At 32.7% G+C, this 60,216-nt stretch overlaps 2 protein-coding genes across 5 annotated transcripts; both read right to left on the reverse strand.

Annotated features, from left to right (window-relative positions):
• Nucleotides 1-3,877: 3,877 nt before the first annotated feature.
• On the reverse strand, nt 3,878-29,428 carry LOC139487752 (myosin heavy chain, striated muscle-like). The gene is made up of 34 exons (XM_071272813.1): nt 29,141-29,428; nt 24,783-25,099; nt 24,211-24,354; nt 23,357-23,541; nt 23,074-23,197; nt 22,498-22,590; nt 20,564-20,627; nt 20,264-20,362; nt 19,904-20,007; nt 19,172-19,423; nt 18,736-18,885; nt 18,276-18,446; nt 17,487-17,663; nt 16,988-17,114; nt 16,660-16,721; nt 16,270-16,357; nt 16,002-16,119; nt 14,317-14,574; nt 13,492-13,957; nt 13,038-13,247; nt 12,236-12,381; nt 11,440-11,530; nt 10,246-10,635; nt 9,705-9,950; nt 9,168-9,364; nt 8,837-8,969; nt 8,308-8,524; nt 7,529-7,769; nt 6,990-7,182; nt 6,584-6,844; nt 5,793-6,032; nt 5,348-5,548; nt 4,693-4,872; nt 3,878-4,207 (listed from the first exon to the last, which is right to left on the reverse strand). Exons 2-33 carry the CDS (start codon nt 24,981-24,983, stop codon nt 4,696-4,698), a joined length of 5,826 nt encoding a protein of 1,941 aa, XP_071128914.1. The 5' UTR covers nt 24,984-25,099; nt 29,141-29,428; the 3' UTR covers nt 3,878-4,207; nt 4,693-4,695.
• Nucleotides 29,429-30,974: 1,546 nt separating this feature from the next.
• Nucleotides 30,975-47,947, reverse strand: LOC139487751 (myosin heavy chain, striated muscle-like). Of its 4 annotated transcripts, none has more exons than XM_071272810.1 (27): nt 47,740-47,947; nt 47,075-47,357; nt 45,803-45,946; nt 44,657-44,841; nt 44,044-44,161; nt 43,641-43,733; nt 43,212-43,275; nt 42,814-43,016; nt 41,913-42,314; nt 41,282-41,629; nt 40,876-41,070; nt 40,305-40,392; nt 39,538-39,913; nt 38,720-39,185; nt 38,173-38,528; nt 37,715-37,862; nt 36,951-37,529; nt 36,340-36,536; nt 35,967-36,099; nt 35,515-35,731; nt 34,885-35,125; nt 34,202-34,655; nt 33,604-33,843; nt 33,176-33,376; nt 32,155-32,334; nt 31,802-31,841; nt 30,975-31,262 (listed from the first exon to the last, which is right to left on the reverse strand). In XM_071272810.1, the coding sequence occupies exons 2-26, from the start codon at nt 47,273-47,275 to the stop codon at nt 31,839-31,841; spliced, it is 5,832 nt and encodes a 1,943-aa protein (XP_071128911.1). In that variant the 5' UTR covers nt 47,276-47,357; nt 47,740-47,947; the 3' UTR covers nt 30,975-31,262; nt 31,802-31,838. The 4 variants fall into 4 exon arrangements, with proteins under 4 accessions (XP_071128911.1, XP_071128910.1, XP_071128913.1 ...); XM_071272809.1 differs by having other exon boundaries at nt 31,802-31,844; XM_071272812.1 differs by lacking the exons at nt 45,803-45,946; nt 47,075-47,357; nt 47,740-47,947 and adding an exon at nt 45,614-45,673 and having other exon boundaries at nt 31,802-31,844.
• Between the last annotated feature and the right edge of the window lie 12,269 nt (nt 47,948-60,216).

Genomic DNA, 60,216 nt, shown 5'->3' on the forward strand with positions numbered 1-60,216 from the left:
CATGCAAGATTAAAAAGTAATAGAGTTATCCACTACAGTTAACGAAGATCCAGTTCTTCTTTTCTGATTGAGATTCCAATTAACATAAAAAAGACCTAAAATTATTCAGGACTCAGTAATAAGTATCGTTGTAGTATATATTAAGCTTCCAAGGTAATTTTCAATACATCATTCCTTTGTTTAGCAGTGTATGTATTGTCATTTTACAAACTAATAGCGCACAAAAAAATTAAAACATGTAACACAGAGGAACAAGTAAAATCACAAAAATACTGAACTCCGAGGAAAATTCATAACGGAAAGTATCTTATCAAATGGAAAATCAAAAGTTCAAACACGTCAAACGAATTATAACAGCTGTCATATTGTTGACTTGGTACAGGTATTTTCTTATGTAGAAAATAGTGAATTAAACCTGGTTTTATAGCTAGCTTAACCTCTCACTTGTATGAGCGACATATCGTTGTCAATTTATTTTCAATCTTTAAGTTTGACTGTCCCTCGGGTATCTTTCGCCCCTCTTTTGTATAAAAGTCGCATACAATTCCATTACATTGACAACGATGTAAGAACAAAACAAACCGACATAATAGATAAAAATGTAAAAAATTAGGGTACAGCTGTCAACATTTTTTTATAATCTTAATCACTATAATAACAAAGAAATATGTAACAAAGAAAAACAAAAAGGCATATAGACAAAGGACATTAGTAAACATGAGAAAAGAAAAATAGAAGAATTTACCATACCGAACGAGTGATCAATATGTTGTATTTTCTTATTGAAAACATATTTGTAAATTTGAAGGTAGACTTTTCGACAAATTTTCGGCATTCCTGTGGGAACGAACTGTATACTTTAAAAAAAATGAAGTTCAAAGAAGCCATATCATTTTCTTACACATTGTGATATTGTTTATGGTCTGTCCATTAACAATCCACATGTTGAACCCATCGTGTTGCCAATTTTAGTACAAGTCCAGTAATTAGTCTTATTTGGTAGGTGACATTCGAGAAAAGGGGACGTTATATATCAGCTACCAGCTTTGAAACGAATATTCCCTGACGGTCAACCAACTGGTGATGACTTCCGTAAGAATGAAGTGATAATTTTAACTTCAACACTTTCAATTCTGGTTTAATAGCTTTTTTGTGAACGTCAACCCTCAATCAAGGAAACCAGGAAATACAAGCCCTGTAAATCGTGTCGGCTAAAATATACTCCGTATGCAGGCTCTGTTGTTGCTACATAGAAAATCAAAAGTTGACAATTTGGAATCTGAAATCATCTCTTTTGTCGTAAAGTTTGTTTTTAATCAACCCTCATTGTCAATTTCTAGATGTTTTGTGTGAGTCAAGATCTGAGACAGACTTTACTTCGATACTGACATGATTTAAAAAAAAATGCCCTTATAAATTTAGAAATTATAAAACAACTAAGGTTTCAACTCCCTCAGGCATTGTTGGTCTTAGATAGGTTTGCCTATTTTAAGATCTTTTTATGTTTATAGCTCTTCGACATTTTCGGTTCACATTAATCCTTGGCCTTGAGTATTTCTGATAAAGGTAAATCCAAAAAAGCGCTTCGGACGTATTAATTTGTAACGTGTTTTCATTTTTTTAACTGTATCTGTTGTATCCTTTACTTTAAGTTCGATGGGATAGGTGCCTTCAACATAGTCACCAAATTTTGAATTATTCAGTAAGAGAAATTTTTCTATATAGCGTTAGAATACTGCTAACTTATTTTCATTCTTCCTATATGAAGTCAGCCTCATATTAATAAAGGAACAAATCGACAAGAAGAGGGACACAGTTGTTTCCCATTGGAAAGCCGATTGTTTGTTGAAAAACACATCCTCCAACTTAACACATAATTTCAAGCTGGATTTATTCCTCTCTAAGACGAGAAATATCTACGTTAGCCCTTCTTGTATATTCTTTTGGCGTGGCGTGCCATTGCGTTATTGTGCTATGGATCCTTTTTAGTGTTCTTGTCTTTCATTTTTGCTTATGTAGATTGTCTATAGATTGTTGCTATGTCATTTTGTTTGTCTTTGTTGAAATAGCTATTTGATTATAAGATGATTAAGATGATAACAGAATGTTTCAGGAATATGACAGTTATTATCCATTCGTTTGGTGTTTGAGCTGTTAATTTTGCCATTTGATTGAGACTTTCCATTTTGAATTTTTCTAGGAGTTCAGTATTTTTGTGGTTTTACTTTTGTCTGCTGTAGCCCGAAATTTTGACTACATACCTATTATGTCTGTTTGTTTTGTTAACCCATTGTTGTCAATATAATGAACTTCTGTGTGACTGACGTAGAACTGTGATGTTTAGCTAGCTATAAAATCAGGTTTACTTCACCATATTCTACATAAAGGAATGCCTGTTCTAAGTTAGCAATATGACAGTTGTTTCCCATTTGTTTGGTATGTTTGAGCTTTTGATTTGGTCATTTGATAAAGAACTTTCCGATTTGAATTTTCCTTTGAGTTTACTCTTTTCCTTGTTTTATTTTGCAAAACCTTTCGGTTATTCATAATGCTCTTCAACTTCATAATTTATTCTCGCGATGAACTTGTGTAATGCATATCATTTTGTAAAATGAAGAACCGTTTAAAACATCTCAATAGCTAATTGGATCATCGACCTTTTAAATAACAGTTGAAAATTACATCATTTTTGTATGAAAAGATGCAGCATCAAAATTAAGTTTCCTTCAATTGGTTTTAATATTTTAATATTTTTTAAGTAACAGTTTAAAATGTATACATTTTATATTTTTAGATATAAAATAAATGACCAAAAAGGATGGAGGAGGATTAAATACATTTCGAGAATCCATGTAGGGAAAGTTAAATAAGTCGGTTATTTTTGTTTTTAAAATCTAATCTATATAAAATTTAGAAAACATCTATTAGCATCTATTAGCATAGATGTTTTCGTTCTTAAATCTAACTGCAATAATACAATTTATCCCATCATCCTGCAATTTAACTCATCATAGATACCAGGACTGAAATTTTATATTTGCGCCAGACGCGTGTTTTGTCTACAATAGACTCAACAGTGACGCTCGAATCAATTTTTTGTTAAAAGGCCAATTAAAGTACGAAGTCGAGGAGCAGCTAAAAGTTTTGCAAAATACTGCTTCGGTAATCTACTCCTGAGGTAGAAAAGCCTTAGTATTTCAAAAATTCAAAGTTTTGTAAACAGTTATTTTATAATAAGAACATATCAATGATATGGTTTAATCCACCATTTTCGACATACGAAAGTGCCTGTACCAACTCAGGAACATGACAGTTGTTATCCAGACGTCACGTGTTTGAAGCTTTTGAATTTGCTATTTGAAAAGGGACCTCCCGTTTTGAATTTTTTTCTGCGTTCGGTTTTTTTGTAATTTTACTTTTTCAAGATCAATTTAAGATAAAATTACTTGCCTAAAGCATCATTTAGAAAACTACTGATTAAGGAACGCTACTCTCATTGATGCATTGGATGAATTATAAGAAATATGAGGCAAACATTTCAAAATTAATATCGTAGACATCGATTTTTGATTTCTACTGAAATAATTAGCTTCAACAGAGCGTAGAGTTAAATCTTGCTTATAATTCTATATTTCAATCTTTTGTTTAATATGTTGTGTTAGGTGTATTGTTGAATGTCCTCGTTCATTTTTTTTTGCCACGGTGTTGTCAGTTTGCTTTCGACTTATTGATTTGAATGTCCCTTTGGTATCTTCCGAATCTCTGTTTCAAAGGACATCGATATTATGTTATACATATAATTGTTGTCTTTCATCTATAACCATGTGCCCAAACTCTGTTATAGTATTAGTTTGTTACTAGATAATCGAAACACAAAAACAATAAATATAATTTATTTCAAGGATTATAAAGGAACATCACAAATGTATCACTTGTCACACTGTCCTAGCAAAGGATCATGCAGTACTCAACATTTATCAAATGTCTCTGCGAGCTCTACCATAGCCCATTAATAAATAACAAATAAAAATCTATTAACACTATAACACTGGACTAATATAGAGCTATCTTTTCAGAGTCTAGGATAGAGCCAGCCAGATTAAAGTCTTAAAACGTCTTGTGTAGTAGCTGATGGTACAGGCTGTTAAAATAAATGCTATGTCCAAGTCACCTCAGCAGGACGACAACAAGTTTGTTTATAAAGTATCTGAAAAAGAAGAATATTATAAAGGTAAAGTATGTACTTTCAAGGGTATGCTTTGTAAGTGAGATTTAAAATTGAAAATTTAATACGAGTTCATTTTAATCTAATATGAAATACAGGTTCAATATAAAGTTGTGATCTTTTTCTTATTCTCTTCGTATTTCTTTGAGATTTGAGAAATAACTATATAAAAAAATCCGAATATAAAAAATGTATGTTTCATGTATTTATTTCCGACCGATGTATATGTGAATGGTGTACCTGTACAAATGAAATATCTTTATAGCATGTTTAGTCCATGTGGTTTTTTTTTACTTTGGAGAAAGTGTACCTACAGGATCTTTAGGAATTTCACTTTTTAAGCTGAATTTGATTGCAATTTTCCAGACTTGTTCTGAAACGGCTGACATTACATTGGTAGTTTGTTTACTTTTAATCATCTATAAACAAATTATAACTCTTCATAATCTAAAGTATAATCAACTCACAGTTTATTGAGAGTTCATACTAGAAGACAATATACTAGTACGTTGTACTGATACAGAGCTACGGTTCTTTGCACGAAGTTTCTGTAGAGCGGTATCGGCACTGTCGGCACGTTCTTCAGAATCCTCTAACTCCTGTTGTACTTTCCTGTATTTAGCCAGATTAACGGCAGCAATTTCTTCCTGTTATGATAAAAATTACATGGTAAATTGAAAATGAACAAAGTTTTAGAAAAACAAATATGTTCTCTTATAATAATAAGAAACAAATATTAGAGGCAGTTATCTATCGATGATCATTTTGTTTAATTTTAGAGGTATTAAAGTTTTTGTTCATTTAAAAAAAAACTATTTATCTATTTTACTTTCAGATCGTGAAGTTGTAATCGGGTTTTTGTAGAAAATATTTTATAAATAATTCTACATGTCTATTCTACTTTTTGGCTCGTGTAGATGTATTATGGTTTTTGTTCTTACTATTTTATAAAGTATTCTACTTGTCTATTTTACTTACGACTCATGTAGATGTATAAGGATTTTTGTTTAAACTATTTTATAAATAATTCTATTTATCTATTCTACTTAAGGCTCGTGTAGATGTATAAGGGTTTTTGTTTAAACTATTTTATAAACAATTATATTTATCTATTCTACTTACAGCCTCCTCAACTTGGCGTTTGTATGTTTTGATTTTAGCATTGAGTGCATCAATCATTTCCTGGAGTCTGTCTTGGATCTTTCTATCTTCATCAGCCTGGAATGCGATTTCCTTTAATCTTCTATCAGCCTTTCGCATGTTCTTCTGAGTTTCAGCATGACGACGTTGTTCATTATCAAGTTCACCTTCCAGTTCAGTTACCTATAAAAAAAAACATTATTTTACACTAATCTTTTAAATAAAAAACACAAAAATATACCATACTTCTATAAACACTGAGACTTTTAACCAGAGTTTTAAACAAAAATATCACCTATTGCTTCTCATATTTCTCTAATTTTCAATCTATTTTTTTCATATTTTTCTTTTGTAATTCTATAGTAGGTTCTAAGTTCAATTACATATTTTTAGAAAATACTTATGGTGAAATATCAGATATACGCACTCTCTGTTCTAATTTGGCAATCAACTTCTTTCCTCCCTTTAGGGCCTGTCCTTCAGCCTCATCTAGTCTAATCTGTAAGTCCTTAACTGTAGATTCGATAGACTTGCGTTGTTTCTCTACTTGCAGGCTGTGCTCTTGTTCGTTTCTTAATTCATTGGCAAGTCTTTCAGCATCAGCTGTAGCCTTTCTTGCACGCTCATCAGAAGCCTTAATCTCATTGCTCATGTCATCAAGATCAGTCTTGGTAATATAAAGAAAACATACTATCATGGATTGTCGTCAATAAATGATAATAGTTGTTCATTTTTATTACTTCTAGACTCTTTTAGCAATTTGAATTAGTTTAAACAAATACATTTTACAGTCAGCGTAAAAGGGATTGATCTCAAGTTAATCATACTCTGAATTAATACCAGCATGATTTTTCTTCTTCAAAATATACAATAATTTACTAGTTTATTTCGAGCTAGAAAGAAGATTAAAGAGTTTTTTGGCAAAATTGGCAATGATGATGATGTGAATGCAAATGGGAAATACGATACTACTCGTAGTGTTTGGAACATCTTCCTGATAAGATCAAGTGTGGCATGAAGGTTTTAAAGAATTTGCAAAGATTAGAATGAAAAAGTGTGATACATGGTTGTTTCCCGATATTTCATGTTTTTCTATTTATCTCATTTTCTATTCCTCTTACACTTCTCTTCAAAGCTGTATTTAAACTTTGAAAAATGTAATTTTGCATCGGACAAATTGCTTCTTTTTTATTTACTATCTTCATGTATATAACTTACCTGCATAGCCTGCATATCAGATTCGTGTTTACGTTTCTGTCCTTGTGCAGAACTAACTTCAGCAGATAATTCATTGACTCTATCACTGGCTTCATAAAGTTCATTCTCTGCGTTCTTTCTTGCTCTCTCTGCTTGTTCAAGGGCTGTTCTCAATTCCTCTGTTTCTCCCTGGAGCATGTTGCATCGTCTTTCTACCATGCTATATGATTCACGTGCTTCTTCACGCTGGCGTTGTTCATCTTCAAGCTGTGCTTGTATTTCCTATTAAAAGAACAAATAGTTAACCAAACTAGAACTAAAAAAAACTGTTGAAAACATTATTAATTCAAACAGAATATTTAAATGAAGGTTATTTCATTTATAACCAAGATGTTGTTTATTCAGTAGGGTCTATAAAATTACTTACTATAACTTGTTGTTGATATCTCTTGATATTCTTTTCTAGTTCGGCCTTTGCTCTATTAGAAGCGTCAACAGCTACCTCCAATTCGTTTATATCTTGTTCTAGTTTTTTCTTGATTTTCAATGCCTCAGCTTTACCCTTACTTTCTGCTTCAAGACTTGCATTCATCGAGTCTAAGGCCCTCTGGTGGTTGCGACTTTTAAAAAAGTAAACATTTTATAAATCTTATATCTTAGAAAATAAACTATGATTTGTACGCATTCATTATATGTTACTGTTGAGAACAAAAAGGATAACAAAAATACCGAACTTCAATGTTAATTTAAAATAGGGAGGTTCATAAATACTGACAAATTCAAACTGTATCAATCAGTCGAATTAATGAAAATTTGTTTTACTTATATTTATTAATAGCTTCTGCCATATGAAAGTAAACATCTTGTTCATTTTTATTATTATTAAACTTTAAATAAACATCTATATAATGTCCAATGTATTATGACTATCTGCACGAATAGCTGTTGTGACAAGTTTCTTCTTACCGTGTGTTTTCGAATTCGTCATCTTTTTCGTGAATTCTTCTGTCAATGTCGTTTCTGATTGCTGATATTTCTAGCTGTGATCTTGCAACTTTAGCCTCCTCTTGTTCCAAGGTAGATTCAGCCTCCTCCAAAGCGGCCTGCAGTTCTTCTTTCTCCATCTCAAGACGTCTCTTGGCTTTCTCAACCTCATGTACACTTCGTCCTCCTTCAGACAGCTGGTCTGTTAATTCGTGGATCTCCTCTGCAAGACGAAACAGTAAATACCAGTCAGATAAAAAAAAAAAAAAAAAAACACATTTTGTTATTATGCCCCACCTACGATAGTAGAGGGGCATTATATTTTCTGGTCTGTGCATCCGTTCGTCTGTCCGTCCGTTCGTCCGTCCGTTCCTTCGTTCGTTCGTTCGTTCGTTCGTTCGTTCGTCTGTCCCGCTTCTTGTTAAAGTTTTTGGTGAAGGTAGTTTTTAATGAAATTGAAGTTCAATCAACTTGAAACTTATAACATGTGCCATATGATATGATCTTTCTAATTTTAATGTCAAATTAGAGTTTTGACCCCAATTTCACAGTTCACTGTACATGGAAAATGGCAGTGCAAATTTCAGGTTAAAGTTTTTGGTCAAGGTAGTTTTTGATGAAGTTGAAATCCAATCAACTTGAAACTTAGTATACATGTTCCATTTGATATGATCATTCTAATTTAAATTCAAATTATAATGTTGCAATAAATGACAAACAATAAATTAAATACCTTTCGAATATTGATTGTAAATTCGTACCTGCTAGATTCTTATTTTCTCTCCTCAAAGCTTCAATGGAGTCCTGTGATTCCTCAACCTGGGCTTTAACTCTGAACAGCTCTGCTGAGTAGCTTCGGGCTTCTTTCTGGGCTCCTTCCAATTCAACTTGGAGTTCTGAGACCTTGTCCTTCCATTCTTGTATCGTCTTGTCAAATCCACGCTGTCTCTTTTCCATAGCGTTGGCATTGGCAGTTGCCTATACAGAATGTACAAATTAAATACTTACTAAATGTCACAAAATATGCACAACAATATTTGAGCATCCTGTACTGTTCAATTTGTTGAAACGGTGTTTGTTTTAGATACCACAGACAAACACAGTATTAGTTCCTACAATTAATTATAATCTTCGAAAACTATATAACTTTTAAGCACATATTAAATAATTGCACTACCTAGAATGATAGTATCGTTGTCTTGCATTATTACTCGAAATGGTGACTAGTTTCAGCCACAAGTATGGTAGTTTGTTATAATTTGGAATCAACATGATTCAGAGAATACTCACTCTTTCAGCTTCAATTGATATGTCTTCAAGTTCTCCCTGGAGCCTGTTTTTAGCCTTCTCTAGCTGGTTAGCTCTTTGGTTTGCAGCTTCAGCATTCTGTTCAGCTTCAGCTAATTTAGCTTGAAGTTTACGTCTACAATGATCAAATGGACATGAAAATATATTCGAAATAATTTTACGGATGCAATGAAAGGGTCTCCTTAATAACTATTTATAATATCCACAATTTCAGAAATAATTTCAGGATTAAGATAATATTTATAAAAACTATTTAAATATGGTTTTCGTACTTGTTTGTAAATTGTTGATACACGTTAGCTTTATTTTTTACCTTGATTCTTCAAGTTCCTCAGCCTTCGCTGCTCCTTCACCTTCGTATTTGGCTTTCCATGCTAGAGCATCAGCATTTGCCCTTGCAAGCTGTCGTTGAAGGTCATTTTTGCCTTCTTGTTCTTCTTCAAGTTGTTCACGAACACCATCTAAGTCATTACTCAAATTTCTCAATTCACTCTGGAGTTTCTGTCTTGCCTGTAAAGAATTTAGTTTCAGTAAAAATATAGTCTTTACTCAACCTCATTTTTTATAATTTGAAATAGCTTTTAAATGATTAAATACCATCTAGTTTTACAGAGCTTAACGCCGTTCATTATTGTCACTAGTCTTTTGATAGTAGAATACAAATATAAAAAATGTTAACGAATTAGAATAAATGCATATCTAAGGTATAAATAAATATTTTTTCAATTTAACTTCAAATGACTTCTAACCCAATATAAGAGTAGTTAAACATTTCTATCTTTAATGAGGAAAGGTTATAAATATATTACTAGATTTTTTTAATATTAGAACATAGTGGGGAAAAACAAACCCTTGTTTCATCTTCCAAAGCAGCTTTGGCATCTTCTAGAAGTTGAGCCAATCGTGATTTTTCCTTCGACATACTTCCAACGTTATGTTCAGCCTCCTCAAGCTGACTCATCAAGCCAGATGCATCACGCTCAAACTTAGCCTTCTGGTTTGTCATGTCAACAAGATTTCTTTGGCTTTTCTCCAATTCAGCGTTGATGTCAGCAATCTGTGATTCGAACTGTTTGACAACCTTATCCGATGCCCCCTAAAACATAAATATTAAGGCATAGTGTACTTTACTATTGTAGTTTTCAAATATCAAAAAAAAAAACAACACGACAAAAGACTTAAGGCTCTGATTATACATTGAAATTATCGTTAAAAAAATCATCCTCGAAATTATAAAACCAAACATTCGGGTTGTTGTCTCTTTGACATATTCCTCATTTTCATTCTCAATTGTATACCGTTATCAAACCAGACTATGTTTTGCAATAGAGGAAAACAATATTTTCTTTACAGTCATATATAGGTCTTAAAACATAGGTAAATATACTTACTCTATTCTTCAACTGGTGTTGGAAGTTGGATTGCATATCATCCATCTCGCGTTTCATGTCTTTCTTTTCCTTATCTAACTTATTTCTAACTTTCTGAAGATTGTCTATTTGGTCAGCCATTTCATTGGCTGCATCTTGCTGTTTCTTGCGTAGAGATGAAACCTGGGCCTCATGTTGAAGTGCTGATTCTTCCAAATCACGACGCATTTTTACTAATTCTTGTTCTCTCTTCTTATTCAAGTCGAGCTGTGCTTGTGTGGCTCCTCCTGCCTCGTCTAATCTGTCGGCAAGTTCATCCAATTCTCTAGCAATCTCAGCACGTTGTTTGTCAACCTTTGTTCTAGCTGATCTTTCTGCTTCTAACTCTTCTTCTAGCTCCTCAATTCTGGCCTGCAATTATATTACTCATAATTACAAGTTTTGCTCTATATCCAGTTGAGATATAAAAAAAGTAGATGTTGCACGAGTGTCAATTACCACAATTACCGTATAAAGGCTAAAAAGACCCCGACATAATAAAAAAAGGGCTATCAATCCAAATGAAAAAACTAGCAGCCGAAATTATAACAAAAAAAACTAAAGAAAACCAAACAAAACAAACCAAAGCAACGAAAACTACATGCTCCTGAATTAGGACAGGCACAACAAGAATGGGGTGGAGTAAAATATGTTTATGCTCAGCCCTGTCATTACCTGGCACAGTAGTGTAGCATCACATCATTAGAACAAACTGTTAAAAACAGTTGTTAAAACAAATAGGTACGACGAACAAAAACGACTAGTATAAGAACATTAGACACAAAGCACAGACATAAGCGTAATCGTAGTTTCTGAAAGCTAGTTCATAGCCAAATACAACTACCTAATGGATCATATTATCCCAGACTAAAGTATCAATCACAACACATCCGATGGACTTAGTATAATGACGTTTGAGGAACAATACCATTTTATAAGTAAAAAGTATCCAAAGAAGTTTTTGAAAGCTGGTTCGAAGCCAATTACATCATGTTATCCCAGACTTAAGTATCAATCGGTACATATCAAATGAATTTTGCTAAATGACGTCATAAACCATTTTAGGAACGCATGAAGTTGTATAATGCCAAACTATACAGTATCGCGAAAATACACTTCCAACAAATATGGTGTTCGTTATGCACATGTTTTGTCTATTTCAGCTTAAAAAATTACCTGTAGTTCCTTGATCTTTCTTTGAAGTTGAGCTATAAGACTTTGCTCATCTTCAAGACGTGAATGAAGACTGCCAATTTCAGCATCTTTCCTGCAATAGTACAAAAATTATATCAAAATTCTCTTATTCTATTGATACGGATAAAAAGTAAAATCACAAAAATACTGAACTCCGAGGAAAATTCAAAATGGAAAGTCCCTAATCAAATGGCAAAATCAAAAGATCAAACACATAAAAAAAAATAGATAACAACTGTATTAGTCCTGATAAAATGCATCAATACGAACTTAAGAATTGTTTTATACCTCAATTATCTAATAATTGAACTTTTTCTGGTATGCTTTGACATATTGTACCCTATAACGTACGCTTAATACTCAAGAACTTCAAAAAAATATTCAAAATTCTATTATTCTCAGCTGTACAGATGTGTCTCCCTTTTAAGTTCATTGTATTATAGTTAAAAGTAAAATGACAAAAATACTGAACTCCGAGGAAAATTCAAAACGGAAAGTCCCTAATCAAATGGCAAAATCAAAAGCTCAAACACACCAAACGAATTGATAACAACTGTCATATTCCTGACTTAGAATAGGCATTTTCAATGAAAATGGTGGACTTAACCTGGTTTTATGGCGCTAAACCTCTATTTTGTACGACAGTCGCATCAAATTCCAGTATATTGACAATGATGCGTGAACAAAACAAACAGACATAATGGGTAAAAATGTCAAAAATTAGGGGTACAGCAGTCAACATTGTGTTATAATCTTAAACATAGCTAACGACACGTACTTCCTATTGGCATCTTCGAGATCTCTTTTCACACGTTCTAAGTCTTCAACGGCTTCTTGTGTGGCCTTCAGATCTTGTTCTAGTTTTCGTTTGGCTTTCTCTACGTCACCTCTGACCTTCTTCTCACGCTCTAAACCATCTTCAAGCTAAAAACATCAGAAATACATTAGATTTTTTTTATATCAATTTCCAATTAACTCCACATTTTATCACAAAAAAAGAAAACAAATATGCATAAAATTAAAACCATGATTAGAAATCAAGATAGTTAATATTTGTAATATTACTATTTGTTTATTACCATGATAATGCGTAAAGGTAAACCAATAAAAGTTTTTACTATGGTTCCTTTTATTTCAAGTTAAAGTTATATCTTACTTTAAATTTAACATAAAATTTTATATGTGTTGTATACTTGAGCAAACTATCACTATAAAACATGTGTACATAGTCTTATTTAAATTTTAATCAAAATTCTTTTTTTTTCTCCAAACGTCCAAAATGTACTGCTATTGAATTCATGTCTCCGAGTACCAATATTTGCTCAAAACCAGAACGTTCATTAGCAGCCATATTTTTGTATCAACAATCAAGTTATGAAATATCATATATATTTTACGTAAAAGATTCGTAATGATTAGGAAAAAACATTAATAGAGGTCCAAGTTTAGTATATATGAGTGCACTGGTTCAATAATTTCCTTAAAATTTATAATCACATGAAATTCGTTTTATATTACTTTAATCATCAGCAACAGCAACAACAATAACAAATTCAACAACAACATCAATAACAACTTACCTCATCTAAAGTGGATTCCAATTTCTGTTTAATTTTGTTAAGATGATTCACTTTATCTTCCTCCTTTTGTAAATCGCTAGTAGTTTTCTTATGAGCTTCATCCATAGCTTTTTTGTCTTTGTTCAGCTTAGATATTTGTTCATCCTGTTGTGACATCTCATCTTGGAGTGTTTTAATCTGGTTATCTTTTGTAGTTTTTTCTTGTTCAGCCTATGAATAAAAAAGACAAATAAACAAAAAAGTAGACATGTGTTATGACGTGTTTGAATGCTTAGACAAAAAGGTTTATCTATGAAGCTTCTATCAAGGTGTTAAACGTGCAAAGTCTGTTTTTCCTTTTAAAAAAAAGAACAAACATGCCCATTCGTCTTATTAAAAACATCAACCCAATTGCAAGTGAATTCATAATATACAAGACAGTTTACTGTATAAAGATAATGCAAAATTAACATACCTTTGCAAGAGAACTTTCTAAATCTTCTATATCTTTCTTGAGCTCATCATTCTCTCCTTCCATTTTCTTTTTAATAGTTTCTAATTCGGCTGCAGCATCTTCCTCGTCAAGGAGACGTTCTTCCATTTCTTTGATTTGAGATTCATAATCAGCTTTCTGTGTGACGAGCTGTTCGACTCTCTGTTCCAAGTCAATGACATTGTCTTGCTCTGTCTGCAACTGAATGAAGAGATCATTCTTTTGCTCGAGTAGAGTGACGTTTTGTACTTCAAGTTCTTTTTTTAATCTTTCACATTTAGCTAAATCTTCTTCAAGTTTCTTCAGTTGTTCGAGTTTCTTTGTCATTTCCTCTTCCTGTCTAGCAATGTTCAACAAAGGCTTGACCTTGGCGTACAGCTTCCACCATTGCCAGTTTTTGAGAATAAGCCATTTTCTGATGTTACGTTGGATGACAGAAAGACCAACTCTGGAAAAAAATTTGATGCATACAATATATTATCTATATAACTAAAGAATATATCTTATTATATTGTTTAAAAATGAATGGCTGTTAATGACATTGTAGATAAGCACCAAAATCTAGTTTAAATAAACACAAAGGATCGAAATTCTCGAAGGCATTTTTTCAACTAGGACAATTAAAATGTTGAGAGTCTTTACGAATCCGCAACAAAAACAACAAAAAGCGAAGATAAGTATGCATTTAATTAAAAAGAAATATATGATTGGAATCCTTAAGAATATTGACAATTAAAGCTTCATCAATCCAATATTATTTGTTAGCAGGTGTCATGGTTTACAAAGAAATCGTCAAGTTATACATACCTTTGATCGCACAATTTTTTGTAGGATTTTCTGATAAGATAGGCTCTGATATGAGCTTGCATCATGGAAATGATTGCACTAAGACGTTCATCACGCATATTTTCAAGATTACCGACAACACCTGCTTTGAAGAAAACTTTGGTGTTGCCAAGTCTGTATTCTGCTGGATCCAATTGTAGAGCCAACAAAACTTTCTCGGAGACGACTTTGCCGTCAACGAATCCCTGTGGGACAGCGTTTGGAGCCAAAATAGAATATCTAAAAAAAGAAAATAACAATGTAAAAGCAAAAGTAGTATACCGCCGTTCAAAATTCATAAAACCGTAGGAAACAAATCAATTATAAGAGGGAATAAATGAATAACAGGAACACTTAAGTGCAACAAAATGAACGCAAACATGCATAGAAACGAACTATTTGATAAGAAATGCCATATTCATATCTTGGTTCAGGACATTTAAAAAAATGGTTGGTTGAACCTGGTGTTATGGCTAGCCAAACCTCCAGCTTATATAAGTAAAACAATCTGGCTTAAAATTATAACGTTTTCTGGTGTATTGTTGATACCCTTAAATAATTAATAGGATTGATACGTTTACAAGTATCGTATTTATACTTCGGGGCTATAAAAACAACACCATCGTAAAGTTATGATATTCCGTTTGTAAAATTTTCAAAACCAAAGGAAAGATAACGTTTGCTATTGATATTGGGTTAACAAATATTAAATGTTTACCAATTCAATATTTTCTGGTAATCAAACGAAAACATTATTCCCACCAATTTGCATAGGTGTAATAAATTTATATTTTGAATCCTAAATGCTCTTCAACTTCGTACTTGTTTGGCTTTATAAATAATTTGATATGAGCGTCACTGATGAGTCTTATGTAGACGAAACGCGCATCTGGCGTACTAAATTATAATCCTGGTACCTTTGATAACTATTTACACCACTGGGTCGATGCCACTGCTGGTGAACGTTTCGTCCCCGAGGGTATCACCAGCCCAGTAGTCAACACTTCGGTGTTGACATAAATATCAATGATGTGGTCATTTTTATGAATTTCCTGTTTACAATCTTTGAATTTTTCGAAAAACTAAGGATTTTCTTATTCCAGACATAGATTACCTTAGCCGTATTTGGCACAGTTTTTTGGAATTTTGAATCCTCAATGCTCTTCAATTTTGTACTTATTTGGCTTTATAATATTTTGATATGAGTGTCACGGATGAGTCTTATGTAGACGAAACGCGCGTCTGGCGTACTAAATAATAGTCCTGGTACCTTTGATAACTATTTACACCACTGGGTCGATGCCACTGCTGGTGAACGTTTCGTCCCCGAGGGTATCACCAGCCCAGTAGTCAACACTTCGGTGTTGACATGAATATCAATGATGTGGTCATTTTTATGAATTTCCTATTTACAAAACTTTGAATTTTTCGAAAAACTAAGGATTTTCTTATTCCAGGCATAGATTACCTTAGCCGTATTTGGCACAGTTTTTTGGAATTTTGAATCCTCAATGCTCTTCAATTTTGTACTTATTTGGCTTTATAATATTTTGATATGAGTGTCACGGATGAGTCTTATGTAGACGAAACGCGCGTCTGGCGTACTAAATTATAATCCTGGTACCTTTGATAACTATATTACAATTAACAAATGGATAACACACTACCTTTGTTTGAACTCAGAGTATATGATTCTGCTGGGGAATCCTTTACGGCAAATACGGATTCCTTCCAGTACACCGTTACATTGGAGCTGGTTCAATACCAATGCAGCATCAATCATACCTGGAAAACATTACACATTTTAATTGATATCCACCAAAACCGGTTCAGCATGTGTTTCTTATACAAGTTCTCTCACTAATTGGAAAAAAGTAAACACCTTATTGCTTTAATTTATATTATTTTGCGACAATGGGAAAGAAGCATATTTACCTGGTTGTTTCAATTCGTTAGGAATGATACATCTGACAAAGTGAGGATGTGTGCTGTACAAGTTCTTCATCAATTTATTCAAAGATTCCTATATAATAAAAATAAAATGGATAAATTTTCAATAGCACAATATGTTTTGCAGGATATCTAGAATATTTTCATAATACAAAATTAATATATTAAAATGCAATAATTAAGTGATAAGAATATAAAACATATTAAAAAAAACTTTAAAATACAGAAAAAAGTGGAATTAACATCAGATTTAAAAGATGAATTTTACATTGGTTTATGAAATTATATATTATTTACTTGTAAACTTGAAAAACAAAAACTGAATGTTGCCTAATAAACTTATTTATTGTTAAATACTATAATAACTATACATACCCTGTGCACAGCAGAAATGGTTTGGAAGGCAGAAGACTTCTTTTTCTTGTGAGAACCTCCCTCTGTTAACAAAAGACATTCTTTTTTAATCTTATCTTAATATTTTTTTTTAAATATTTTGTAGTTATAAAGTGATTTTATCTCAATGTACTTTCTTTTGTATGAAGAAATTAATAATCTGTACATAATGTAACTTTTTGTCCATATTGATGTAAACAAAAGTTCATAATGCAAAAAAAGTATATTTCAGTAACACCTTTTCATTGAGGAATAGGACAAACGTAACAAAAATAACTTTGAAAATGTAACTATCCAAATTTATACAAACCTGGAACTGCTGGAGGTTGGAATAGGGTAGCTACAAGGTGCTCCTTAGATTTAGATAGCAATTCGACAACAGTCTCGTTAATTGGATCTTTGTTCTTTTCTAACCAACCTTCAGTACCATATGGAACCTTTAGGAAAAAAGAAAATGCATCAATATAAATATGAAGATATGGTATGAATGCCAAATAGACAACTCTCCGTCCAAGTCACAATGTATAAAAATTGAACAATTATATGTCAAAGTACGGCCTTCAACACGGAGACTAGGCTCACACCGAAAGGCAAGCAATAAAGGGCCCCAAACTGACTCTTGTAAAACAATTTAAATAGGAAAACTAATGATTAATTTATTATGTATAAAAATGTATGTACAATTTGTCTATTCATGGCAACATTTATCATAACCTGTATTGTTGTTTAAATATAAAAATAATTATTTTGAGATCTTTTGGTTTGTTATATTGATACATATGTGTTTCAGAGTAAAATAAGTTACTTACAACTCCGGCATAGTGACCAAGTTCGAAGTCGGATCTCTTTCCCTTTGAAGCTTTGCCTGGTTTGTTGAAATTAGGTGATTTTCCCATGTGAGTTGAGTAAAGCTTTTCTTTGAAAGATTTGTCTGAAGCCTTGGGGAACATGCATTCCTCTTCAAGAATAGATAGAATACCCATGGGCTGTAAAAAAAAAAGAGAAACATATGATATTCAAACATTAATTCATAACTATTATATTCAAGGTATGTGAATAGCGTGTATTTATCTATTAAGTTTTGTATTAACATTATATAATAATAGTTATAAAAGGTACCAGAATTACAATTTAGTACGCTAGACACGTTTTTCGTCTAAATAAGACTTATCAGTGACGCTCATATCAAAGTATTTATAAAGCCAAACAAGTACAAAGGTGATAACTTTGATACAAATAAGCTAAGCGAAATGACTCGGCTGTCGTTAAAAGTAAAATAACAAAAATACCAAACTTCATTGGGAAATTTCAAAATGGAAAGTCCTTTACCAAAATGCCAAATTCAAAACACAGGCACTTGTTTCTATCCATGGGAAGATCCTATAACAACGTATATTTACGAATATTTACGTTGATATGGAATTTCTCATGGATAGAAACAAGTGCCTGTAAACAAAAGCTGGACTCATCGAAAGAATGAAAAACAAAAAACAACTGTCATAGTCTTGACTTGGCACAGGCATTTCCGTGTGTAGAACAGAATGAATTAATGAATTTGAGGCTTATTTGCAAATTTCAAACTGACGGGAATATCATACCTTCTCAATAAGATCGATACAGGCTTGCAAGTCCATACCAAAGTTGATGAACTCCCACTGAATTCCTTCTTTCTTGTATTCTTCTTGCTCCAGAACAAACATGTGATGGTTGAAGAACTGTTGCAGTCTTTCATTGGTGTAGTTGATGCACAATTGTTCGAAGGTATTGTACTATAATAGATATAAATTCGATAGTTACAACAAATAAGGTAAAACAAACCATGCAATACTGTTTGATATATTCTGACATCGAGGCCATGAATTTAACGTTTTTTGTAAATACAATAATTCACATGCAGTATACTAGTAATTAAAACGCATTTTTTTATCAACTTACTTTTCCATACTTTGTTGGAATACTTAATCTAATATATATTAGAACAAACTATCCTGAAGGGTTTTCTGTTTATTATTTCAAAATCTACGTAATTATTTGGTTCCATATTAATCAGGCGCTCACCTCGAAAATTTCGAACCCAGCGATATCCAGTACACCAATATAATAGTTCCTCTTGGCTTTGGTGTCGAGTGTTTTGTTTACTCTTACTACGAGCCAGTTGAATAGTCTGTCATAGAGAGATTTGCTCATGGCAGAAACTGAGTAGACAACCTTTAATAAAACAACAAAGATTTCATAAGTGTTTGTACATGGCACGATATAAAGGGGCATTTGCCGCTCAAATATCTTTTCAATCCTTCCAAATATTTATCAACTTTGTCTCAATACAAAAAAATCTACTCAAAATGATTTTGACTTTTTTTCCATGAGGTTCTTCTTAAAAGTTTAAAATATATTCTAATTCAAGTTATGTTGATCATCAGAAATTGCAAAGATTTGTATCAAACCAATGTCATGTTTTGTAAAGCTATCGGTTGTAAGGATCATAGATATGTACCTGTTCCTTTGTACGTCCCTGGACGACAACCTCTGTTCCAACCTTAATCTTAGGTTTGACCAAAGCTTTAATGAAATCATTAGAGTTAACTCCCAACAGGAAGGAAACTTTCTCAGCTTCAGCACTACCATCAGCCTCAGCCTGTTCACCTCTTTGTTTGAAGGTCATCTCACCCATGTGCATGATGGCAGCAGTGCACTTGTATGCACTTATCTTTTCTGTCTCAGAGAATCCCAAGATATCAAAAGCTTCCTGCAAAACCATATTGAAACTTTATTTCTAATTGTATTTAAAAGAAAAATAAACCATTGATCAGTTTACATCCTTTATATTTTAAATATAGAGAGAAACCGGTTTCATGTTTTATTGACTCTGATAAGAAGTCGGTGGTATAGAACCATAAAGTATCAAAACAATGATATCTGGTAATGGAGAATGACGTCTTATGCAATCTTAATTTAATATAGACATCCAAATACATTTGGAATTGGTAAAGCTCAGATTTATCTTTATCATTTAAAAAAAATCTACAAAAACAAACACGATGGAAAGACGTATAATTTAAAAAAAACAACAAAATGGAAAACAATACCAAAGAATTACTTTCATTACTAATAAGATTATAACTTCTAAACATTACAATTGCAAGGTTTTGTAAGTAGAAAGATCTACCAGTGAAATGAGCAATCTAATGTAACAGTTTTATTAGAAGAGGTACGTTTTAAATCTTACATCACAAAGCAATGCTTCTTCTACGTCATCAATACCATCAACAGTAAGAGCGCCTTGATTGATGAAAGAATATAGACCAGCATCTGGTTGGATCAAACATATTTCTGAAAAGGACAGCAAATTCCTACATGTATTACAGATCAAGGTATAAAATTATACAGTAGGATGTAAATGAGTATAAACAAAGTCAAAACATTAAAATGTAAGCTGGTCAAACCCGAATTAAAAAGTAGCGTTCTGTGAGCTACTCTGATTTATTAAAAAATCGTAATTTTGAAAAAATGTAGTCTTTTTAAAATATGTATTCCGGTGCTCAAAACTGGCAAAATAAAGTCTATGTTCTGGAATGAAATTACGTACCATGTAATTTAGGAATGGCACTACAACACAACTGGTAGAAAATGTGGTAATTTCTCTCAGCTGACTGTTGGAAGGTTACACGAGATTTCTCCAGCAGATCTGCAAGTAAAATTATTTTCATATGACTTTCGTAAATTTATGACTCTCAAATTCAAGTTACCATTTTCAAGAAATCTCTAGTTCCGTAATTTTTCATGAAAATATTCATTTTTATTCATTATTTTACAATATAGAATAGATTTTCAGTTCGACATAAACCTGGACAATATGGTGACCATGTCAACAATGGTAAATACTCACATGTTTCAATGTCGGCACCAGAAATTTTTCCAGTTGGCCCAAAGTGAATACGGATGAACTTTCCCTACAATAGTAAGTAAATTTTAAAACGCAATTGTTATGTACATCTAATTGAACTACTTCAATTACTAAAATTTTCATAGAAATAATATAATGCTATTGTCGTTTTCAAACCATGCTCCTTTCACTTTGAAAACTGCTTAATGTGGTCAACAGGTTTTATTATAAGAATAACCTTTTCAGACACAAAGCTTAAAAATCAAACACATAAAAGATGTATTTGTTTCTACAAAAAAAATCAATGAAAACCAAATGCCAAATAAAAATATATGTGTGGTTCCAGTTAAAAAAAAAAAAAAAAAAAACGTCCTACCTACCTGAACTTATTTTTTTTTTAGATAGAACTGGAACCACACATACTATTGTTTAGTTGGCCTAATATTAAGATGTCCCATGCGCTATCATTGAAGCCCTGTTGTCATTGTTAAAGATTTATTTCACCAAACTTGGTTAAAGTTTTTGAAGGAATCTTAATAGAAGAAAAGTTATAACAAAATTGAAAGACTGTCTTTGATGGATTAGAATTTCATGTTATTGGAAATAAAAACTTGGATGGACAGTCTTTAAATCAGAGATGAGTTTAAGAATGATAAAAATATGTTTACAAAACAAAAGCATATACATGTACTGATAAAACTGATGAAAAAAGAGGAGTTGAATAAGTATGATGACTTCCAATAAAAGTTAAATAAAATTGTTATGGACAAATTGCATGAATGATAAACTTGCAATACTTCATGTGCTGTAAATAAAACCGTTGTATTAAACTGCCTCCTACTTATTGTATTACTTAGACAATGTAGTAAAAAGTAAAATCACAAAAATACTGAACTCCAAGGAAAATTCATAAAGGAAAGTCTCTAATCAAATGTCCAAATCAAAAGCTAAATCACATAAAATAGTAATACATTTTTTTTCTGTGAGGAGTTTATTAGAGCCACTGCATACCTTGAAAGCCCCCCTTTTCGTTGGCAATTTCCGGAAAAACTTTGATAGTGCCAAGTTCTCAAAAAGGCTTGTTTCAAAGTTTTCTTTGGACAAGTTGTTTATGGAAAACTTTGACAGTGGCAACAGGGCTTCATTTGAAGAAAATATTTACCAATATATAATACTTACATTTCATCGTCTGTGTAAATAACAATTCCTATGTGACCATATCATATCACACCTAAACACACCAAGGCAACGAAAAGGTAAAGGTTGAGGTCACAGTGTAATCAAATTGAGTAAAACTCGCTTATAATTCTACATAGGCTAAAGTCATATAGATCGGATCATCCAAATAATTAAAGTGAATTATAAGCGAATTTTTACTGTGTAATTAATAAACAAAATGTTAAAGTGGAAATCACGAGAAGTATAAATAAAAACTTTTTTTTTTAATTTAGTGTTGTGAAAGATTTAAAGTATGATAAAATTGATATTTCTAGTGACTTCCAATGACAAATCTAGAAAAAAAAAGGAAGGGATCACACATAACTGGTCAAATCTGTTCAAACAATATGGAGCATGCAAACGGATAACTCTGGAAAAAAGGTATTGGAAATGGCTACTTCTAATTTGTTAAAATAAATTGCTCATTAATTAAAAGGAAAAGTCAAGAGTAATTTAGTAAACTTTTAATTCAAAGTTTGGGTATACTTATGAATGAATGACTGTGTAAGGTATGCTAAATTACACTTACATTATCGGTGTATAGTAGTAAATGTACATCATAATATATAGGGTTTCATAGGATAAAAGATAACACACAGGTTTTGTCCAAACATAATGAGCTTTGTAAAGAATTAGTTTCACACAAGGAGTGCAATGAAAATTGTGACTGTTTCTTGATGATATGAATGGTGAATGATCAATTTGTTTTCCATACTTACGAATCTGGACGAGTTGTTATTTCTGGTAGTCTTAGCATTACCGTAGGCTTCAAGTACCGGGTTAGCTTGAATGATTTGATCTTCTAGGGAACCCTTAAAAAGGAAATTAAAAAAAACATTCTCTAAATTTATTCGAATATGGCACTTTGAAATGAAATATACTAACTATCATGACAAATATGTCTGTCGGTAAACATCTTAAAACAATGCTAAGATGTCTTCAAAAAACTGTGTAGTGATTTTATTATGTGATAACATGAATTCTCTATAAGGTTAACACCTAAACTATTGTCCTAGTTTGTCTGGTAGCAGATGCATATATTCTCATAGAAAATGTTTGGGTAATAAAAGGAGAGCTGAACCAAACTGGGCGTCTGTACACAAATCGTCAAATGTGTATGTTAAGATCCCCCAAGCCCTTGTCGTTTCCCAACATATAGTATTTAATATTAACTTTACCATGATGTAACCCGTTTTTTTACGTTTTACCTTGGTATAAATATTTTTCTAATGATTCATGTCATGTCACAGTTATAACAGTTCTCCTGATACATATTGTTTTATCAGTATATTTACCACTTTGGTATCAGGTTTCTTTTCTTCCTCGGATGCATCTTTTTTACCGAGTGAAGCAGCTACTTTGGCAAAGTACATGATTACTTTCTTCGTATTTTCAGTCTTTCCAGCTCCAGATTCGCCACTGGTTAAAAATAAATGTGAAATTTGAAGAAATAAAATCGTGAAATGTACTTAGTGCAACAAAACATATGAACTAACCTCCCCCTCCCCCAAAAAATCAAAAGAGGCAAAATAACGATCTAACAAAACTCGAATCTATTGTAAATATATGTATACTCACGTGATCAAAATAGACTGGTTTTCACGATCTTGCAACATGAACTGGTAGGCGTTGTCAGCGATGGAGAACAGATGGGGAGGCATTTCAGTCTTCCTCTTTCCCTTGAATTTACTGATGACGCTGTCGGTGTAGATTGGTAGACGTCTGTAGGGATTGATTGCAACGCAAAAAAGTCCAGAGTAGGTCTAAAAAAGAAGCATATTTTGCAAAATCGATCATAAAAAGGATTAAAACCAAATTGGTTTCAATCTTTTATTACACAATTTACAATGCTAAGATAATGTAGTGTTGTGTTTGGTTATAATATTTTTCATTATTTAACAAGCGTTTTGCAATATTTGTTCATTTGAAGTTTGACCCTAACATATGTCTTGGCATAAGAAGAGTCTATAGAAACAACTAGATAGCAAATTTAATACATCAAATGGCCTGAGGACGATTCGGCAAATTTGTGCAAAGATACTGACAAAAGAAAAAATAGGAACAAGATCAGTAAAATGATATCGTTTTGACAGATATTTCGGCACAACAGATGGCCTTCATCAGTGTCAGTCCATGTTCAAAACAGTGTTAAAAAAGCTCATTCACTATAACAGGTAATCTTAAAATTTTATTCCATTAAAAAATAAAAACAAACAATTCTACTAGCAAGTGTCGTTGTGTTATAACAGTTTACACCCTTATCCTTAGGTAAGCGATGACAGGTACTAGTATCTTTGACATCCTCAAACTGTCTAAAACTAGTCCAAGCAACCACGACTGGTTATAACTTTTTGTTTTCATTGCATAAAGTGCTAAATATAAACATGCACAATATATAAATCGTTGGACACATCTTTATATTGATAACTTACATAGATAAGCTGTGCCTTATAACGTGCTCTCAAGTTGTGCAATACAGAAGCTTCGTTCAAATAGGTTAAGTTAGCCATGTCTTCACTCATTTCGTACTTGGGTGGATTCATCTGTTGGATGTCATCTTTCTTTACTGTCCTGTTCTGTGGTAGAAAAACATTTACTTCGATGAAAGTTTTTTAATTGTAGCAATCACTAAGTTTATAGTTTTAAGATACGGATAAGTGTACGCTTGTACATGTTTTGTATATGTTTTGTAAATGCTTATCATTGGAACAATTGCAATCTTATATACTTTTATTGGAAATGGTACTTATTATTTTCTACCGAGTGTTCACTCTCTCTTTTCACTCATTTTAAAAACATTCAAGGCAATTCAAACCCTTTTATTACCAATATCAATCCAGAACGGACAGGGTCAGTATATGGACTTATACATATTGTTGACGTATCATATACGACATGCTTATTATTTAAATTGTCTGTAAATATATGTTTTTAAAACATTAAAAACCCTTATAAGACCATGTATATTTTTCTGAAATAAGTACAAAAATACTGTAATTTATACCTGTTGGGATTCAGTAATTTTAACTGTAAGTTCATCTCCTTTTGAAGACTGAATTTCAGCACCAATGAATCCTTCTTTATCATCCGGGCACCAGCAAGCTTTTTTACCATCGAATTCCTTCATTTCCTTCATTAACTTGACCCGGTCCACGCACAAGTACTGGAAATCCGGGTCATCTTTGGGTACTCCCATGTACGACATCTTGATTTTTTAAGGTGACAATTCTCCAAAATACAGGAATAGTAATAACCGAAACTGGAGAAATGTGAAGATCGTCTGAGCTCTGGACAAACTACTACACAAGGCCAGAACCTACTCTAAATAAGAAATATTTATATATATAGAAATAAAGGAAAGAAGAAATAAATATGTATATATATATATATATATATATATATAGAAAAAAATGAAAGAACAGATGAACAATATAGAACTGAAGGAAATAAGAGCAAGTAGGCATAGTTTGCTGTATATTCAAAATGATTATGAACTTGATTTGAAAAGGTATAACAACATTAAATAAAAAAGCCTCACTGTGATTTTGAGATGAAGAAAAAGAACTCCAATAAATGCGCTGTTCCTGTTCTTTGTGGGTGGGTGTGTGTGTGTGTGTGTGTGTTTCGTTGTTGTTGTTTCTGTGCATATATTAATTTTGTGTCATAAATAGATACCCCATACCAAACGTTTTTCTATTATTTCCCTATACAACTAAGCTACAATGCTTAATTTTGATTTTCTTTTATCGTGATATGACAAAACGGTTGCCTAATAGTAACACATGTATATACACGGGTTTTCTGTGTCATTGATGCTTATTCCAGATATTCGTTTATTCTATAATTAATATAGATCTATTCTATTCAAGTACAAATTGAATGAAAAATTACGAAAATATCATATATACAAGAAAAAAGTATGTATTTATACGTTAAAGACCTATATTTGTTAACAGCCTTTGGTCCTTGTGACTAGTTGTCTCATTTTTATGGAATGCACTCAATAACCGTATAAACAACATACAAGTAGATCATTTGAATCCTCAGCTTAACCAATCTAAGTTTATTGGAGAGGGGTCTGATTAGCTAAAGTACTAGTGCATTCTTGTGGTTATACATGCGGGTGGCTGTCATATTGATGTGAACACCAACGCAGTGGCGGATTAAGGGGGGGGGGGGGGGGTTCCGGGGGTTGGAACCCCCCTTTTTTTGGCCGATCAATGCATTTGAATGGGAGCATATAGTTGGAACCCCCCCTTTTTTACTCTGGGTTGGGAACCCCCCTTTTTAAAATGGCTGGATCCGCCACTGCAAATCTCCATTAAATCACAATTACTATAAACACACTCTCCAAAGTCAGATGGGCAGAATTTCGAAAGTATAATTTTTACAAGAAAAAGTAAACAATAATCTAAATCCATAGAACAGTAAACAATAAACAATATTAGATTTTTGTTTCAACAAAAAAGCCAGCATCTATACCACGAAATAAGACTTTAGACCCCCTTTTTCTCGCCTCTAAAAAAGAATTACCTAGACGTTAACATAAGGTCTCCAACTATAAATAGAATGAAATTCAAAACAGTGTGGCTGTGGCCATTGATTGACACATTCAATTCATCCATTGACTGGGGCATATTACATGAACGTTTGTCTGTAACGACTAGGTATTTACTTTAAACGATTGATTATAAAAGATGTGATCAGAAAAAAATTACACCAACTCCAAATATTCCCTAAGTTACAAAATTAATAATGCTATAACTGATGACAACTACTGCATGAGGCAGTGTTCCTCTCTTTACACGTAATAAACTATATTTTTATTTTCTCCAAGCTCAACCCCCACCCACATCAAACATGTTTGAGCAACAGCAGTGGTATTTGAGTGTGTACAAAGAAGAATGAAATTAATTTTGCTAGTTGGACCATTATGTTTTTGTTTTAAACAGTTTATATTATAAGTCATTACAAAAATAAAAACCAGTAAATTAAACATGGTTCTAACAAACAATCAAACTTTTATGTATATTCAAAAATAGCACACACCCAAAAGGTTAAAAAAATCCAAAAGTCATTCCAAGGTTAAACAACTGACTAATCAGCTACAGCTTATTTACCACAAATGTATGTTTCATGTGATCAGTTAACGTCGAAAGCAGAAAGCAGACAACAATACGATAAGTCGCTATCTCTATTTCACTTGATTAAGCAATGGAGATCAATGATATGGAAGGAACACAAGGTTAAACTAAAGATACTCTTAAGTTATGTGATTCACATTTCATCTTGCACGTCTTGATTTATGCAGAGTGGTATCTAAGACTCTGATTGACGTAATAAGTTAAGACTGCTCCTGTAGGCGGATATACCATATTAGGTCATCCCGGAGGATGCACCAAAGAGAAACAAATATTTTATACAAATATTGAACATTTTTTGGTATAAGCATGTATACTATGTTTACTTTAAACCTCAATATGGACACGGCTTTGATTTAGGGAGTGGCGGAAAGCTAAGATTAAGTTATGACACAATTTCAATAAATATTTTGTCTACCGGCAAAAGATAATTTTGGGTTTGTTTTTTTAAATGTGATACTACCATTTTACTAGTGCCAAAATGATAAAGAAAATGAAATAACTGTAAAAAAATACCTGCCTAGATTGAATTGTTTATAAATTTCGTGAAAATTTATAATAATGAACAATTTAATGACAACATCACGAGAGCGTTAACACGATTGAGTGAATATAATTTACTCCAAGGTACTATCAAGCTTATGCAAATAACAACGTTTTAAAATGTATGAGATGGTTCTTTAAGCAATTTAATCTTACGTTATGGAAAAATTCGATAAATGCAACAGAAATTATATTGAATTTAGTTACATGCATCTTAGTCTAAATGATGCTGTGAATGATGTATCTTTCACGTTCATCAGTATCTTGTTAGAACCCTGTTCATGGGCGGGGAAGGTCAAATAAGGAGAAAACTGATTCGAAAGAAAAATGCTAACTTCAAACGATCCCGTGATTGATTAAGCGTTGTATAGCGGAGAAAAGTGTAAGATAAAGACTTTCAAAGAACAACCTGCATTAAGATCATGTTATAATACACTAAAAATATTCAGGTACTACTTATATTTGCCTATTGTTTAGATTCCGAAAATCCTATTTATTTTTTATCATTATTTAATAATCTACATGTATAATCATTAACCATTATATATACCAATATATGTACAGTGATAACTGCCTGTTAGCCTGTACCTCCTAAATCAAAAGACTTATATTTTTTCTGTTTTATCATTTAATTTGTTTAGGTACTTTTTCACCTGATTTGTTTTAATAGTTTAAACCAGATATTGAATTTAATATCAATAACATGTCATCAATTAAAAAATGTCATTACCAACGCAAAATTAGAGATGAGAACTTTTGTTTGGATACTAAATTTTATGGTTTGGAAATTTCCTGATATTCTTTAACGGGTTCTTTTTTAATGGTAGAGATGTATTACAATTGCATTCCAAACAAACTGGCATTGTGTAGACTACATATTCCAGGAGCTTTTTTGATTGGATGAAGTTTATGCTCAACGATCAACAGTACACTGAATAAAATCCTAATGTGACATTAGTGTAATTATAATTTGAAAATATTTGTTAATCTCTAATAGTTCCTCCATTTTTTAAAACTTTATTTAGATTTTTGATTTTTACCATTAGCATTATTTTTGTATTTGTTTATCTAATATTTGTTCGACTAATCTGTCGTATTTGCTTACAAATACAATAATTGAGTAATGCTGTTATTCGTATCAACAGAGACATATATTCATATGTCTCTGGTAACCGTATGAATTAACTAAATGTAGTTACATTTCGAAAGATTAATTTATTTGTTTCGTTTTATTAATTTATTTGTCTATTTTAAATTGCTTTAATCTAATCTGTCGTACGTTATATGTATTATTTATTGAAAACGATATTTCATATACACGATGACAGTTAAAAATCCACATGATTGAGTTCCACTGTTAACAGATGTGACAAAAATTTGCAAAATGCATACTTAAAAAAATCACACTACTCCTATGCTAAATAGAACCAACCGGCACCTACCGTTATAATTGACACTTAAGTTCCAACTTTGATAAATCCTGTGAACACTAAATCCAAGAAATCTGACGACAGATGACAAATATATGTTCGAGAAAAAGGTATGTAGAGGATAAGGAAAGAAAAAAGAAAGGAAAACTCAAAGGCATAATTAGTTTATTGAGAAATTCTATAGTAGGTTCTAGTATTGGTTAAGGTAAAGGATAGAGGTAAATCACACAAGGTTCAAACATACTTACTCCTTCAGCGGTTCTGTGTAACTAAACTTTAAAATTCTTTATATATACTCGCCCAAAAAGTTAGAAAAATCTTATTGTTTTGTTTCGAGATTTTTGGTTGGTTAAAGTTTCAAGTAAATTACTTCCTGAACCAATTATAATTTTCGTTATATAAATGTATACCGATAACAGGCAGCTACTTTTGGACATAGCAGCCGTTTCCTGGTTACTGCATTGTGTAGGCTCATCAGTTTTATGATCATCTTTCATCTTATATTTCTTGCATCTTGATAAGACAAACCGAAGTATATAAATATTAAGTGTATTCTATCTGATAAACCATAAATACTGGGGATTTGTATCAGTACAAATGCTTTAATTGTTTCATTGTCAGACAAGACTGGAATCGGCCGAGAAATCATTCGAAAGGTAAAAGAGAGAAAATATTCCAGGGGGGGGGGAAGGGGGTAGGGGCTAATTTAGAAATAAATTTAAAAGTTAAGAAAAGAAATTATTAGATTTTGAAATTTTAATATTTAAAACCAAATCAAAACTGTCCATCTATGTCGTTGCTTCGCCGCAAAGAAGTGTATTGTCAATTTGACAATATCGTAAGAAAGTTTTGAGCGTTGTTTTATTCGAAGATTTCTAATAAATAAAGTTATTCATATACGACTATAAGTTTGATTATCAAGCAGAAAACAAAAAATGCTTTATTATAATATTTAAGTATAGCAGCAAATATTCATTTGTGTATGTAAGCGTGTGTGATAATGAGGAAGGCAGATTTTATCTATTTTTAATGGAATTGGCAAGCTTCCTAGTATGATAACATTTTACACCCCCGAAAGCTGGATAGATATTGATAAATGAAAGAATTTGCAAACAATTCTGCGGTTAAGAAAATATCTGTCTTAATCTTCAGTTTGTCAGAAAATGTATTTTTCGCTGACTATAATTGGATGTCCCTTTTTAACCTCATATAACTGTATGGTATATGCAACATTCCCGGATAAAATGTTGGGTGACTCCGTTTATGTTTTATTCAATATCCTTTGAACCAGGTATAAATGGTTCCTGTATTCACCGACTAGAATAAGTTGGCTTATTTTTACATATAATGTTAAAGATCGTATGTTGATCACTACAGATGTCTTGAATTATGTTTTTGCTATCACATTTTATTTTCAGATTCCTGATATATTTGAATTATTCAAATGACAGAAAATTGCAGATTTCTTAGGCAGATTCATTTCATATAAAAGCAAACGTTACTACAACGAAGAATCAACAAAATTATTCATTCCGTCTTTTTTTTTCTTTCTTTTTTGTTGTTGTTATATGTGTTCCTGCTGAAGATAGATCTAGAGAACGCTTCGAGATATAAGGAGGCGTGTTGTTCTTATTTGTAAGCCATTGTATTTTTTAATCTGTTCTTGTAGCCCGACTTCAAAGTTTTAATTGCTTTTTCTGATTTCGAGGAACTATCCATCTATTCTAAATTGCGAAAGGTACAAAAACTAACCACCAAAAGCAACTTACTGTTAATCCAAATCCACTGAATTGTGGAGAAAAACAGAAACCAACGATCTTTTAAAATAGAAACCAATGATTGAAAAGCCGACTAAAAAAATTGTTGTCGACTAGCTTGTGACAGCTGGTCTTAAACTGTACTGAACCGTTATTTTGACAATTAACTGCATACCATTGTCATAAGAAGATTCTTTAATGGTACCTTCACATAAAAGTAGTATAATCCATACACAACCGTTCTTTTTTTGTGACAATACCATTGCTAGATATGGTTGATTCCTCAGATATTCCACCAAGTAGTTGTTTAACAAGAACACTAAGGTTTGAGCACATATATTTATTTGCAGGGAATAACAAGAGAAAAAAATATATCTGTAACACAAATCCTAGAAAGATCACACGGACTATAATTACATTTTTACATGTCAGTGATCACTATATAAAACTATACTCTTGATTTGAATAAAAAAATAAATAAATAGTCCAATAAATTAATGAACGTTCTCAATCAATTCGTCCACTTCACATGTAACTATATAAACAGTCTTCTTCACTCTCTGGCTGTGTCACATTATAAAGGGTAAAACAGAGTTGTCTCCCGTCCTACAGTCTGAAAAAGAATTAAAATATAAAAGATTTGTTTTTTTTTAGATATAAATGTTTAATACAAATGAAACGAAATCTTGGTATTTGAAAATAAAACTGCAACTCGTCGAAACTAAACATAAAACACAAAATTTCAAATGTTTAAAAAATGGGACTTGCTTCACACCTGTTTTTTAAGAACCTTAAATCAGGCACGGTAAACATATAACTTAAAAAAAAGATCTTTAAAACTTTTTTGGGGTATCAAAACCAGAAGAGGTTATAAAGAAATCTAAAACAAGATTAGAAAAGCTTATAATTAATAATACCAAAACCAGAGAAGCTTATAATGAAATTACCAAAGCCGTCAATAAAAGTCAACTGATGTTTACTCGTTATGACTACTGCATGTTTAGTTTTCATCTACGGGAAGACTATTGTTTTAATTCAAATAGACATAATATAAACTTAGTTATTGTAATACTGTCGTTGATATCTAACATATGTTGCTTTTTTAAACATCATTGTCAATTTATAGTCCATATTTATATAGTCCATATTTACCTATTATCTCCTTATGACACTTTGTATACAGCACAGCTTACTGCTGGAAAGAAAACGAAATGTAACATTGGATAAAATAACTTTTCACAACCTCTTTTATAAATGATTATATGTGTATCCAATCGATCATTATATGCTTAATGGTAAGAGTTCTGTCATAATTTATACAAAAGTTTACGATAATAGTGATATTGTGTTGTTACTGATTTCTTTCGGTTGCTGATCTTTACTTATAGATATGTGTGCCTAATGCACATTTACCATATCGGAACTTTATAAAATCAATAATATTCAAAAAGATGAAGATATCAATAAAACAAATAAAATATAGTTTAACTAATATTACTACTTACAGTTGAGCTCATATTGCTAACTGAAACACTTTTTATGGTCCTTGTACTGGACATTGAGCTACGATTTTTGGTACGAAGTTTTGTCAGGGATGCTTCTGAACTCTCTGCACGCTCTTCAGCATCTTCAAGTTCGGCCTGAACTTTGCGGTATTTAGCCAGATTGATTGCAGCAATTTCTTCCTGAAATTGAAAAATCATGGCCATTAAAATCTTTCTGATAAAATTTTGAAAAAGCTACTTGACATAACTCTATTTGCGAATCTGACTTTGGAATCCGAGACTATATTTACCTTAAAGTTATAGTTCTTTTACTTGACAAGTAATATTGTGTTCCTGAAGTAATTATTTTAAAAGTTATATTGTGTTCCTTAAGTAATTATTTTTGAAGTTGCATAACATAATAACTACATTGTAACCTTTCACTATCGATATAGAATGAAATTCAAAACAGTGTGGCTGTGGCCATTGATTGACACATTAAATTCATCCATTGACTGGGACAATTTAGGTGAACGTTTGTATGTAACGACCACTTCTCACTATGTACTTTTTAAAGACACTTAAACTATGGGGTCACCAAAGGTTCTCAACACCTTAATAAAGTAATTCGAAAAATTAATCAGAAATAACACGATGTTTTGATTTATATCAATTATATAAATCAAAACATAAAGGTTATTCCTGATTAATTTTTCGAATTATTTTATAATTAAAGGCGTTAAGAAACTTTTGGTGACCCCACAGTTTAAATGTCTATCGTAGGTACGTCGTGAACAGTGGTCGTTACAGACAAACGTTCACGTAAATTGTCCCAGTCAATGGATGAATTTAATGTGTCAATCAATGGACACAGCCACACTGTTTTGAATTTCATTCTAATTTTACTTTTGACATGAATATTATCATAATTAATGTGTATTCCTTACTTTTTTATACTGTAATTTCTTTAATTTAAAATTCAAACCTTAAAAAAACAGGATCGTATTACAAAGGATTTTAGAAATGCATATAATTGACTTACAGCTTCCTCGACTTGACGTTTGAATGTCTTGACTTTGGAATTAAGTTTGTCAATCATGTCTGTAAGTCTTTCTTGACCCTTGCGGTCTTCATCACATTGGAAGGCCAATTCCTTCATCCTGCGGTCAGCCTTGCGCATGTTTTTCTGTGTTTCAGCATGGCGACGTTGTTCGTTGTCTAATTCGCTCTCAAGATCTTGTACCTAATGAGGAAATAATCAGTGAAATAATTATCCGATTTTACAACTGTGTTTACCGTATTTTTTTTATATTGTTGTAGTAACATAGTTTCTTTCTTAGTAAAACATTAACGAAGAAATAAACAGGTTGTTATGTTTTAGACTATATATATATTTTTTTTAAAATACATGTTTAAAAATATACCTGTCGACGACTTATTCTCCTTTTTGACTTCTGAAATTTTACTTACTCTCTGTTCCAACTTGGCGATGACTTTTCTGCCTCCTTTAACACCACTCGCCTCAGCCTCGTCAACACGGACATGCAATTCCTTTATGGTTATTTCCAAAGTCTTTCTCATTTTCTCGATTTGAGAACTGTGTTCCTGTTCAGCTCTGAGTTCATCAGAAAGTCTTGTGGTATCCATAACGGCTCTCTTGGCACGGTCATCGGCAGCCTTAATCTCGTTTTGGAGTTCATCCAGATCAGCCTAATCATGTTAAAAAATGAATAAATATTTTTACAGTTTAAATTGTCACAACAAATGTTTTTGTTGATCCTTAATTGGAATACAATGTTCTTCTATTTAAATTTTACTGTAATACTCTAAGTTTATTCGAATTGACTTTGAATCTAGAACTTAAAGCGCTATTGTCTAAACAGTTTTACTTCTAATATTGAATTTCTCTCAACCCTTACTTTAAATCTTAGGTTTTGATTTTCTTCTATTTCATATAATTTTGTGCAAGGGAAACGACCTTTCTCTTATCAAATAATTGCATTCGAATAAATTGATACATTTCAAAATCACTGTCTGGTATTCAAATTATAAATACAGATGTGCTTACAGACATGGCTTGCATATCTCCCTCAACCTTTCTCTTTTGAGCTTGTGCCGAACTGACTTGAGCGGCCAATTCGTTGATGCGATCTTGTGATTCATAGAGTTCACTTTCAGCTGTTTTTCTTGCCCTCTCGGATTGCTCGAGAGCTGATCTGACTTCATCGACTTCGCTGACAAGAAGGTTGCAACGTCTCTCGATCATGACGTAAGATTCACGTGACTCATCACGGGCACGTGTTTCCTCTTCGAGCTTTAGGGTGAGTTCTTGAATTTGAACGATATATCTCTTGAGATTCTTTTCAGCCTCGGCCTTAGCTCTGTTTGATGTATCAAGAGCCATCTCAAGTTCATTAATGTCTTGTTCAAGCTTCTTTCTGATCCTGTGTGCCTCAGCTTTGCCCTTAGCCTCTGCATCCAGACTGATTTGCATGGATTCGAGAGCTCTCTGGTGGTTGCGTCTGCAATTAAACAGTGAATAAGAAAAATAAAGATCTTATAGTCTTCTTAGGCTAGTTTTGAAGCGTAAAACATCAATGTTTAACATTGTTTAAAGATCTTTGTAATTATTTTTTAAATGCAAAAAGTCTATTCATCATTAATAATAAAAACGTCTACTCTTAGGACAGAAATTCGGAAAGACAGGGCAACAATTTTCACATCGGAGCAAGATTTATGTTTCTAACATACCGAGTATTTTCAAATTCTTCTTCCTTCTCGTGGATTCTTCTATCAATTTCAGTTCGGATGGTAGACATTTCCAGCTGAGAACGCACAACTTTAGCCTCCTCCTGTTCCAATGCAGACTCGGCTTCTTCCAAAGCAGCTTGGAGTTCTTCCTTCTCCATCTCAAGACGTCTCTTTGCTTTCTCGATCTCGTGGGAACTCCTGCCACCATCACTAAGTTGGTCAGATAACTCACGGATTTCATCTATAAAATCATAATTTAATATATTATATTTCGTATTTACTATATGAATTGATTTTATTACCGATAAAGTTTAAATACTGAAATAGTTATAAGGTTGGTAGAAATTATGAACATGAGCATTACAAATCGGTATGCACCAATGAATATTTAAGTTGGAAATCAAAGTTATACATCGTTACTAAAAAGTAAACCGCGCGGACTAGCACCACCGAATAGTCTTTACATCTAAGTATCCAGCATGAGTATTTTTCCAGAAAATCCAACAAATTCGTATCTTAAGTTAAATAGATATTCATATACTTATATACTAATTACTTCTTAAGATAGATTCACGAGCTTTAAATCAATTATTTTCAAAATTAATATAGATCTGCATTTGTCTAGCTTACCAGCAAGATTTTTGTTTTCTCTTCTGAGAGCCTCAATTGTGTCACTGGTCTCTTCATACTGAGCTTTAACTCTGAAGAGTTCAGCAGAGTAACCGCTTGCCTCGGTATGAGCTGTATCAATCTCGGTTTGGAGCTCTTTAACTTTAAGAGTCCATTCTTGGATTGTCCTGTCAAACTGTCTTTGCTTCTTTTCTAAAGTGCTGGAGTTAACATTTGACTGTAAAAGTAAGATAATAAAATTGAGAATGGAAATAGGGAATGTGTTAAAGAGATAACAACTCGACCAAAGAGCAGAATACAAATAGTTGAAAAACATGTTTCTATATAAGGTTTTAACTTGCTTTCAAGACACTATAGTCAATTATAAAGTATATTCATGTTTTAATTTTTATCTTTATTTTATTTGGCTTCTGCTATATATCAAAATAAGCGAAAATTACACTCATACTTACACGTTCGACCTCAATAAGGAGATCGTCAAGTTCTCCTTGTAGTCTGTTTTTGGCCTTTTCCAATCCACTAGCTTTAGCATTTGCAGCCTCGGCTGCCTGTTCAGCCTCTGCCAATTTTGCAGAAAGTTTGCGTCTGAAATGACAGAAGTTGCAAATGAATTCTGTTCTTTTAACAAGATGACATGGATTTTAACAATAGATTATAAAGATTGTACTTCTCAATAATTCTTTCAAGGGGAAAGGTTTAAACGAATAAATTTAACGATTTCCTTCAAAAAACACTATTAAAAAAAGACACTACCATAAAAAAAGAAAGCAAAAATATTATTATGTTACGTGCACTATTCCCCCTATAAACTAAAAATATACATACTTTGACTCTTCCAATTCGTCTGCTTTGGCGGCACCTTCGGTCTCATATTTAGACCTCCATTGTTGTGCTTCGTTCTTTGCTTTCGAGAGTTGGCGTTGGAGATCGCTCTTTGACTCCTGTTCTTCTTCTAATGATTCACGCACCGAATCAACGTCAGCATTCAAGTTTCTAACCTCACTCTGGAATTTCTGGCGCATCTACATTAAAAGAAAAAAGTCTTATCACTATATATACAGCAAATATTCTACCACACTATAACAAGACAGTTATCATATCAGATGTTTTATCAGTCCAATGTAATGATATCAGCACAAGAGCCTTCGGACTTTTATTTGTTTTTAAGTGAATTGGTCGAGTTTATACACCAATAAATTCCTTTAAAAAGTCGTTCAATTCTATAATGTTATGTATTAATGTTATGTTTTACTTTATAAAGGATATCGATTTCAACTATGCACATATACTACATTAGCATAATCAATAAAAATCAAAAGAAAGCAGGTTTAATTCTGTAATTCTTTGTCATACGCAAAAGTAACCAATTTTAAGCATTTGTGTAGAACGGAAATGAAAATATCAACATTTTACAGGTTTAATGATTAACAACTTACCCTGGTTTCCTCCTCAAGTGAACGTTTGGCTTCTTCTAACTGACTGGTAAGGGCAGATTTGTCCTTGGTCAAACTACCAATGGTGTGCTCAGCATCTTCCAGTTGTCGGTTAATTTCAGTCACCTCACTTTGGAGTTTTGATTTCTGTGAATTGATTTCAACAATTGTTCTCTGGGTTTCTTCAACTTTATATGTTATTTCTGAGATTGTGGACTCATACTGTTTGGACACCTTGTCTGACACACCCCTATTCTTCATGGAATGAGAAAGTTGACTTTGGACATCGTCGAGTTCACGTTTAAGATCTTTTTTCTCCTTTTCTAATCTGGATTTGAGTTTGTTCAATTGGTCGATCTGGTCAGCCATCTCGTTGTTAGATTCTTGCTGTTTTTTCCTGAACTGAGCAACTTGAGCCTCACTTTGAAGTGTCATTTCCTCCATTTCACGACGAAGTCTCATCAATTCGTGTTCACGTTTTTTGTTGAGGTCCATTTGAGCCTGTGTAGCACCGCCTTGTTCTTCCAGTTGAGAACTAAGTTCGTCCAATTCCCTAGCCAGTTCATTGCGTTGTTTCTCAACCTAAAACAAAGGAATATTGTTAACATGCAATAGCTTTTAAGCGCTGATGCATAAAATAGTTTATCTAAAAGTTAAGAAATATATTAAAAAACGATCTGTTTTGTTGTAACCTTGATGTACATTTTACATTTTCAACGGACTTAAAACTTAAGCACGATTATATAAGGATTCGTCATTCGACATACTTTAGCTCTTGCAGCTCTCTCGGCTTCCAATTCTTCTTCCAATTCCTCAATAATTTGTTGAAGTTCCTTAATTTTCCTGCTTTGATTTGCATTAACTCCCTCACAGTCCTCAATTCTAGAATGTAAACTGTTGAGTTCGACATCTTTCCTAAAATTATAAATATTTGCACAATAATTTAACATTAAGAATCAGTGATACCTTAAAACTAATTTGACAATCAATTTTATTAGGAAAAAGGAACTAATTTTATTAAGAAAGCCAATTTTACTGCATTAAAACACTTTTCTAGATTAACTTTAGGAATGGTACAAGACCGATGTTTGCTAAGACATATTTTTTAAATGCATTTAGGAAGGAGGGGAGCTTAAGGTCACACTCGTTTTAAGTATTACAATCTTATACATTATTATTATCACCATAAAAATGTAGGTAGCATTAAAAGATGTTATGTATATACCTCCTAACTGCTTCTTCCATTTCTCTCTTGACACCTTCTAGTTCTTCTACAACTTCTTGTGTTGCCTTCAAGTCTTGTTCAACCTTACGCTTGGATTTCTCAACATCTCCTCTGACTTTCTTTTCCCTCTCTAAGTTATCTTCCATCTCGTCAAGAGTACTTTCAAGTTTTGCCTTAATTTTGTTGAGATGATTTACTTTGTCTTCTTCCTTTTGTAGATCTGCAAGAGTCTTTTTGTTAACTTCTTCCAAATTTTTCTTTTCTTTACCCAATTTGCTTATTTGTTCATCTTGCTGTGCCATCTCACCTTGGAGAGTCTTGATTTGGTTATCCTTGTGTGTCTTATCTTGTTCAGCCTGTTTGAAAATAACATAAATACCAAAAATCAATATAAAAATCAGAAAGACTCAGGAAACTGAAATAAACGATACAAGTAAAAACAAAACCGACATTTTTTTCGGATTATATTCACTGAAAGCATTGTCATGCCTTCATACTAAAAAAATAAGGCTATCTACTATAATTTAGGAATATGATTCATAATTACCTTGGCTAATGTTGTCTCGAGATCCTCGATGTCTCTCTTCATCTCAGAATTTTCACCTTCCATTTTCTTCTTCAAACCTTCCAGTTCAGAAGCAGCATCTTCCTCATCGAGTAGACGTTCTTCCATCTCTTTCATTTGTGATTCGAATTCAGCCTTCTGTGTGATAAGTTGCTCTACTCTTTGTTCAAGGTCAACAACGTTATCTTGCTCAGATTGCAGTTGTAGGTACATGTCATTCTTCTGTTCCAACAATTCAACGTTTTTAATTTCAAGTTCTTTCTTTATCTTTTCCAATTTGGCTATATCTTCTTCCATTTTCTTCATCTCTTCGAGTTTCTTCTGCATTTCTTCCTCTTCGCGGGCAATGTTCAACATAGGTTTGACTTTGGCGTACATCTTCCACCATTGCCAGTTACGGAGCAATAACCATTTTCTGATGTTACGCTGGATGACAGACAGACCAACTCTAAGTAAACAACGAAAAAGTAAGTGCTTAAAGGGTTTTATGTAAATTCAAGATAGGGAGACAGGTCTTTTTTTTATGTCCAACATTATCAATAACAAGCTAAAATAAGTTCGAATAGGATTATAAACATACATTTTTATACGAAGTAAAGACTTTCATTTTGTTTTACCTCGAAACACCAATTACAAAAAGAAAACAACTGCATTGAAATAATCATCAAAAAATGACATTGTATTCAGTAGTTGTATTTTGTATTCAATTGTCATGATGGAATTATACATAGATATTAGAAAATGTGGTATGAGTGCCAATGAGACAACTCTTCATCCAAGTCACAGCTTTAAAAACTAACCTTTGATCCTGAAGTTTCTTGTATGCCTTTCTGATCAAAAAGGCTCTGATGTGGGCTTGCATCATGGAAATGATTGCACCAAGACGTTCATCACGCATATTTTCTAGGTTACCCAAAACACCGGCTTTGAAGAAGACTTTAGTATTTCCAAGTTTGTATTCTGCTGGATCAAGCTGTAAAGCCAATAGTACTTTTTCTGTGACAACTTTGCCGTCAACAAATCCCTGTGGTACAGCACTTGCAGCCAGAATTGAATATCTTTGTTTGAACTCTGCATATATGATTCTGCTTGGGAATCCCTTACGACAGATACGGATTCCTTCCAGTACACCATTACATTGGAGCTGGTTCAATACTAAAGCAGCATCAATCATACCTTGAAATATTTAGACATTTTTAATTGATATATACACCAAATACTGTTAAGCAGGCATCGATAAGACCTAGAAACAATTAAACAATACAAGTATTAGCTTTCAAAACAAATGAAACTCTTATACTCCCCACTGGGAAAGTTTTATTCATTAAAGCAAACTTTAAAAATGCGTACACATTTATCAGTTCGATATCTTTCAACATTTAATACTATCCTTATATTTTGTATATATATGATGTGCAGTTTGGCAGTTCTGGTATTATAGGCAATTCTTTAAATCAAAAATAGGACATAAGAAGCGCTTATTGATTTGACAATCGAGACAGACTTTTATTTAGATTAATTCACATGTGCAATGGTACCATTGATGTATTGCATAACTAACACTTACCTGGTTGTTTCAATTCGTTTGGAATGATACATCTGACGAAATGAGGATGGGTGGCATACAAGTTCTTCATCAATTTGTTCAAAGATTCCTGTAAAAAAAAAATATGCAAGAAATTTGTATTGTTATTATTTTTTATCAATTTCAAGATGTAACAGCAAGAGATTTATTTTGCAACAATTCAACAGTATGAATAACGGTGGCTATGTTATGTTTATTTTAAGTGTTTTGAATAATTTTGATTATTATATATCGGCCCCAATAATACAAATAAGTACAAAACTGTTTATGTGTATGTTTAGCAACAAGATTTTCTACAAATTCGGTACATGATGCTGCAGGGTGATAACTCTGTAAGAATCAACAGAAAGTTTAACCACGTTCTTTTGCTAAGGAAATATTAAGTTTCACAATTCTTGTCAAAGGGTCAAAGTAAACATTTTTTCAAAATTTTATGAAAATTAAACGAGCCAAATTTAGTCAAGGTGCTTGCTACCACCTTAAGTAAAACAACATAATAAATATTTGACATTTCAAAGGAGTGAAATACAAACAACCCTATAAACAGACGTACCCTGTGTACAGCAGAAATGGTCTGGAAAGCAGAGGACTTCTTCTTCTTCTTGGGTCCACCACTTCCTTCTGCGGGAGTTTCTGCTGCAAAGAGGGTCTGGACTAAGTGTTCCTTTGATTGTTGCAACAATTGTACAACAGTTTCGTTGATTGGATCCTTGTTTTTGTCCAACCATCCCTTGAGATTGTATGGTACCTTTGGTAATTGAGATTAATGAAAAACTTTATTTCAATAAATGTAACAATTGAAAATAAAGACGCAGACATATATATATTTTTCCCCATAAAATTGGTGTGTTATTAAGTCTTGATATTGTTGTATTCTCATTTATATGGTTTGTCATTTTAAGTTCTTAAAATAGGTCGGCAGTTCCACTGAACTGTTCTGTTACTATGTTTATACTTACAATTCCGGCGTAATGATGGAGTTCAAAGTCGCCATTCGCACCCTTGGCTGCCTTTCCTGGTTTGGTGAAGTTGGGTGATTTACCCATGTGGTTGGAGAACAACATTTCTTTCAAGGACTTATCGTCAGCTTTAGGGAACATGCACTGTTCTTCAAGGATGGACAAGATACCCATTGGTTTCTCGATCAGATCGATACAGGCTTGCAAATCCATACCAAAGTTGATAAACTCCCACTGGATTCCCTCCTTTTTATACTCCTCCTGCTCCAGTACAAACATAGTGTAGTTGAAGAACTGTTGAAGTCTCTCGTTGGTGTAGTTAATACACAATTGCTCGAATGTGTTGAACTGCAAATAAAAAGTAAATTAATGAAATACTAACGTGTGTTTTTAGTCGTCTGTCGTTTTATTTCATTTTATAACCAGGACGAAGACTAGAAATAAAAAAAGCTACCTGTTTTGTATTATTTAATTTTTGTTTGGTTTTTGCCTTTATTGTCTATGATTCAATGCTAATAGTATGACATGCTGATTTTCATGAAGGCATTTCCGATCAAAGATTATTTGTTACTTTGAATATATAATTAGAATTAAAAAAGTATGAATAACATATAAAAAAAACCCCACTTACATCAAAGATTTCAAAACCTGCAATATCTAGTACTCCAATGTAGTAATTTCTCTTATTTTTTGTATCAAGACTGTGGTTGACTCTCTTGACTAGCCAGTTGAACACACGATCATACAACGATTTGGACATAGCACTGATGGAGTTGACGACTTGTTGTTTGGTACGAGACTGGGCCACGACCTCTGTGCCGACTTTGATCTTTGGCTTGACAAGAGATTTAATGAAATCGTTTGAATTAACTCCTAAGAGGAATGAAACTTTTTCAGCCTCTGTGGTGCCGTCTGGTTCAGCTTGTTCTCCTCTCTGTTTGAATTTCATTTCACCCATGTGCAAGATAGCGGCGGTACATTTGTAACAACTCTTCTTCTCATCCTGTGAGAAGCCCAGAATGTCGAAAGCTTCCTGAAAAGTAAAATGATTTAAAATATTTTAAGCCATATTTTTTTTCTTTTCAATTTCCTGATCGTGCAAAAATTGACAAGGAAAGCATTGCTTTAGAACATTACCCTGTGCTATTTTGATTGGTCTAAGAAGCCATTTCAATTTGTACACATATTTTTGGGAACGGCATTGAATGAAATTGTGTTCTTTGAACGGTCCCTAGTGATTTGCTTTGATTTTATATCAATTACAGTAAATGATAAATTGACGAAAAAAACTTCTTCATTTGCTGAACTACATATAAGATAAATAAGAAGATCTTGTATGATTATGAGATAACTCTCCACCAGAGACCAAATGACGAAAAAGCTAGTAATTATAAGTCACCGTACGACCTTCTACAAAGAGCAAAAACCTTTACCGCAGCATGCTATCCAATTTTCATCGAAAATTGTAAATCTGAGGTAAAAATCAAAGCGTGTTGGTTTTGGAAAGCCTAATTATTTTTTAATGTACTAACGTCCATGAGCTTCATTTCCTCATTATCATCAATGGAGTCGACGGTTAGAGCACCTTGATTGATGAATGTATAAAGAGCTGGATCTGGGGTAAGTAACATCATTTCATGTTGATCTTTCATGGCGGGTGTCATCAGCTGATAGAAAACGTGGTAGTTTCTCTCGGCAGATAAGCAGAAAGTGACACGAGATTTCTCCAGCAGATCTGTTAGAAAAAATAAGTTAGTGTAATACAATTTGCATTTGCACATCTTTAGACATAACTTTGTCAGTATATATTGAAGAAAGCTGCTTATATTGCTTTTATCCATTGAAATCTAGACACTTTATTTTTTAGTGATTGAAAGCATGAACATTTTTGAATTTTGACAAAGTATTTATGAAACAAATGAAAACTTACATGTTTCAATATCAGCACCAGCAATTTTACCATCAGGACCAAAGTGAATTCGGATAAACTTTCCCTGTTAAATAAAAAGGAGATAAAGGAATGCACATGAATATCACCCTTTTAAGACATCTTTTCAAATGCAATTTCAGCATCTTGCCGAACGTTCAAACATATTAGAGGAAAAACAAAATATATAACAATTTATTATTAGCTAATAAATTACACTATACGTTTAGACACAAAATTCATTGAACTTATTTTGTTAAAAGGATAAATATTTCGATTGATTGATTGATTAATTGATGAGTGTTTTACGCCTTTTTGAGCACGCTTGGATATTATTGCGAATGAATATACATATAACTTATATTTATTAGTATTTTTAGTCTCAATGTCGATAATAACAAGTTACACGGCACACAATTCGAATATACTTACGAATCTGGACGAGTTGTTATTTCTGGTAGTCTTAGCATTACCGTAGGCTTCAAGTACCGGGTTAGCTTGAATGATCTGATCTTCTAGGGAACCCTTAAAATGTACAAATACATCTGTTATAGTATATACTGAAACGAAATCTGAATTCCTTAATTGAAAAGAAGTAAGTGTTAAGCAAATTTCATATAGATATTGACTTTTGCATTCAATTTCAAACTCTTAAATGCTTTTACAATTCAAACTGATAAATGATACAAATGATAAAATATGGAAATAAAAAGATGTGGTATGATATTTAATGAGACAACTCTCCACTAGAGACTAAATGACGTAGAAGTTAACAAATATACGGTCTTCAACGATGAGCAAAAACCATAACGCTTAAACATTCATTTATATTCACCTTCTTTGAGGCAGAGTCTTCTTCTTCTTTTTCTTTCTTTGCAAGAGAGGCGGCGACTTTGGCGAAGTACATAATAACTTTTTTGGTGTTTTCTGTCTTTCCAGCACCAGATTCACCTCTATAAGAGAAAGAAATACGAATTACATAGAATAGATTTTATTCATTCAGCTAGAAATTATTGATCGGGGATTAAGAAAAGCTAATTAATGATGTATATGTACACAATTGATTGATTAATGGTTGCTTAACGTCCAGTGGCAAATATTTCATGCATGTTCTGGACGATATATGTACACGAGAAAGAAAACAAAAGATTCAAAATAATCAAATAGAGCAAATTCTTTTCAACTGTACTGTACTCTGGTCAAATGATAAAAATATTCTCTTTTTTTATATAGATTAGACTGTTGGTTTTCTCGTTTGAATGGTTTAACATTATTAATTTTTGGGGCTCTTTATAGCTTGCTGTTCGGTGTGAGCCTAGTCTCCGTGTTGATGAAGTACTTTGACCTATAATGGTTTACTGTTATAAATTGTCTTGGATGGAGAGTTGTCTCATTGGCACTCATACCACATCTTCCTATATGCATAAACATATGTTTTCAGAACTTACGTAATCAAACAAGACTGGTTTTCACGATCTTGCAACATGAACTGGTAAGCATTGTCAGCCACAGAGAAGAGATGGGGAGGCATCTCAGTCTTCCTCTTTCCCTTGAATTTAGCAACCACACTGTCTGTGTAGATAGGGAGACGTCTATAGGGATTAACGGCAACACAGAAAAGTCCAGAGTAGGTCTGTAAATTATAAATAAATCGTCATGCAGGTGCGGATCCAGGATTTAAGGCTAGGTGGGGGGTGGAAAGTTATATTTTCGAGGCAAAATGATGGAAATATTCTTTATTAAGCTGAGGACAACCCATATTTTGCAAATGTTAGGGGGCGCACGCCCACCACGCCCCGCCTGAATCCGCCTCTGACAATACTGTCATTATTTTGACTTCATTATGTTTTACCTATATATATGATTCCTTTATCCACTGATTATTTCCCTTCATTCGTAAATTCAGTAAGAATCAAATCTTTGTAATGTATAGGTTTGTAAATTTGTTGATCGTGCGTACATTTTTATCATGGAGCACTGATTTTCTTAGGCTACAACCCTGAAATTACGAGTTATAGCAAAATTTTCGGCTTTTTTCCAAATTGCGTTGGTTTGACGTTGACAAAAGAATCGCGTACAGACTTCTTTCATAAATGTTGAATTTTATTGAGTAGAATAATTTGATATTGAATAACCCGTGATTAATTTCAGCCAATCAAAAGTTTGGATTTGTATGAAACATCCTTCCGTATAAGGCCATGAAGTTTAAGGGAAAAACAAATCACCTGATAAGGACATATTTTGTCTTTCAAATTGAACTCTTAATAAGTTATTAATGTAAAGTTCAACAGGAAAGTATTTATAATTTAGTTCTGCTATACTCATTGATTTGAAAAGTTACGTAAATAAGTGCGTTGGAATATCTAGCTCTCATGCAGATTGTGAAGTACGGAAGCTTAACTTGCGTAAATAAGTGCGTTGGAATATCTAGCTCTCAGATTGTGAAGTACAGATGCTTAAAAGAGGGACGAAAGATACCAAAGGGACAGTCAAACTCATAAATCTAAAATAAACTGACAACGCCATGGCTAAAAATGAAAAAGACAAACAGACAAACAATAGTACACATGAAACAACATAGAAAACTAACTTACGTAAATAAGTGCGTTGGAATATCTAGCTCTCAGATTGTGAAGTACAGAAGCTTCGTTCAAATACGTCATGTTTGCCATGTCTTCAATCATTTCATATTTGGGTGGATTCATCTGTTGGAGGTCATCTTTTTTAACTGTCCTGTCCTGTTAAGAAGTAAAACATCAGTATTCAGTATAGTATGTAGTACCATGGTTGATTGTTGGATACATGATGAACGTCTCGCGGCAGATATTACACGCATCTCCAAGACAATGGTGAGAGGATCGTGATGATTAGCATATAACATGTTAAAAAGAAGATATGGTATGATTGTCAATGAGACAATTCTCCAACAGACATCAAATGACATAGAAATAAACAACTATAGGTCATCGTACGGCCTTCAACAATGAACAAAGCCCATACCGCATAGTCAGCTATAAAAGGCCCCGTCTATTTCAAATGACCTTGATGACAACATATCGCGCGTTAATTATCTTCTAGCATTTCTTATTTTATGTTACAATGTAAAATACACTTTTAAATCAAAACAAATGTTGTCTAGCGTATTCATTTATTGGTCACTGTATATAGTTTTCGCATATTTGGTAACACGGGCTGATAAAAGGGACGTACAGTACAGTTTCTTAATTACAGTTTCTATTCGGAATTGAACATTCTTTTTTTTCAAAAAAATTGAATCGAGAGTCAAACTATCGACTGTGTGTGAATAAATGTTAGATTTGCGCATAATATATCAGGTGAGTTAAACGTTCAAAAATAGATGAGCATGCGAATATGATCTTCCGAAGAAGTCAAATAATTAAATGGCTCTTTAATCTAACAAAAACTCCAAAATTAGAAAGAAAAAAAAAAGTAAATGAAAAAAAGATTTTCGAGTTTTAAATTGAATATTTACAAAAACAAGCCAAAATTGAGCATCAATATGTTAGGACACGATGAATAATATCATTATCATCGGAAAACATGATTAAGTACTGAACACATTTCTTGTGCTTCAATAGCAAACATTTTAGAAAAGACATCAAATAACAAAACCGTACACGCAATAATAAAACCAACCTGGAGTATTCTCAATTTTCAATAGTTTATATAAATGAAAAAAACATTTTTTGACTTATATTTGGACATATTTATATTGTCACTCATTTTTTTTAATAAGTTCTATATCATATCAATTCTCATTTCGCGATAATCAAAAATGAAAATTTCAGTTCTAGTTCCTTAACTAAGCATAATGTACCAGTTAATAATGGGATAAATGACTGTACCTGCATTGAGTCGATACATTTTACGGTAATATCATCTCCTTTTGTGGACTGAATTTCAGCCTTTACAAATCCTTCTTTATCGTCGGGAATCCAGCACATTTTCTTGCCATCGAACTCCTTGGTTTGCTCTGCCATTAATTTCTTCCTATCTACCATAAGGTATTGATAGTCCGGATCTTTGGGGTCAATTTGGGACGCCATCTTGATAAAGCGAAAGTGCTAAGGAGACTTTTTATACTCTGGACAAGTCCGTGTTGATGTGCAGAACCAGCTCTAGATAACTCTGCAAATAATAGCGCTAAATGTTAAGGGTTTTATAAGAAGAAAAAAAAAATTGTTAAACTATTCGGGTCTTGTTAGATTAGGTTTGTGTGTAAGGTATAGTTTATTAGGGATAACAGGGTTTTTGTCACTCGGGAAAATATTCTTCATTTCAAACTGGTATATCACACTCATCCTTAGGTTACCGGTACTATAATACAAATCAAATGCAAAATAAGAAAAGAAATAACATTAAAATTTTAAATTCTATCAGATTAATTATTCCCATAAAGTATTTATGAGAAAGAAAATTAATCTTGAAAGTCTTAAAACTTTCACATTTGAGATGTATATAGTACAAAGGTATAAGGGTTTTAGGATGAAGGTATACACACTATACTTACATGTCTAAAGCTGTTCTGGTGCTCGGCTAAAGTATTTCTTTAGTTTTATACTTAGGCACGGACACCTATCAAATCCCTGTTATCTGATTGGCTTATCATTGTCGTTGATCGTATTTTTTGGAAACCATTGAGAATACTAATATGGATATATCACCTTACTGTAAACCACGTGTTTGTCATCATTTGTAGTATCGTCGACTTGAACATTATGCTAATTAATGCACAGCCAAAATCTACATCGGGGGTGTTAATTATCTCCAGATATTGATGTTTCATCTGCCAGTCAATCACCGATCACCTCACTACCATACAATCTTTTAACCCTATGTTCACTGGATGTCGTTTTTTGGGGAATATAATTTGTTTTTAATATTTTCTTAACATATGAAAAGTGGAATTAGTATTTTCTTTATTTAATAATTAAGGTACAATTTAAAAGTATGAAAATAATTAAAAAAAGAAAGAAATGTGTTATTTTGCATAAGAAATATATGATCTGTTTTACCAGATTTTTTAATCCCTCTTTCTTTACCTGCTTCTCTTATTTTACATGTCGCTTACTTTCATAAAATATACGGGTAAAGCAAGATATTTGTAACTTTAATTTCTACTTTTAAATATTGTTTCATAGAAATTGTTTAGAGTCTTGTTTTTGTGCTCCTAGTCTCTATCATCATAGATTTCATTTTCTGCAAGAATAAATCCCGCTAAGCGACCTTTAATCAATTTATAATAAGTCTACTTTGGATCGTCCTAACATCTTTGCGATAAGTATGTGATACTTATGTTTTCGTGACAAAACTTGATTAATGAAACACTCAAGGATTATATGTTTGTTTGCCCTAAACAAAAGTTAGGTACATATTCTTTTTATATAACTACTAACATCTTTCATTTTTCTCTTTTGTATGACTTTGTCTTTCATCTTTTCTTTAATCATATAAAAATAAGAGCCTGAAAAAGAGAGATTTCTTATTTCACTCCTCATGCTGTCGAACGTGCCAACATAAAACAAATTTGCTCTCAGTTTTGCTATGTACTTATTGTCTATCAATAATATGGGAATACTTTACAATTTAGTACATGTGGTATCAATGATCTCTATGTCAGAACTTTAATGGCTGCTTAAAAATAGTATGAGTGCACAATATATAGAGCCAATGTTCTGGTTAATATATACATGTATACCAATTCTATTATATTTGATTATAATAAAAAGATTTGACATTGATTGCAGATCTGCATAGTTAAGAGGAATTATAAGTAAAACCAGAAACGAAGGATTATATCCGTCAAGACCAGACCGACCCTCGAAAACGTTTAACAACATGTATAAATATATTGTATAACTTTTATTTACTAAGTAAACCTGTGTGATAATAGTCCGACCAGCAGCTAATTACTATTAATCTGTATGATTTCTCTTCTTAGAAACATAATGCTGGGCAATTATTTCGCTGCGGCAAAAACAAACATTGTAAAACAGGTGGAATAGGGTACGGTACCTTCTTCTATTACTCAAAACTAAATGGTTGCTAAAGATTACACAAATCAGATTACAAGGGAAAATATACAGATATCTAATGAATATCCGTTTAATATATTCCAATCACAGTGATTAATTATCATTATCTAAAACGAACATCTAGATACGGGGGAAAAATTGAAGAAAAATAGCTTTATTTTTTTATACCTATCCCATGGCAAAATTCATTAAATTTCAAGATTGATGGTTGACAACATGTATACATATATATATTATATTACTTTCATTTACTAAGTAAACCTGTGTGATAATAGTCCGACCAGCAGCTAATTACTATTAATCTGTATGATTTCCCTTCTTAGAAACATAATGCTGGGCAATTATTTCGCTGCGGCAAAAACAAACATTGTAAAACAGGTGTGGTATAGGGTACGGTACCTTCTTTTATTACTCAAAACTTACTAAATGGTTTCTAAAATTTACAAGGGAAAATATACACTTATCTAATCAATATCCCTTTAATATATTTCAATCACATTGTCATTATCCGAAACAAACATCTAGGTAAGTGAAAAAGATAGAAGAATAACAGCTTATTTTTTTATACTATACCATTGCAAAATTCAATAAATTTCAAGACTGCTGGTTGACCAGGTATTGTATTCTCGTAACAGAAAAGACAATTTCAAGTTTTCATACTATTAAATTGACCTGTGTAAATATATAAATAAGGGGATGTGGTATGATTGCCAAGGAGACAACTAAAATGAACACCGATGGACAAATATTATTAAACTGTGTCACCATAAGGTCTTCCAAAATGAGCAATGTGAAACAATACAATAGAGAAAACCAACAACCTGATATATCAGAGGAATAAGAGCCGATACGGCAGACTATAATATATTTTGTTCTGATTCTTAGATTCTTATGAAATAGGACACGTGTATTGCTTTTGATTTACGAAGATTCCTTGTGTGATCTTGTCCTTTATGTTTATCGCGTCATATAAACAGTGGGTAAAACAAAAATAAACAAGTTCAACTTTACTACTTCTAATTGTTTATAGAGAACATACAATATGCAAGAGAAGAAAGATGTATGGAAGAAATCAAATTTCACTCTTGTTTAACTAAATGGTTATTTATATGCCTGTTCATCGTGTCATTTGCAGAGTGAGGTTAAGCACTTGCAAGATGTAAATACCGAAACATTGGAACATATATCATTTATATACGAAATGTGTTAGTGTTTATTCCTACTATTGCTTCATGCTGTTTCTCAATTTTTTTTAGTCATAACTGATAATAAGATACAAGTATTAAATCTATATCAAAACAAAATATGATTTTTGTTGTTGTTGAGAAAACAAAAAACAAAAAACAAATTTGATATACAGGAATAAACAACAATCACTGAATTACAACATACTGACCATGAACAGACAGGCATATAATGGTTTACTTTTATAAATTGTTATTTGGATGGAGATTTGTCTCATTGGCGTGCACACCACATCTTCATATATAGCTATATCTATATACAGAATGTTTACCAGAAAACTTTGCAATAGAAAAGTAAACTTTGAAAGTGACATTTTTAGCATTTGAAATAACGTTAGTTTATGTTGTGATATTGCAATGCTTGTGCACTATCAAAGAGGTGGGTGGTATAGCCTTCTAAACAACCACCTTAATACTACCAATGTTAAGGACGTTTATACTATCGGGCAGGTTAGAAATATTTTTTTTTTAAATTAAATAACTTGCATTACTTTGAGGTGACATATTGCAAATGTATCACACATTTGCTGTTTGGAATTTGTTATGTTCTACCAGGGAGGTTCTATGACTTCCTTAGTTCTACTTTGTCCTCATCTTCTATATATTATTGACGTATAATTGTGCCTCAATACTGTAGACTATTGACAAATATAGATAATTCCTATACTAATAGTTCTATTATACCTAATCATAACGGTCATTACAAGTGTATTAATCAATTAATGGATACAGACAATACACTTGGATTATGATTATTATTACATATAATAACAAACAATAATTAATAGTTATTGAACAATCAAGACGGTATGGTAAATATTAGTTAATCTGCACAGATGGCCGTACTTGTCCGATCGACGTCACAAGTCAAGTTGGCAAACAGGTCTTCGACATATATATATAACGATTTGATTGGTCAGCATTTTGCTTGAACGTTTTGGAGATATTCTTTTCAAGTAATCTTAAACACTAAATCTATCGGATGTTGTATTATGTGGCTTTCTTGTCTGTTTCAGACACGAGGAGGACTGTGTAAATGCCACAGCTCCTTGACTACCGCCCTTGGTGTTTGTTGCAGTAAGGAAACCTACACTATTCTCAATACCTGTTACTGCAGTATATTTTATTTGCTGTGAATATGTTCCAGACCATATGAGTATTTATACGGACCGTATACGTATACTCGTACGGTCGGACCGTATGAGTATACGCGTATGGTCCAGAACGAGCTCTTTGCGTTTGCATTTTTTTGCATTTGGTAAAGTTGCTAAACATTCTTAAACAACTGTCCTCCCATATTATGTTTACTTCAGGTACTTTCAATTTCAGTGATCATAATTTAATTAATGTATAACTGATCGACATGCTAAATACAAGAGATTAACAGAGTTGATTTGCGTGATTTTTTTTGTTAATAGTTAGAATATAAAGTTTTTATTTCAATTACAATTGAACTTTTTATATTAATTTGAGAGTTAAGTTATGTTGATCTGTAATATGCATTTGTATCTAATAAATTTGACCAACTTCTTAATATGAGTCAGACCGTACGCGTACGGTCCGACCGTATGAGTATTTTGAAAAAGTACGCATACGGTCCAGACCGTACGCGTACGGTCCAAATACTCATACGGTCTGGAACATATATACATGACCTTTTTACATTTGTGTTTTTTTTTTTCTGCATCAGATACGAGGAGGTTTCTTAATAGAGCTTTTAAGATCACAATCCTAGAGCATCGTCCCTTGGTGTCTGTTGCAACTAAACAATCATTTATTTTGTATTTATACATTTCCAGCAAAATATTATAAAATCAAGTGAGAAAAAAAAATAAGTAAATAAATAAAGTTTGCCACATCTCTGGAGTAGCAACACGCAAATACTTTTTTATTTAACAAATAATACCTGTATGACTTTATTTCAATAGTTTATTTTTATACAATGTTATGTAAAATACTGTATGTTGTATCAATTATATATGTTATGTGTATATGCCCCCCTGGGGACCTAATTTGGAAAATAAAAATTTATCTTATCTGTAAGTGTACTTATTGATATTTTAGTCTTAGATGCATAATTTTGTTTTTTATTTGTTGTTTGGCTTTGAATTTGATGTCATTAACTGTGAGTTTCTCTCAGATCTGTACTTAGCCGAAATCATGGCAAAATATAAACGGTAATAACTGTCCTTTCCTAGATTTAGATATTTCAGTTTAACACGGGAAACTCTACACTAAAAGTTACGACAAAAGAGCCGATTTTTCGTTCGCTATTGTTAATTTTGGCATTACTTGCGGTGTGTATATATCATAATTCGTTTGATGAGCCCTTGTCAGTTGTGACGTTTTAAATTTCAACGAACGTACTGATGTATGTATTACTGGTAAATTATTAAGTCAGAGATTTCTTTACCACAAATTTTTAAAACCTTTACTAAACATTCTTCCATAGATATAAAAAAAAAGTTTTGAATTTTGGTAGTTCCTGTATTGAACTCATTTTAAACAAGATAGCACATCCTCATTTTTACGGAGATGCGGTTTACTGAGCACGGACATTAAGACACGATACGGGTTAACTTATCGATCCTTAAAATAAACTTATTCTAAAAGGTAACAAGTTCAATAACGAAGAAGTAATGATATATACATATGCACATACAATTAAAATTGAGAATGGAAATGGGGAATGTGTCAAAGAGACAACAACCCGACCAAAAAGCAGAAAACAGCAGAAGGCCACCAATTGGTCTTCATTACAGCGAGAAAATCCCGCACCCTTTGGCGTGCTTCGGCTGACCCCAAACAAAAATATGCACCAGTTCAGTGATAATGGACGTTACCAAATCAGCACTGTAATTATATCATTGAATATTGTTTTTATTGGTATTAATATTGATTTTGTTATCAGTAATTTAAAAGCAAACTAAAAATTATTGTAATATACATATACACATTCATGGATCTACAATCTGTCGAAACCTATATCTTGGCATTGCACAAGGTCATGTTTTTCTATGACTGTTTATGACGTTTTTACACTGAATCTATTGTATGTTTGATGTGCACTTATTAATAATTTAGTCTTAAAGCTGGGGTCACACATTCACGAGTTTTACTGCCGTCATTGACAGGACCATTCCCGATTAAAATTTGTCAAAAGTCTGATCAAGATCCTGTGAATCGTGGATGAAAATTCAAACTTTAATTAAAATTTGTAAAACAAATAATTTAATCACGACAACAATCAGATATTGTTCAGGAAGCGTCGATATTCAACCTTTTCCAAGCGAATTTATCTCGATAATCCCGTTCTCAATCCGCTTCTAATCCAATTTGTATCTTTCGCCTGGTAAAATTCGACCGAGGCTGTCACGACTGCGTCCCGATTCTACCGAATGTAATCCGACAGAGATCAGACAGTGACCAGACGGTGAACCGACGCTGACGGAAGTTATCCGTTCGAAAACTGTCGGTATACTCGGGATGATCAGGTACTGTCGGAACATAGTCCTATCACGGTCCGCTCTGTTTCATTGTTAACGGCTTTGTCTGGTCTCAGTCGTATTGTATTCTGTAATTGTCGGGACTCTGACGTGGGTATCATTGACGAATTTCGTATTAATAACGGGACTGTTCCGGAACAGTTTCGGCAAAAACGGTTCGCAATCGACAAGATCTGGATGGAATCTGGACTCAACCGGCAGAAAAAAAGCAATGAAAAATTTCTCCAGATCATTCCCGTTCCACAGGATATCGTCCAGATTACACAGAACATTGTTAGGATTGTGATCCGATACAGCAGAATCTGTCACGATATAGGCACGATTGTAATCCGACTAGACAAAATCGGCTGAGTTTCCCCGAATGTTACGGGACGCATCTAACTGTCAGGGTGCTTCGCTGAACTATTCGGACCCTTCCCGACCCGTAGGAATCTGTTACGAACTTAAACGACTGCGTTCAGCCAATGATAGGACATTCCAGATAATTGAGTATAGTAATCCGACTTTTTTCACTTTTCGTGTCGTATCGCTGTCTGATCTCAAACGGGAACAATAATCGGCAATGTGTGAACCCCGCATTAGATGCATGATTTTTTTATTAGTTGTTAGTGGCTTTGAACTAATTGTCAGTAGGTGCGAATACTCTCAGATCAATATTTAGCGTCTTTTTGTTGTTGGGATATAAAAGTACCCAGCCACGTCCATATGTAATACTTGTATTTGTATCCATCTCATGAGTTAAGCCTTTTCAACTGATTTTTATAGTTCGTTCTTATGTTGTACTGTTACACTACTGTCCCGGGTTAGGGGAGGGTTGCGATCCCGCTGACATGTTTAACCCCGCCACTTTTTGTATGTATGTGCCTGTACCATATCAGGAGGCTGTATTTCAGTAGTTGTCGTTTGTTTATGTGTTGCATATTTGTTTTTCGTTCAATTTTTTTACATAAATAAGGCCGTTAGTTTTCTCGTTTGAATTGTTTTACATTTGTCACTTCAGGGTCTATTAATATAGCCGACTATGCGATATGGGCTTTGTTTATTTTTCAACCCCGTATGGTATCATATGCAAATATAGTTGTTAACTTAATTGTGGAAAGTCGTCTCATTGGCTATCATACCACATCTTCTTATTTTCATATTGTGTGTCTTGTTAATCTTTGGATGTATAAGTACCCTGCCACGTCCCCTCTGTGTTTCTATTTGTATATATCTATCTGATGAGATACGTGTTGGCGCGCTTTAAAACTAGTTTAACCCCGCCATATTCTGTATGTGCCTGTCACATGTCAGAAGCCACCAATTCAGTTGTTGTCGTTTGTTGCTTTGTAACATATTCATTTTTGTTCATTATTTTGTACTTAAATAAGGCCGTAATTTTTCTTATTTGAACTGTTTTACACTAGTCATTTCGGGGCTTTTTATAGCTGACAATGCTGTATGGGCTTAGCTCATTGTTGAACGGCTCATTGTTGAAAGGCTCATTGTTGAAGGCCGTATGGTGACTTATAGTTGTTGATTTCTGTGTTATTTCGGACTCGTGTGGAGAGTTGTCTCATTGGCAACCATATCACATCTTCTTATTCTTATAAACAATCTTATAAATAATTGGACGGCATTGTCAATTCTTGGTAAACATATCATCTTTATGTTACGTTTTCTAGTTATGCAAGATAATAAGATATTGTTTTCTAATATTATGCGTGTACTTTAGATAGAGGACAAAAAAGTTTAATCTAAAACCGTTTTGAGTGCGAAAATCTGGCTATTTCTATTACTAGGTAATGCAACCAATTTTCCTTGACTATCAAATCTGTATTTATATGTTCCAATGATACCTTTATAATACATGCAGTGGTTTTCCTTAGTTGCTATATTTGTATTTCGGTTTACTGTTGTCTGTGTCTATAGACGAGGCTGTTGGGTTTTCTCCTATAATTTGTTCCATATTAATATAGAAATATCTACATGATTATTGTTGATAGAATGATTTATTGTTTTGGATCTCAATTTTTTCTGATGTCTGTCAAAAATATAAGTGGTAAAAGACCTGAACATTTTTACCATGCAGGGTCCTTCTATAGCCTACTGCGCATGCCATGGGTTTGTTCAGTGTTGAGAGCCATACGACGAGCCATACTTGTTCACATGTTATCGTTCTAGTCGATTGTTGTCACATTATATATATAGAAATAATACCACATCTCTTTTTTGATATCATTAAAATTGAAATTCTATGTGCTTGTGTGTGTTTCTGTATGTTTATAAGATTTTGAATTTCAAAATGTGGAGAGAGAAAAAATAAACTGTTGACACAGGGAGGAAAAACGTTATTTTCGTTTTTGATTAATTTTTAGTTGGATTATTTAGTGATTAGACGCAGTGTAAGTCATGAACAGCCAAGTTAACTTACAATCAACTTAAACCCTCAGATTGTTTATGTTAAGAGTAGCTGATGGACAAAATATTTCTCAGAAAGAAATGAAAATAATTATGTGGCAGTTTTTTTTTATTTGCAAGAAGCTATACAAGTTTTTGTAAATAAAGTGCCAGTGTTAACCATTCGAAGGTTAAATCGATCCATTCTGCAGATTTTGTTTTTATCAGCTCATGATTGTGTTGTTTCGATAGTTTGAATATGTTTCAACGGTTACAACAGGTGCCAAAGGGTAAATATTTTATCCAGTATCAAGTTTTGTAATGAATTGTTTTGTGTGTTTAAATGTCATGCTGCCCACCATGGACTTTTAATTGGAACTATAAATATTCTTATATCTGTGGAAAAAAATATTGTTTTGTATATGTATATCAATTTGTAATGTTTTTTTCATTATCGGGTGTAGCAGCTTTCTTTTAGCACATCGTCACGTGACTATAAAGTTTCAGCCTTCGAACGCGTTAATCCTTACATATGTTTCACCATCTTGTGTTTTACATACAGTTTTTCATGAATCCTTTTATGCACCCTCATACCTGATATCTTTGGCTCTGACTATTGTTATTGTTAGTGCTAAACATCGTTCACTGCAACACGAAAGCAAACAAACAATTATAATCGTAATCACTATATGATCTTTCGGTTAAGTAGAACTAACAGATTTTACACTGATAAAATTTGCAGATGAAGATTGAGTTTTATTCGTTCTTGTATAGTTAAAATGTAAGTTTCATAAAATCAAACACAAATCGCCCCGACTATCATTAAAAAAAATCCTTACATCAGCGGACAATCTCAACTATACAGACTCAAAAATAGAGTCACCCTGTTGAGGACAGTATAATACACTATTTTTTTAGAGTGCGCTTTTCACAATGAAGCAAGAGAAATACTGTTTTCAAAATTAGAAAGATATGCTATATCCATTGAGCTTCTATTAGCTGGTGACGGTGACCTTTTTTTTTTAGCAAAACAAAGACATTTTTGAGTCCGTACAAGCTTATATCGGAATAACACAAAGATTTAAAACAATCAATTAACATTCTAAATTTCTACTTTACAACCTTTCACTCCAGTCCAGTTGTTTCATTATTATTCCTTTTTATATTGTATTTTTTTCTTCTTTTTATTTCTAATTTTCGTTTGTAGTATGTATTATATGCATTCCTACTATGGGTTTTTTTTGTTCGTCATTATCTAATGTACTTTGTGTTATATTTATATTGGGAGAGGACGTCTCTAATGTTGTTATAACTTGTGTCCAATCCCTTTTGCTACTTTTGCAAATAAAATATGTTTAAACTAGAGGTGAATGGTATTTCTCTAATGAACTGAGACTGGTATAGATTTTGAAATTGGTGTTTGAGGGAGTAAGGTAAGGATTCTTAATTTTTCTAATCATTATTTGCATCCCGATTTGATCTGAACACGGAGATCAGCACGAAAACTTTAAATTAAATGTAAGGCTAAATGAAAAAAACACCATTTTTTTAAAACTAAATTGACTTTCATCCATTGATGGTCCGAGTTTCCTTGAGTCGCTTTGAATGAACAGCTTCGCTCAACTGAGTGTTCTTATTCTGATGTCCTTAATATCAATTTTCAAGCTCGTTTCGTGTCATCGAAACTATTCAAAACGTTTTTGTTAGTCACTTAAATATCGATGTCTACCCAATTTGACCCGTTTAATCTAGTCTAGGTTTGAATGAAATTACCCTTCAGTCAAGTTCTAGCAATTTGATTTATTTGTGGCAGTTAGGATTATTATGTCATTATTATTTCCCTTGTTTAAAACTATAAATTTCATATTTCTTTATTTAAGGATTTACTTGAAACTTATTCAGTACATATTTGTTAAATAATTATAGCTTTTGCTATTTGAAGTCATTGGTTAAAGATATTTATTTATATTGTAAAGTTGAATATTTGCATCATCTCAAAACCTTTGATTACCTTCTGCGAGAAACTTATATATTTTATATAACTGGTTTTAGATTATTGTGGAGAATACTTTGAGGACTGACATTCAGTCCAACCAAGGAAAGCCAGGCTTTCCAACCAAGTATCCATTAGGTTAGTGCATTTGCTACATGTCTCCATAGTATGGTAATTTGAAATCATATTGAATGCTCCATGTTTACACTTTTGGCTTTACATAATAAAGGTTGTACTTTGTTGATTAAATTATATATTGTTTTCAGTTTTTGGTTTCATTTACTTAGATATATTATAGCGCATCACTTTTGGCATCAGTCGTATTCCGCACACATCAGTTTACAAACTAGAATTAGCTGTGGTCCGCATCCCCGAATCTTAGGCAGAATTGTTCCTGCTACATATTGTATGATTGCTCTTAGAATATTTACCACGTCACGTTAGCAAACTTAAAAGCAATCAACTAGTTATATTTAATGTTCCATGTGTAATTGTTTGGTTATAAATCTTTAAAAAGTCGATCTTGAAATTTATACATGCATTGTGGCTATATAAAAGTGATCATCAGCAGCCCGCCCCCCCTTTTTGGGAAACAAATTGGTTGCTTATATAGGGAATCACTGAAGCGTGACTGGGGCGGGCCCCCTCTTAGCGCAGTCAGTGGGCCCCCACTTATGAAAATTTCTAGATCCGCGCATGTCATGTGACTGAACTCACTTCCGGTTAGAAGTTCTTTTGCTTTTTCATGACGCACCTTACCAATAGCCAACAGAAGGTAAACACATGAATTTATGTTGGTCTGATTTTTCAATTAAAAGGGCTAATTCTATAAGTTGATAAGTTGTTTCGTACTGATAAATAACAGGAATAAGCTACACCAACCCAGGCGCAAAGTGTAAATCAGAACTTTTTAACTACTGTAGGTGTCGGATGGGCGAATATTTCAGTTGTCACCAAGTTATCTTAAATCATATGCGAACAAATAAGATCACATTAAAGGGTTATTTGGTTTGTATTGCAGTTAAATGCATGTATATTGGTGACTGTGTTTTAGGTTTCGTTAAAAATATCATTTCCATGATTAAGCAATATTTGGTGTTTCTTTAATTCTTATTGTGGTAGGAAGAAAGGTTCAATTTCGATTAAATCTTTAAATTAAAAAAAAAGTCCCATCATTATTTTAAGGATATCAAAGGAGATACACTGTAATTTTGAAATCTCCGTTGAGACAGCAACCATGCAAACAATAAGCCGGAAAATGACGGACAGTTAAAAGTCAACTTACTGATAGGCTTATATTTGCAGAAAAAAATATTTAAAGTGTTAACACATTTCTTGTTATGAAATCCTTAATTAAAGTGATTTAAAGAAACTGATACCGAAGTATTAGCTGGAGGAGATCAAGTAACGGACATGGAGGAAAATTGCGCGTCTATATATATATATATCTATAATGCTTCCATGTTAAAGTTTTATTTATGAAATTGTCTTGTGCCATTGGATGCTTAAATACAGCACTTCAACTTTTTGCAGTTATGAATATACAGAAGGGTTATTCATGTTCCAATTTGAAATTTTCCTCCTTGCATAAGAATATGATAAGGCTTTCTTTTTAAAATTTCTTGCTTTTTGTAGATTGCAAGCTTAAGTAAGCAACGCCTGTTTCATAATTTAATTACGTAAGGATAAACAAAGATAATTCTTTGAGAAAACCTCTCGTTCGTATTCTTTAATTTGTGTATTTTTTTTGTTTGTTACTTTTTGCACCTGATGGCTCTGTAATCTCCGAAATAAATCTTCCAAACTAATACTTCTGAATATTATAAATTG

The sequence above is a fragment of the Mytilus edulis genome, chromosome 9, assembly GCF_963676685.1.
Source record: "Mytilus edulis chromosome 9, xbMytEdul2.2, whole genome shotgun sequence".
NCBI classification, from domain to species: Eukaryota; Metazoa; Mollusca; class Bivalvia; order Mytilida; family Mytilidae; genus Mytilus; species Mytilus edulis.

What these genes read in the sequence shown, in the direction of transcription:
- LOC139487752 (XM_071272813.1), bottom strand. Translation starts at nt 24,983, where the DNA reads ATGTCGTACATGGGAGTACCCAAAGATGACCCGGATTTCCAGTACTTG. An exon ending in AACCAGTCTATTTTGATCAC is followed by an intron (nt 23,198 to 23,356) that starts GTGAGTATACAT and finishes ATTTTTAACCAG; the next exon opens with TGGCGAATCTGGAGCTGGAA. An exon ending in AGAAACCTGATACCAAAGTG is followed by an intron (nt 22,591 to 23,073) that starts GTAAATATACTG and finishes TTCCTTTTTAAG; the next exon opens with GGTTCCCTAGAAGATCAAAT.
- LOC139487751 (XM_071272809.1), bottom strand. Translation starts at nt 47,275, where the DNA reads ATGGCGTCCCAAATTGACCCCAAAGATCCGGACTATCAATACCTTATG. An exon ending in AAACGAATTGAAACAACCAG is followed by an intron (nt 39,914 to 40,304) that starts GTAAGTGTTAGT and finishes AAATATTTCAAG; the next exon opens with GTATGATTGATGCTGCTTTA. An exon ending in TCCTTATTGAGGTCGAACGT is followed by an intron (nt 35,732 to 35,966) that starts GTAAGTATGAGT and finishes TTACTTTTACAG; the next exon opens with TCAAATGTTAACTCCAGCAC.